Source organism: Schistocerca gregaria, chromosome 5 (assembly GCF_023897955.1).
Source record: "Schistocerca gregaria isolate iqSchGreg1 chromosome 5, iqSchGreg1.2, whole genome shotgun sequence".
Lineage (NCBI taxonomy): Eukaryota > Metazoa > Arthropoda > Insecta > Orthoptera > Acrididae > Schistocerca > Schistocerca gregaria.
Window position 1 is genome coordinate 509,122,065 of NC_064924.1, and position 72,089 is coordinate 509,194,153.

Here is a 72,089-nt window from a genome sequence, read left to right on the forward strand (position 1 = left end):
ATCATTGTTAGGCCTATGAATGCAAATAATTTGTGAGGTTCATCGCAAGACTGTCGCCGGCAGCGGTTAAGTTCACCATTCACATACATAGTACGTGAGTAGTTTTCACTAACTTTAGATTCCAAGTTCTTACAGTCTAATTCAGTTGTGGTTTCTCACACGGAAGTCAATCAATAACGGCCGTATCAGAAAATATGAAGCGGGGTCCTGGTGTGTTAACGAATAAATATTTCTGTTTTATTGTTTCGAGGATAATCCTAAAGTTTTCCATAACTGCATAGGAATATGGTCTTATTTCTATATTTCCGTACCCAGGCAGTTGTCCGTAGTACTGTCTGGTGTCAGTTTCGCATTGATACAGGTTTCACAGCACCTAGCCCGATCAGCGGTTTCAAAATGATTTTTTAAAAGTCTTAAAAACTGTTTTATGATTTTTTTGTTTTTGATGTGTGTTGCGCCTCTTGCTATTTCCAGTGCGACGCCTGAGTATGGGATTATGAGAGCCCGAAAGTGGTCGTGATAATAAAATAAATTTTCAACTGAAGCGCTATTTTCAACCTATGATATAATGCTCGGTTGCGGATGTTCTTCCAACAGGATTACATCACTATAGTTCATATTCAGGAACAACTAGGGACGAATTTAGTTTTTCACATCTTCTCGCCTTTATTTCTATGCTCGGTGTCGCGTAGGGACTATTTTGACATCTGTAACAACTTACTCTTGAACTGACGACATTAGTAGCACTTCTAATGGGAACCTATTCGTAAATAATGTAACATTTCGTTGAGGCACATTTTCTCTGGCATTGTTTGTCATTTTGCTGAAGATCAGGACTGCTATCGTGGCTGCCCTCCTGGAAATACACTCCTGGAAATGGAAAAAAGAACACATTGACACAGGTGTGTCAGACCCACCATGCTTGCTCCGGACACTGCTAGAGGGCTGTACGAGCAATGATCACACGCACGGCACAGCGGACACACCAGGAACCGCGGTGTTGGCCGTAAAATGGCGCTAGCTGCGCAGCGTTTGTGCACAGTCGCCGTCAGTGTCAGCCAGTTTGCCGTGGCATACGGAGCTCCATCGCAGTCTTTAACACTGGTAGCATGCCGCGACAGCGTGGACGTGAACCGTATGTGCAGTTGACGGACTTTGAGCGAGGGCGTATAGTGGGCATGCAGGAGGCCGGGTGGACGTACCGCCGAATTGCTCAACACGTGGGACGTGAGGTCTCCACAGTACATCGATGTTGTCGCCAGTGGTCGGCGGAAGGTGCACGTGCCCGTCGACCTGGGACCGGACCGCAGCGACGCACGGATGCACGCCAAGACCGTAGGATCCTACGCAGTGCCGTATGGGACCGCACCGCCACTTCCCAACAAATTAGGGACCCTGTTGCTCCTGGGGTATCGCAGAGGACCATTCGCAACCGTCTCCATGAAGCTGGGCTACGGTCCCTCACACTGTTAGGCCGTCTTCCCCTCACGCCCCAACATCGTGCAGCCCGCCTCCAGTGATGTCGCGACAGGCGTGAATGGAGGGACGAATGGAGACGTATCGTCTTCAGCGATGAGAGTCGCTTCTGCCTTGGTGCCAATGATGGTCGTATGCGTGTTTGGCGCCGTGCAGGTGAGCGTCACAATCAGGACTGCATACGACCGAGGCACACAGGGCCAACACCCGGCATCATGGTGTGGGGAGCGATCTCCTACACTGGCCGTACACCTCTGGTGATCGTCGAGGGGACACTGAATAGTGCACGGTACATCCAAACCGTCATCGAACCCAACGTTCTACCATTCCTAGACCGGCAAGGGAACTTGCTGTTCCAACAGGACAATGCACGTCCACATGTATCCCGTGCCACCAAACGTGCTCTAGAAGGTGTAAGTCAACTACCCTGGCCTGCAAGATCTCCGGATCTGCCCCCCATTGAGCATGTTTGGGACTGGATGAAGCGTCGTCTCACGCGGTCTGCACGTCCAGCACGTTCCACAGGACTACATCCAGCATCTCTACGATCGTCTCCATGGGAGAATAGCAGCCTGCATTGCTGCGAAAGGTGGATATACACTGTACTAGTGCCGACATTGTGCATGCTCTGTTGCCTGTGTCTATGTGCCTGTGATTCTGTCAGTGTGATCATGTGATGTATCTGACCCCAGGAGTGTGTCAATAAAGTTTCCCCTTCCTGGGACAATGAATTCACGGTGTTCTTATTTCAATTTCCTGGAGTGTACAACGTGCTTCACATACCACACAAGCTCCGCGTCTGGCGTTGTTTGGAAACGGAAAAGCTGAACGATAGCCCCGAAGGCATCATATGCTGTTACCCGTTCCCCGCAGTCCGGCTTCTAGTGTATCGGTTACGAGAGGCCTTGGAAGGGGGAACAGTATCCTGATTCGTTAGATGACACACCACCCTTAATTTGTGATGATTCAGTTTCAGTCTGTTCAAAGTTTTTCTAGCAAACGCAGGTGGTACACTAGTCTGGAGTGCTATCGGAGACTTCTTTACAAATGTGTTGTCAACTCGTACAGTTGTAACAACGCCGATTCGCCACAAGCCACAGTTCGGGGAACGGACTACAGCATTTGCAGCGCTCGGCGCCCGCTCCCCCAGTATTGATTCCTGCGCTCTCTAGGTGGAGCACTAGAATTTCACGTGAAACGACCTGTACATCTCCTGTCGAACACGATGTGGGAGCGTCATAAAGAACATAATTATTATTTATTTAGAGTCTGACACAGGACAATTTGTACATCTATAAACTGTTTGACTGCAACGGTAAAAGACAGCGATTCGATTCACACGGTGGCGCCCAGAACAGCAGTCGGGCGGTCGGTCTGGTCTATTCGAGAAACAAGCAGCGGCCCGGGGCGCCGTCGAGCAGCTCCAGGTCCGCTCCAGTGCGCTCCGCGGCGTCGTCGGCCGCGGAGCAGGACCGGCCGTCGCTGGAGAGGCTGCCCTCCGAGCCGTGCCGGCGAGGCTTCCGGAGGCGGCGGCGCTCCAGCGCGTCCCACGACGACCTCTCGCCGCTCACCACCACGTCGTGGTCGTCCGAGTCGCTGCTGTCTGCAACGTGCCGACCCCGTCTTAGAGGTGCGTTCGTCAATCAACAGGGTATACACAGTAAATAGACAATACACCAAACGTCCAGAAGATCCAATTTACCTACAAAACTAAACGCATGATGCGTCTATATAAAAAAGGATGTGGAGGCTTATCTCACTAGGGGTAAGATAGATACTGCCTACGGGAAAATTAAAGACACCTTTGGAGAAAAGAGAACCACTTGCATGAATATCAAGAGCTCAGATGGAAATCCAGTTCTAAGCAAAGAAGGGAAAGCAGAAAGGTGGAAGGAGTATATAGAGGATCTATAAAAGGGCAATGTACTTGAGGACAATATTATGGAAATGGAAAAGAATGTAGATGAAGATGAAATGGGAGATATGAAACTGCGTGAAGAGTTTGACAGAGCACTGAAAGACCTAAGTCGAAACAGGGCCCCGAGAGCAGACAACATTCCATTTGAGCTACTTAAAACCTTGGGAAAGCCAGTCCTGACAAAACTCTACCATCTGGTGAGCAAGATCTATGAGACAGGCGAAATACTCTAAGACTTCAAGAAGAATATAGATAGATGTGAAAATTACCGAACTATCAGTTTCATAAGCCACGGCTGAAAAATACAAACACGAATTCTTTACACACGAATGGAAAAACTTGTAGAAGCCGACCGCACGGAAGATCAGTTTGGATTCCGTAGAAATGTTGGAACACGTGAGGCAATACTGACCCTACGACTTATCTTAGAAAATAGATTAAGGAAAGACAAAACTACGTTTCTAGTATTTGTAGACTTAGAGAAAGCTGTTGACAATGTTGAGTGGAATACTCTCTTTCAATATCTGAAGGTGGCAAGGGTAAAATACAGGGAGCGAAAAGCTATATACAATTTGTACAGAAACCAGACGGCAGTTATAAGAGTCGAGGGGCATGAAAGGGAAGCAGTGGTTGGGAAGGGAGTGAGACCGGGTTGTAGCCTCGCCCCGATGTTATTCAATCTGTATATTAAGCAAGCAGTAAAGGAAACAAAAGGAAAATTCGGAGTAGGTATTAAAATACATGGAGAAGAAATAAAAACTTTGAGTTTCGCCGAAAACATTCTAATTCTTTCAGAGACAGCAAAGAACCTGGAAGAGCAGCTGAACGGAATGGACAGTGTTTTGAAAGGAGGGTATAAGATGAACATCAACAAAAGCAAGACGAGAATAATGGAATGTAGTCGAATGAAATCGGGTGATGCAAAGGGAATTAGATTAGGAAATGAAACACTTAAAGTATTGAATGAGTTTTGCTATTTAGGGAGCGAAATAACCGATGATGGTCAAAGTAGAGATGATATAAAATGTAGACTGCCAATGGCTAGAGTTTCTGAAGAAAAGAAATTTGTTAATATCGAGTATAGATTTAAGTGTAAGGAAGTCGTTTCGGAAAGTATTTTGTATGGAGTGTAGCCATGTATGGAAGTGAAACATGGACGATAAACAGTTTGAACAAAAAGAGAATAGAAGCTTCCGAAATGTGGTGCTACAGAAGAATTCTGAAGATTAGATGGGTACATCACAGAAGTAATGAGGAGGTAATGAATAGACTTGGGGAGAAGAGGAGTTTGTGGCACAACTTGACTAGAAGAAGGGATCGGTTGGTAGGACATGTTCTGAGGCATCAAGGGATCACCAATTTAGTATTGGAGGGCAGCGTGGAGGGTAAAAATCGTAGAGGGAGACCAAGAGAGGAATACACTAAACAGATTCAGAAAGATTAGGTTGCAGTAAGTACTGGGAGATAAAGAAGCTTGCACAGGATAGAGTAGCATGGAGAGCTCCAACAAACCTGTCTCAGGAGTGACGACCACATCAACAACATAAAAAAAGACAAAAATTAACTCGGGGCATTTCCAATAGACAGTCTCCAGTCCTTCCATTCGTACTATGTATACCGGATGTGGGTTTGATACAAAGAAAAACATCGACGATACATAAACAAACGCGTCCGTACAGGCCGTGAACGCCCAGCTGTACCGCTCGGCCGCCGCGTCATGCTCATCCTTTAGACGTCACCGTATGCGAGTACCTATTGGCATGTCGTCAGCACACTGCTCTCTCAGCCGTTGTCAGCTTCCGTGACTGACATTGAGAGATATATACTAAATAAATTAATAAGACATGGAAATAATCCACCATGGTACACAAAACAGGTCAGAACACTACCGCAGAAGCAACACAAAAAAAGCATACCAAATTTAAAAGAACGCATAATCCCCAGTGTTGACGAACTTTTACAGAAGGTCGAAATTTAAAGCCAACATCATTGAGAGATGCTTTTAATGGTTTCCACAAGAAACTGTCTCGAAATCTGGTGGATAATCCAAGAATATAGTGGTGGTATACGTCACATATCACTTGGTATACAAAATATACCAGTGGCCAGATGCAATCAGTACCTTCAGAGCGCGATAAAAATGGCGATGTTGCTGATGACAATGCTACTAAAGCAGAGTTACTACACGCTGTTTTCCGAAATTCCTTCACAAAAGAAGACGAAGTCAGTATTCCAGAATTGACACTTAATAAAGACAAGGCCTCCGGTTCTAATTACATACCAGTCCGGTTCCTCTCATAGTATGCTGATACAATAGCTCTAAATTTAGCAGTGATATACAACCGATCTCTCGTTGAAAGATCCGTGTCTAAAGACTGGAAAGTTGTACAAGTCACACAAACCCCCAAGAAAGGAAACAGTTATAATCCGCTAAATGTCGATGTGCAGTCCTTTTAAAGAACGTGTACTGTGTTCAAACATTATTTATTACCTTGAGGAAAAAGATGTATTGATAAGTAGCCCAGACGGGTTTATAAAACATCGGTATCTGAAATAAACTACTTCTTTATTCAAGCAAAGAATGAGTACTACACACAGGAAATGTCATACTGATTCATATTTTCAGATTTCAGGAGGCTTTTGACACCTTCCTCGCAAGCAAACTGCGTGCCTATGGAGTATTATCTCAGTTGTCTGACTGAATTCATGATTTGTGTCAAAAAACTCAGAGCTCGTGTTAACTGATGAAAAGTCATAGCGTAGAACAAGTGATATGTGACGTTCCACAAATAAGTGTTATAGGTTCGTTCCTGACGAGTTAGGAGACGATCTGAACAGCTCTCTTAGATCGTTTGCAGGTGATGCTGTCATTTACCGCCTAGTTTTCAGAAGTTCAAAACGAACTGAAAAATTATTTAGGCGAGATATCTGTATGGTGCAAAAAGTGTCAACTTAATCTAAATCACGAAAAGTATGAAGTCGTTCACATGAATACGAAAGGAGATGCGTTAAGTTTTCTTTACATGATAAATCACACAAATCTAAAACCTGTAAATTCAACTAAATACCTAGGAATTACAGTTACGAACAACTAAAATAGGAAGTATCACATAGATGACGTCACGGAGAAAGTAAACCAAAGATTTCCTTTCTTTGGAAAAACGCTTAGAAACGCAACAGTTCTACAAGAGAGGGAGGTTACACTACTCTTGTCCGTCCTCTCCTAGAATAGTGCTGTGCGGTGTGGGATCCCCATCAGTCAGGAAAAAAATTCAAAGAAGGGCACCTACTTTTGTTTTATCACGAAATAGGGCGAATAGTAGCACAGATAAGGCGTTTTCCGTTGCAGCAGTTCCTACTCACGAAACTTCAATCACATACTTTCTCCTCAGAGCGTGAAAATATTTTAGTGGCGCCCACCTTCACAGGGAGAAACAAACCTCTTTATAAAATAATAAAAATCAGAGTTATCTCGGGAAGATTTAAGTGTTAGTTTTACCGGGCGCTCTTCGGGTGTGAAATGGTAAAGAAATAGCTTGAAGGGGATTCAATGAATCCTCTGCCAAGCTCTTAAATGTGAATTGCAGGGTAACTATGTAACCACGTAGCGGTAGATGAAAGTGCACGTCATTCCCCCCTCCCCCCTCCACAGCCTATGTATCCAAGAATAATTTCATGTTTTCAACACATTTGTTGACAGCTTTCATACTTTCATTTCGTGCTCTGGCAGTAACACGACGATCCTTGCAAGATCAAATAATGCATATTGGCATATACTAAGAAATGCAATGTAACATTTCGAAAGGGAAATTGCAGTTCACTTGCAAATGGCTACAAAGCCGAGTTAGTGTATCCAGAAGAAAGTAAATAACAGTCCAGTAGCGCGTGCATTAACATCTAGGCACATCTACATGACTGGGAATCGTAATAATAAGATACCATCGGATCAAACTAACGATGTCAGTATCGAAAACCAACTTCTATTCATAAATTGTTAATTCTAAAATAATTTGTGTATAGAGTAAATGGTTTATTATAACATACTATTTAAACGGTATTTTGCCTAATTAGTAGAAGACTTCAAAAGGGAACGATATCGTCTCCCTGATGTTCATCAGCCCGATTAGTTAGCCAGCACTCAGATCAGACGATAGGTATCCTGCCAAGAAGTACGACATTTAACCATTAAATTTATAGTCAGAGGAAATAACATTTGTGTGTATTTGCAGTGTCACAGAATTTCTACAGTGTGTTAAGGAGTAAAAAGTATTCACTATTAAATGAAAAATACTGATAATCGGCACCCACAACAAATCATATGGTTCAAATGGCTCTAAGCACTATCGGACTTAACATCTGAGGTCATCAGTCCCCTAGACTTAGAACTACTTAAACCTAACTAACCTAAGGACAGCACACACATACACGCAGGATTCGAACCTGCGACCGTAACAGTATCGAGGTTCTGGACGGAAGCGCCTAGTACCGCTCGACCACCGCGACCGGCAAAAAATCATATGATGTTCGTCTTTCAAACTATTGAAAGGTTAACGTATTTATTGTCAGCTTCTGTCTTGGATCCTTCTGCGACGTAATATGTGACAATTTTTTCGAACGTGTCAGGCGTAGAAATGACTGATAGTGATAGCGTTTCACCCGCCGTTGCTAGACGTTGACTAGAATCTCGACTCACCCACCAGCAAGGAAGTATGAAACTTTGTCATTGTCAGCCAGTCGCACTGCCAAAACTGACAAAAATTGTCAAACATACGCCGGCAGAACAACCAGAGACAGATTCTATAACGGAACGAAACCCTCAATTATTTTGCCTTAGGAAGTTACCAGTACGTTGTTTCAATAAGAGGCTATTGTCTCCAGGGCAGCGGGAAATGAAATCATCCACTTAAGTTGCCGACAGTTATCCAACGCAAACTCATGGACTGCACTTACTGAGGTGTGGTTCCCTCGTGAGTAGCATAGGTTATGTATTCATCACGTGGTATAGGTTATGTATTCATCACTTACATTCATCAGTCGTTTGACTGATTTGATGCGGCTGGCCACGAATTTCTCTCCTGTGCCAACATCTTCATCTCAGTCCTCAATTATTTGCTGGATATATACCACTCTGTGACTTCCTCTACTGTTTTTGCTTTGTACAGCTCCCTCTAGTACCATGGAAGTTATTCTCTGATGTCTTAACGGATGTCCTATCCTACTGTCAGTGTTTTGGCACATATTCCTTTCCCCTCCCCTTTTAAGCAGAACCTCCTCGTTCCTTACCTTATCGGTCCACGTAATTCTCAACATTCGTCTATTGCCTCACATCTCAAATGCTTCGATTCTCTTCTGTTCCGGTTTTCTCACAGCCCTTGTTTCACTGCCACAAAATGCTGCGGTCTCAGAAATTTCTTCTTCAAATTAATGCCTATATTTGACATTAGTAGACTTCTCTTCGCCAGGAATGCCCTTTTCGCCAGTGCTGGTTTGCATTTGATGTCCTTCTTGTTCCGTCCGTCACTGATTATTTTACTGCCTAGGTATCCGAAAATATTAACTTCATCTTCTTCGTGCCCATCAATCCTGCTGTTAAGTTTCTCGCTGTTCTCATTTCTGCTACTTCTCATTACTTTCGTCTTTCTTTGATTTATTCTCAATCAATACCCTGTTCTTATTAGACTGTTCATTCCATTCAGCAGATCATATAATTCTTCTCCACTTTCATTCAGAATAGCAATGTCATCAGCGAATCGTATCACTGATATTCTTTCAGCTTGAATTTTAATTCCACTCCTGAACCTTTATTTCCATCATTGCTTGTTCAAAGTACAGAGTGAACAGCAGGGGCGAAAGACTATATCCTTGTATTCCACCCTTTTTAATCGAAGCACTTAGTTTTTGGTCGTCCACTCTTATTACACCCTATTGGCGCTTGTGCATACTGTATATTACACATCTCTCTCTATACCTTACCCCTATCTTGCTCAGAATTTCGAAGGTCTTTCACAATTTTTCATTGTCGAACGCTTTTTCCAGATCGACAAATCCTATGAACGTGTTTGATTTTTCTTTAGTCTTGCTGCCATTACCAAACGCAACGTCAGAAATGCCTCTTTGGTGCCCTTTCCTTTCTTTAAGCCAAACTGATCGTCATTTAATACCTTCTCAATTTTTTTTCTATTCTTCTGTATGGTACTCTTGTCAGCAATCTGGACACATGAGCTGTTGATAATGCGATAATTGTCGCACTTGTCAGCTCTCGCAGTTCTAGGAATTGTATGGATTATACTTTTCCGAAATCAGATGGTATGTCCCAAAACGTATACGTTCTACACACAGACTTGAATAGTCGTCTTGTTGCCACTTCCGCCAATAATTTTAGAAATTCTGATGGAGTGTTATCTATCCTTTCTGTCTTATTTGATCTTAGGTCCTCCAAAGCTCTTTTAAATGCTGTTCTATTACTGGCTTCCCTATCACTTCTAAATCGACATTTCATGCGTTCGTAGGCTGGTGTGTGCATAAAAGAGCCCTCTATTGGGACTCAGGAAGGAAAGACAAGAGCGTGCCATTTGTCTGTTACAGGTGTTCGACGAGACGTCAGTAAGTTGTGTCTGCATCCGACTTCACTATGGAGACCGGGAAAAAGGAACAGCTAGGAATAGTTTGGTTTTTGATTATGGAATGAGTCTCAGGGAATGAAATTCATGGCCTAATGTCCCGTGTGCATTACGAACACATTACGTCAGGTTGCGCGATTATTTTCGAGGAACGAAAGATTTCGAGAAGGTCGGGTCTCACTGAAAGATAGCAGTCGACCAGGACGGGAGACGATCTCATTCGGCTGTGTCGGGCTTGAGTCGTAGCACTGCTTACGCCATCACGACAGACCATCTGCTGTTCGAGAGCCCTCATACAGTCCCAATCTCTCCCCATATGATGTCCACATTGTTGGAGTCATGAAGAAACTGGTGGTTGTCGATTTTCTTCGGACGAACAGATGCACGCCAGGGTCCAATAATGGTTCTGTAGACAACCGCAAACATTCTTCCATGAAAGCATTAACAGTTATGGCGATTACTTTTAATGGTTCAAATGGCTCTGAGCACTATGGGACTAACTGCACTGTCATCCTGTGATGAATTTCGATTGGTTTGAGACCTTCACCACACAAGAAACGCTTCATCACAGATAGCTGCTCAATCATGGTACATGCTGACGGCGGGACGGCCATCTTACTGCGAACGTTGCTGCCTTCTCCTGCGTTGTACCTTCACTCAGCCATTTGTCGGCCACTTTCTGAACCCTCAAGGAACACTACTGCTAACTACCAACTCCATCACTCAACTTTTCGAATTTTTATGGAACTTTTAAGGTTTTCATATGAATCACCCTCGTACAAACGTAAATAAAGACAACACAGAACAAGTGGACTGTTTTGGACACGAAATCGGTAATTGTTCCTGTCACTGATATGAAAAGACACAAGGATCAACAAGGATGACGTTTCTGCCATTATGTTCAAAGTACTTTTGCAAGAAGAAATTTTGTTCTATATTCGTGCAGCATAAAGTGTCTGACCTGCAGAATGCAACGCGTATGGTTCAAATGGTTCTTAGCACTGTGGGACTTAACATCTGTGGTCATCTCCCCTAGAACTTAGAACTACTTAAACCCAACTAACCTAAGAACATCACACACATCCATGTCCGAGGCAGGATTCGAACCTGCGACCGTAGCGGTCGCGTGGTTCCAGACAAGCGGCGGTACAACGGGTATGTGAATTACTGCATATTTCATAGATTAGTGTGAACTAGAGCCGTTCTTTTTGCTAAACTTCACAGGAAGGAATGAGATCTGGGGCTTCCATTACGAATCGAAGAAAATGGCGGCAGCTGTCATTGTTGCAGGCCACAGACAACTGCTTCAAAGTGTGACGGACTTCCCAGGTACTTTTGAACGTAATAACAGTAACTTTTTCTGTGTGCGCAGACGAATATTGTAGACAGCTGTTCTAGCTATCGAGGGCAAATGAGGTAAGTTTGAGCATGACGCAAGTGCACGTAGTCGGTAAATATGTCTTCCTGGTGTTAGCTACGTCGCCAGTCGGCAGGAAATAAACGTGACCGTAACGACCCTGCAGCGCGCTAACGAAGTTACATTACCAGCCACGAGCGAGCAAGTTGCCGTTGCGACAATAACTTCTGTGGCGAGGTGCTGTTCTTACGTTCAATGTGATCATAAATTAAGTTCCTAGTCCATGTTCCTTGCCAATGGATGACGTAATGAGCCGAGTGTATTGATCTGAAACGGGTCGCTCTAAGACACAGCGCACAAACGTCGGCAGACCACATATATATCTGTCGGAGGTGAAGTTGCGGAAAGTGGAGCAGTACATAAGACAACACAACTTCACCGTGAGTCTTAGATTAGAAGGAGTGACAAATGCCATTTTTCTCACCTGTTATCTAAAATACTCCTAGAAATTTTATTTTGATGCAAGATAAGTACAAACTACGTATATCGCAGCGAAATTTCATGATGTAATATGACCATCTTCAAAATATTTATCAACCAAATTGAGTTAACTGCTCTCGGTTACTCTAATTAATTAACAGTTTTTTTCCCAAAATCGCCCGGAGGACCTATTTTCTAAACAGCGCTGTGATTTTATAACGTCTCCAACTACGTAAAATAGTCTTTTTCTACTTACAAGTTACTGTGTGATGTTTCAAGTCGACGCACAGGTTATGTCCTAAACCAAGCACGCCACGTAATTGCAGGCCTGATATCATTTTGCATTTTACATTACAGTACTACTTGCTATAATTTATACATGCAAACAATAGGACCAGTGAAAAGACGTCTCTGAAGTAATAAAAGGTTGCTTCAAACGTACGTATCAAACATACAGTGAAGGAAAAAAGAAAATTCAGAGGTTAAATAAAAATTAAAAAAGCAAAATCCAGTTCTGTGGTTTAAGGATGACCTACCCGAGGAGTTAAGAGAAAAATGCTTTATATATTTACTTATCTGTTTTGAGACAGTTATGACGCGAGTACAGTTCTCCACTTCGTATTTCGTGCTTTCCTGGGAAAGAGTAAGGCAGATTTAGAAGCATTGTTCTTAACACAGAATATCAGTTGTTATTTAGGAAATATAAGACAAAAGTGCCAAAATATAACAACGATGAATCGTGTGACTGATCAGACTTCGAAAAAACGGGAACAAATTTTACAAAAACCGAAAAGAATCATCATATATACAGAACAAAGATGCATGAGAGAGGCTAGCCAATGCCAGCATCATAAATAGATAACAAATTTGGCAACTTAACGCATTTCTTGATGAAAGAGTTCAACTGCTGGAATTAAAGAATTCCTTGGACAACAGCATAGTAAGGAAGTAAAACGCGAGTAATCGTAAACCGGAGACAAAAGTTGATAGCATAAAGATGTGTGAGCTAAAAGAAGGAATAGGTGAGTAGGAAATGTGCTGCAGCAGCGAGACATAATTATTTTTACTCTGAAAGGAAAAGTTGTTGGTGATTAGCCATAGTGGTATAGACCGAGAATTTCTAACATACAGCGTCTTGTAATATAGAAGATGGCGTAATTAATCCAAGGTAAGAAGTACAGCACGAAATACGAAGTGGAGAACTGTACTCGTGTCATAACTGTCTCAAAACAGATAAGTAAATATATAAAGTATTTTTTTCTTAACTCCACGGGTAGGTAGGGAAGTAAGCATTCGGTGAGGCAGAACCTGCAATATGTCAAGACTTTATCAGCAGCCCGAGAGCTGTAGACAGGCGGAGGGGGGGGGGGGGGGGGGGACGACAATTCTGGAGAATACCGCTAGTGGTGTAGGACTTCACCTCAACATTTCGAAGTTTGTTTTGACGGGTTTTCCACTTGGTCGAGCATTGTCATGCTGAAAAATCGGTGTGTCGTGGCCTTTTGTCTTTCAGTGCTCGGCCGAAACGCACCAATTACTTTCGATAACGGATTCCTGTGATTGTTTCCGTCGGTCTGAGTACCTTTTAAACCATCTCTCTTCCACAAGCATGCCGGTCTTCGACGTCAAAATCAACGTTCTTCAAGCGTTGAAACCATTCTATGTACTTTCTTTGACTAATAGGTGCTTCACCTTAGGTCTTACCCAGGATTTAATGAGCCGCAGCTGCAGATTACTCCATGTTAAAGCAGAAAATTACAACTTCACACACAAGACGAGAAGTCGACTTGTAATCGAAAATAACCTTATGATGTATCCACAAATCGGCTAATATTGTGATGACACCATTTTCACAAATGCCTACGCTTAATTCATGATAAAAATTCAATACAGACAACATCCCGTTGTGCTTCATGTTAGCAGATGGCATGGTGTACTAAGTTAGAGCTGTGGATGATTTCGATTGGCGTCCACAGGACATACTCGTACCAATGTAAAATGAAAAGTAAAGTGTATATGTAATTTAAATAACAACAAAATCCGATATAACATATTTCATAACCTAATATAACATAATCTGTATCTATGACAAAACGGTGGAAGAAAAGTTGTAGACCTAAGAATTTGGGCTATCAAAAGGTCTAAGGACCATACTAACGTGTTGAGGCGTCGACGTCACCAACGCTGCACTGCCCCTCGGACCAACGACAACTTTTCAGCGAACTCTGGGTTTCGTCTTTGCTGGACGTCGTGTGCTGCCGGTGTGCCTCCAAACTGTCACCCGCTCCAGACTGGCGTTCCATCTGCTGGCAGAGATCGTACCTGAAACAGACCTCGTCCAACAAACGAAACTGAAAATTGTGATTTAACGTTGCAGTCGTTTACTGGGAGGGACGCTATTGACAAGGGATAGATACATCATACAAACGTCCTACATCACAAATTTTAGTATACGGGCTAGTCTATACCACGTGAAAACGTTATCACTATTCTATGTACTTAAAAATTAATATTCAGAATTATCGATGTGTCAGGCTAAAGTATGAAGTAGAGGGACGTTCCGAAAGTAAGTTTCGTTATTGTTTTTTGCACAGAAACTTTTTTACCAAAAACAAATACATCACGGTGACGTGAGCTTCTTACACTAGTTTTCGGCTTAGTCGCCACCGACGTAGAGTCAACTGTTGTAGCTTGCAATCGATTTGAGGAAAACTCGGTAAATTGCGATGCCTCGGTATACTGTTCCAGACACCAACAACGAGGACAGTAGCGGACAGGACTAAACAGGAAGAACTATTACGTAGCTAAGAATTTTGAACACCAGAATCCAGTAGTGCACAGAGACATTCAAGAAATAGGCCAAGATAATATTTTGTTGAGTTGTTCTGTTTATTTCTGGAAGTTTTTTTTTGTTTATTTATGTTTGTACAGTTTTGTACATGCTCATAGTAGTGTGAATGATGCGTGAATTTGGTCTTAAGTAAATATGTATATCATTGTTCTAAATATGAACGCTGTACGAACTAGTGTGAGAAAGTCTTAAGCCAGTCTGAATGCAAACAACAGGGAACTTTTTATCATAGTATGTTAAGTACGTTTATGGTGAAAGGAAAGCTAATTCGACTGCAAATGAAAATAGTTAACAGTTTGAAGTATAAACAAAATAACAGAATGTTAAAATTTTATTTTGGGAAAAAGTACAGTTCTAATGTGTGTTACTTGTTGATTGGTTAGACACGAAAAGCGTGGACTAACGAGAGAGAATAATGTTTTGCTGTTGGCCTTAAAGAGAACTGACCTATCAGAACGGAGTATTCTTCGCGCTTCTTTACTCTTGGAAATATAGAATGCTTACAGCAGTCTAAGGGAGCCCAGCCTTTCAATGGTACGGCCATGTGTACTATCAGCTCCGAATGAAGTTACAATTTGCCGATTTTAGTTATGCTACATATTTCAAAAGTGTTTTAAAGTGGAGGCATATTTATTCCTGTGGGTTTTTTTAGCACTTACGGATTTTTAAAATAATTTTGTGTGTGAGAAAAGATAGTAATGCAGCGAGGCATATCGAGCAGATCGGTGACTAAGAACCTGAGTGCAATAGACACCGATAAACTTAACAGTATGGCGGGCATTTTCATTTAAGAATAATCCGTACTCAGAAGCTGTTCAGATTTCGGGAAATACGTTACCATAAACTTGTTGACGTGAGTGAAAGGGTTTGTGCATAACTGTGTTAGTATTAGCACGGGCTTGGCAGCGAACTTGTAATGCTACACCTCAGAATATACTGAAGTTTTGCAGTATTTCCACCGTTCATCCAATATTAAGACCTTTTACCGATTCTTAGAACAGTTACACTGTATGTAGCCTGGTCCGACTTTCAGTACGGTGGGTTTTTGCTTGGCTCTCCTACCGATGATCTGCTGCAGTGAGTTCACAGGTAGATGCAGGTAACCGACGAACATAGCCGTGCCCCAGTGAAGGTTAATTCCATCAGCTACGCACCTTTTTCGTACAGATAAATCTATTATTACTTTTATTATTAGTACAGGATAAATCAATACAAAGATTAATTAATAACAGCATCAGTTGTATTCCTGTTATATTCCGCCAAGCCTCTTTATCCAGCGCATCATCCTTGTCGATGCTGCGATGTTCCATTACTCCATTTACGTAGTCTGTCCAAGAACGTCTGCCGGGTGGTTTCCATTCATAAACCTTCTTTGGCCATCGATGATCCGGCACTCTCAACATAAGTCCATATCATTTTAATGATTTTCTTTCAATTCTATCCATCACCGTATCATTTGCCCTCATTATAGCTCTTACTTCATCACTAGTTTTTCTTTCGATTCTTGATATTCCGGCACTCCTAAGCAAAGAATTCATTTCCACAGTTATTAGTCTTCTTTTGGTATCCGCATTTAAGATCCATAGTTCTGATCTACAGCACAGCACTGATTGAACCGTTATCTTACTTACTCTTTTCTTATTGCTGTTGGAAATATTTTTATCACACCAAACAGAATTCATACACGCTAACATTTTTCTGCTTTGTTGCATTCCGTATTTTACTTCTGTAATGCTCAATCCATTTTTATCAATAAGTGCCCCGAGATATTTAAATTCCCTTACCTGTTTCATAACTGCTTTGTCATTGATGTGTACTTCAAATTTAGCATCACTGTTCACCACCAGATACTCTGTTTTTGTTCGACTTATATGTAGTCCCCATCTGATGTATTTCTGATATAATCGTCGTATCATGAAAATATCTGTACATCGTTGACAGTGATTCCTATTCCTCTGCAGCTGTTCTTCCAATTTCGGAGAGCCACTTCTACGTATAAATTGAACAAGATGGGTGACATACTGCAACTGTCGCAAATCTATTAATGTAACATAGAAAGGGACATAAACAAAGACGTAACCTGTAACCCTCATATTTCTAGATGGCAGTGACTGTCGACATTGAGCACAAAGATGACAAAACTACGTATTCACAATGAAACCGTAGAATTTATTGCTGGCACCTTACGAGGGGCAGTCATTAACTTTTAATTATCGTCTCGAAACTACATCCTAAGACAAAAACCGACGTACAATAAAGGAGTTATCCGAATGGCACGGAAATTGGTAAATATGATGCACATGTGTAGAAAAACAAATGAGTACAAATTCACAATAAGTGGATGATTTACTCAAGAGAACGATCTTCACAAACTGGACAAGTCAGTAACGCGTTGGTCCACCTCTGGCAGTTATTCGACTTGGCATTAATTGGCACACTTGTTGGGTGACCTCCTGGCAAATTAAGTTCAACTGGCGCATTATATCGTCGCTGGTCACCGGGGCTCGTTTAGAAGGAGGGCTCATCACTGAAGACAGTTCTATTCCAGTTAATCAGATTTCAGACCGAAAACGTGCCTGGTGACGTTCCGGACAGCGGTGGGATACCAGCCTGCCATTCACCCGCCATCCGTCCCGACAACCTGGAGCAGTGGTCTGGGACGGCGTTTATTTTCATTGTAGCACCACTTTGGTTGTTATCCGCGGCACTCTTGCAGCACAGTGATACGTCGACGATATTCTACGCCCTGTTTAGTTGTTCTGCAAGACAAGCTATCCTGGGCTTACATTTGAGGAAGGTAATGCCGGCTCACACAGTGTCCTCGTGCTCTTCAAACCCTATCTTGGCCAGCGAAGTCGCTGTATCTCGGATCAAATGAGAACGTTAGGAGCGTTACTCCCTTTTGACCATTCAAAGCGCCGATTGGACATCATTCGGCACGATACACCCCCCCCCCACCCCCCTCTCTAGGAAGACATCCAACTGCTCTGTCGATCAGTGCCTAGCCGAAAATCAGCTTCGGTAAGAGCCAGAGGGGGACCAACACGTTACAGACTTTGTGAATTTGTGAAGCACCTTCTTTTGAATAAATCACCCAATTTTTATGAAATGTTGACCATTTTTATGTTTCTAAACGTAAATCATATGTAGCTTCCGTCCCATTCGAACAATTCCCTCTTGGTATGTCTTATTTTCGTCTTAGAGTTTATAAAGTTAAGCAATCATCTATTTCTTGTGTGCAGATACGTGCCTTCAGTCCTTTCACGCCTTACCATTCCCGTGTCAGGTTATCGTAGTAAGTCACCAGAAAGCCAAAGAAGTCACCGAAATTGGCCTGACAACCGCAGTTTTTCTCCTGTTGTCGAAAACGTATCACCAGACCATAGTCCACTCTATCAATTACCCGCGCCAGTTGGTTTTTGCTCGCCTTGCGGCGTTTTACGGTACTGTAGTGCAGGTGTCTTAATGAACACCACGATTGCAGCCATGAATATGCAAACAAACGAGCAAACAAAATGACTGCGCAACCTTACAGTTTCGAGATCGTAATTCAAACTTCATGTGAAGAGCTTATTTCTGTAGTGGTACAAGTCCATTACCTCCACTTTTCTGTCTATAATGCTTCTGAAATTAATGAGCCAAACAAACAGAAAGATAGGCTCATCTCTAGCAAGAAGCCATATTGCTCGAATATTTCTAGTATCTCAAATGCAGATTTCTCAGCGCTTCAGGACTGTGTATCTCAATATGAACAAAAATGGACTTGTACCACTATTGAAATAAGCCCTTCATGTGTACTCCTCGCAATTTCCTGGCTCGTTTCAATGCTTTTTGCAGGATGCTACAAGGTAATTAAACACTGAAGACATCCCAGCTCAGCCTCCATGACCACTGTTCATGTGATTAACATAATTTCAAAATGTCGTATGTAGACGTGCGGAAATTGTCCTGCCACTCATACGTGTACTATCTGTTCTGCATCATCGACAGCACTAGTTATTTAAGAAAGGAACACTAGCTCTTTCTCGGGTCTGACTGGTAGTGGCATCTCTAGATAAGACGATCAGCCTTCACCGATTGCAACGCAACCAGAACACATTTATATGAAACATTGTAACCCGAGTGAGAGGAACTGTCGCTTCTCAGGCTACCAGCAGAAGTTGTTAATTATTATATTACATTAAGCATATCTACGTGCAAAGTTGGTTTTAGTAAGTGTGATTCCCATTAACCTGCCCTGTTCTGCTATTTTCACTTTTCTGTAGTAGGTTCTATGTCTATGGGTTACTATTCATATATTTTCACCCTGAATAGAATCACTCACTTCTTAAATGTATCTTCGTTGTCTCTGTAACTGTGGTGATATGTTTGGTTTGTGTGGCGCTTAACTGCGCGGTCATCAGCGCCCGTACGAAGGCCCAATCTTTATACACTCCAATTTTTTTCAGAGTCCAAGCTATCCACTGGCCAGAATAGATTATGATGATGATGATGATGATGCTGATGATGATGATGACGATGAAATGATGAGGTCAACGCAAACACCCAGTCCCCGGGCAGAGAAAATCCCCCTCCCGCCCGGGGAATCGATCCCGGTACCCCGTGACCCGGAGGCAGCAACGCCAGTCACTAGACCACGAGCATCGGACGCTCTCTGGCTGTGAGTTGAGATGTGAGAAAGTTTTGGATAGATTATACATATAAATATGGTTCAAATGACGAAGAGTATGTGAACTTCCGGTTCGATTAAGTGAATATTCGTCTTGGTTTCATATGAAGGAAGCAGATATAATCGAAGGCTAGGTATTTGTTATCCTATTACGTGGTGTTGGACAGCCCTGTTTGACGTTACACTATTGAAAAATAATTTCAGCTATTAACTAGTGCTAAAAACGGAGAAAACAGGCACGGAATCGTGGGGGGAGGAGGCGGGAACTTGAGACAATCAAAAATGTATGAATCAATTGACTAGATTAAGTTGTTATTCTATAATTGACGTCAGTAACAATTTATATTTGGCATTTTGTACATTAGGCTTTTACCATCCGAAGTAGTAAGAATACAACAGCTCGTGAAAAAACGTTAAAAAGGTAATAGCATGAATGCGAAGTACAACAAAGTTTTCCCAAAGTGTTCGATTATGAGAATCGGTATTTCTGTGAATCCAGCACACTCGCTTAAGAATAGTATCTACAGTAAAGAGCTTTGGTGGCTAACTTATGGTCTACGGATAAGTGGTGATAACTACCCATGAATGTGCGATAGAACTCCAGTGAGTGTTTTGCCATCGGTCAAAGCTAATAATTTAGTCTTTCCAGGAAAAACAGTTCGTCATAGCAGATAAATCAAACGCTGATGTCGCCACGACACACCCACACAAGTACGTCAGGCGTGCAGCAGGTCTACACAATGTTTCATGACATCCTACGTCCTGTACAGCAACTCACCACTCTATAAAACTTTTTTCCATCCATCCACACACCCAGGACGACATAGTATGCAGCACCAAACTCACGCCGCGCTTTCGCCCTCTCGAGAAGAACAACAGTGGTAACTGCACTTATTCGCCTCTCGACAGATCGTTACGGTACTCTACCCGAGCTAGAATGAACCTTCTCTGCAGTGACTGACAATTAATTGTCACAGTCTACTTCCGATTTTGATGGTCTCCACGTATTTAATTTCCAGATCTACTGGAACATGGGTTTAGTACGTTCCTACGTAGTAAGCTACACATGTCTTCCCATGCTAAGACCGTCGCACAACAAGAGTGGAGCGGTATCAGAAGGAGTGCATATTCTGGGTTTCCTGTAGACACTGTTCTGCTGCTGTACGGGCAACAGGTGCATTACAGTGCTTGAATGAAGTGCCGCTCCAACTGGAAACGTACTCCGAAGCTAAACTTCGAGCGACAGTGTGATTCCTCTGGGTAAAGCTACCAAGCTGCATGTAGATTCATCCTGAAATTCTGGCGGCGTATGGACGAAATGCAATGTCCCTTCCAGCCGTAGCGTAATGATAATTTGACCAGGGCAGCACGGATGTGGGTGATGGCGATAGGGGGAAAAATGGTTCAAATGGCTCTGAGCACTATGGGACTTAACATCTTAGGTCATAAGTCCCCTAGAACTTAGAACTACTTAACCCTAACTAACCTGAAGACATCACAAACATCCATGCCCGAGGCAGGATCCGAACCGCGACCGTAGCAGTCTGGCGGTTCCGGACTGCAGCGCCTAGAACCGCACGGCCACCGCGGCCGGCGCGATAGGGGAGTTCAGATCTTTCACCATGCAATTTACATCCTTTCTGCGAGCCGAAAAATAATTTCGGAGAACAAGATTTTACTACTATGACGAAGTTCATGCAGCGGGCCTCGACTGGCATCGTTACCAGGGCGTGGATTTCTATCGTCTGAATAACTGAACAAGTGATTAATCAGGGATGGTCCCGCCTCTTTCCAAGTACACAAATGATTGTTTTGCTCTAACACACAACAAGTTTCACTACAATTGTGGCAGCCTCAGTGGGTTTTATTTTTCTCAAACGTTTTCATACAGATTACATTGAGATTATGAAATTTGTCATATCGGATTTTGTTGTTATTTAAATTATATACACCCTTTGTCTGTTATTTTACATTGCGTATGTCACAGCCACAGGTCTAGCTTAGCATGCGATAATATCTGCAAACATGAGGCATGATAAGTTATTGTCTGCATTGAAGTTTTCCTTGTATCTACCAATTACAAATGGGTGCTCCCTGCCGCCGTTGGATAAGAAGCTGCAGCAGCAAGTCGTATACTCCTAGCTCAATCATTTGTTACATAGTTTAATTCTTAATTTCTTTGCGTGTTTTTGGTACTTGCATTGTTTAATTCATAAATTTCGGGCGTATTATAGTGCTTGAGAGTTGTAGCATCGCCTTTTTAGTACCTGAATAGTGTAAAATCGCGTAGTCTCCTTCCGCCGCCAAATAGTGTGTCAGCAATGCGCAAGTAGCAGCATTACTGCATTTACTAGGCACTCTTGTATTTTAATAACCGTTTAAATTATGTGTCGAATAGTTTGTGCTCTCTGTAGATTAATTCAGACGTTCCTTGCACAACAGATTTTAGCATGGATAGGGACTGCAACTGCTGTGTTCGGATGCAGGCTGAGTTGGCATCCCTTCGTCCCCAGCTTCAGGCAGTGTTGGCTTCGGTCACACAGCTTGAGGCTGTTGCCAATGGGCATCACTGTGGGGGTACGGATGGGGGTTTGTCGGGGACGGCCAGCTCGTCCCACGCATCCCCCGATCGGACTACGACTGTGGCTACCCGGGATACTGCCCACATTGAGGCTGATCCCTCACCTGTGGTAGAGTGGGAGGTCGTCTCGAGGTGTGGCAGGGGGCGAAAGACATTCCGGAGGGCTGAACGGAAGGCCTCTCCAGTTTGTCTGACGAACCGGTTTCAGGCTCTGTCTCCGGCTGATAATGATGTTCGGCCGGAGATGTATGCTTGTCCTGTTCCAGAGGCTGCCCCTCAGTCTGCAAGATCCGGGCAGTAGCAGAGGGTGGGCTTACTGGTAGTTGGGAGCTCCAATGTCAGGTGCGTAATGGGGCCCCTTAGGGATATGGCAGCAAGAGAGGGGAAGAAAACCAATGTGCAATCCGTGTGCATACCGGGGGCAGTCATTCCAGATGTGGAAAGGGTCCTTCCGGTTGCCATGAAGGGTACAGGGTGCACCCATCTGCAGGTGGTCGCTCATGGCTCTATGGCTTCCTGCGGCTATCTGATTTGGTGAAGACTGCCAGTCTCGCTAGCGGGATGAAAGTAGAGCTCACCATCTGCAGCATCGTCGACAGGACTGACTACGGACCTTTGGTACAGAGCGGAGTGGAGGGTCTGAATCAGAGGCTGAGACGGTTCTGCGACCGTGTGGGCTGCAGATTCCTCGACTTGCGAAATAGGGTCGTGGGGTTTCGGGTTCCGCTGGATAGGTCAGGAGTCCACTACACGCAGCAAGCGGCTACACGGGTAGCAGGGGCTGTGTGGCGTCGACTGGGCGGTTTTTTAGGTTAGATGGCCTCGGGCAAGTACAGAAAGGGCAACAGCTTCAAAGGGTGCGGGGCAAAGTCAGGACATGCGGGGACCAAGCAGCAATCGGTATTGTAATTGTAAACTGTCGAAGCTGCATTGGTAAAATGCCAGAACTTCAAGCGCTGATAGAAAGCACCGAAGCTGAAATCGTTATGGGTACAGAAAGCTGGCTGAAGCCAGAGATAAATTATGCCGAAATTTTTACAAAGGCACAGACGGTGTTTAGAAAGGATAGATTGCATGCAACCGGTGGTGGCGTGTTTGTCGCTGTTAGTAGTAGATTATCCTGTAGTGAAGTAGAAGTGGATAGTTCCTTCAAAATATTATGGGTGGAGGTTACGCTCAACAACCGAGCTAGGTTAATAATTGGCTCATTTTACCGACCTCCCGATTCAGCAGCATTAGTGACAGAACAGCTGCGAGAAAATTTTGAATACATTTCACATAAATTTTCTCAGCATATTATAGTCTTAGGTGGAGATTTCAATTTACCAGATATAGACTGGGATACTCAGATGTTTAGGACGGGTGGTAGGGACAGAGCATCGAGTGACATTATACTGAGTGTACTATCCGAAAATTACCTCGAGCAATCAAACAGAGAACTGACTCGTGGAGATAACATCTTGGACCTACTCATAACAAACAGACCCGAACTTCTCGATTCCGTAAGTGCAGAACAGGGAATCAGTGATCATAAGGCCGTTGCAGCATCCCTGAATATGGAAGTTAATAGGAATATTAAAAAAGGGAGGAAGGTTTATCTGTTTAGCAAGAGTAATATTTCAGACTACCTAACAGATCAAAACGAAAATTTCTGCTCCGACACTGACAATGTTGAGTGTTTACGGAAAAATTTAAGGCAATTGTAAAATGGAAAATGCGTTTTAGACCGTAGGTGCCGAGTAAAACTGTGAGGGACGGGAAAAACCCACCGTGGTTCAACAACAAAGTTAGGAAACTACTGCGGAAGCAAAGAGAGCTTCACTCCAAGTTTAAACGCAGCCAAAACCTCTCAGACAAACAGAACCTAAACGATGTCAAAGTTAGCGTAAGGAGGGCTATGCGTGTGCGTTCAGTGAATTCGAAAGTAAAATAATAAGGATCTGTGTGCTTTTTGTATACAGCCTCTGTATATCTTATGATCATTTATTTATGAAGCTATTTTGTCTTTACTGATTACATGTAATGTGCTATTTTTTTTGTCATTCTACGTTGAAATTTTTGTTATTGTCTATTGAATTATTACTAAATTTTTATGTGAAGTTAGTCACTCTTTGCACTTCATAATTTTGCTATGTTTCATTTATGCCCAGTCTAATACTCTAATTTGTTATTTGCCCCCCTTCTAACAGCGGTGTACCGCAAGTCTCTAGAAGAACGGAAGGTTCCAAACGATTGGAAAAAAAGCACAGGTAGTCCCAGTCTTCAAGAAGGGTCGTCGAGCATATGCGCAAAACTATAGGCCTATGTCTCTGACGTCGATCTGTTGTAGAATTTTGGAAAATGTTTTTTGGTCTCGTATCACGTCGTTTTTGGAAACCCAGAATCTACTCTGTAGGAATCAATATGGATTCCGGAAACAGCGATCGTGTGAGAGCCAGCTCACTTTATTTGTTCAGGAGACCCAGAAAATATTAGATACAAGGTCGCAGGTAGATGCTATTATCCTTGACTTCCGTAAGGCGTTCGATACAGTTCCGCACTGTCGCCTGATAAACAAAGTAAGAGCCTACGGAATATCAGACCAGCTGTGTCAGACCAGCTGTGTGGCTGGATTGAAGAGTTTTTAGCAAACTGAACACAGCATGTTGTTATCAATGGAGAGACGTCTACAGACGTTAAAGTAACCTCTTGTGTGCCACAGGGTAGTGTTGCGGGACCATTGCTTTTCACAATATATATAAATGTCCTAGTATATAGTGTCGGAAGTTCCATGCTGCTTTTCGCGGATGATGCTGTAGTATACAGTGAAGTTGCAGTATTAGACAATTGTAGCGAAATGCAGGAAGGTCTGGAGCTGATAGGCACTTGGTGTGGGGAGTGGCAGCTGACCCTTAACACAGACAAATGTAATGTATTGAGAATACATAGAACGAAGGATCCTTTATTGTATGGTTATATGATAGCGGAACAAATACTGGTTGCAGTTTTAGTTAACCATGGATTTTTCGTATTTTGACCGAGTTAACTCACCCTTTCTCCCGCTCATTTGTGAACTGCACAGTGAAATGTGTGTCCAACCCACAACAAGATAACAAGACGCAGTATTCGCAAATGAGTAAGAGAAAACGTGAGCAAGCTCTCTCAGAAAACGAGATTTAATCCATGAATAGCAAACGACTCCAAATAGTGCTCCTCGCAAAGGCTATACAAACATTTTTACCTGTGTCCAAGTACACAATCACATCAGAAACACGCATTGCACACAAATACTACCCAAGTACTCCAATGGTAACACCAAAACATAGTATATTACCACTAATTTTAATGGTTAGATATAAACAAAAATGCAATGCAGACAATATCCCGTCGTACCTCATATTAGCAGATGGCATCGTGTACTAAGTTAGACCTGTGGGTAAATTCGATTGGCGGCGCAGAATATACTCGTACAAAACGTAAAATAAGAAGTAAAGTATATATGTGATTTTGACTGACAAGTTTCTTTAAATGTTGTCGGCGTACTGGCTCTGAGGAGTCGGTCGGCTGGTGTGGATCAGCCAGGAAATCTCGGCGCGACTCAGTGAGCTGGGCCCGTTGGCGGTCTCTAAGCAGTGTCGGAGTGTGTGGCAGCCATTCCAATAGCTGCGGGTGGTGGTTAGTGTTTAACGTCCCGTCGACAACGAGGTCATTAGAGACGGAGTGCAAGCTCGGGTTAGGGAGGGATTTGGAAGAAAATCGGCCGTGCCCTTCCAAAGGAACCATCCTGGCATTTGCCTTAAACGGTTTAGGGAAATCACGGAAAACCTAAATCAGGATGGCCGGAGAGAGGATTGAACCGTCGTCCTTCCGAACGCGAGTCCAGTGTGCTAACCACTGCGCCACCTCGCTCGATATAGCTGCGGGATTCGCGGCTCACATCAAAGTTGAATGGTGATTTAATTACTGAAGCAAGACTGTTCACTTATGCCGTTGGTTTTCATGGTTGGCTGTTGGGGGTATTCCCGGGAACAACAGTGAGTGTTCGAGTTGGCGAAAGTTTGGCCACCATCTGGGTGAGTTTAACTTTATTTTGGTTATTTGAAGTCCAAGTGCACCAGTGGAATTTTCTGCCTTGTAGCCGTTAGCGTTCCGCTTACCTGCCGGGGCCGCTGACATAAAATTCAGACAGTGTCCTTTCCTCACCGTGTTGTCGCTGTTCAGCACGTGTCTGTAGTTTTGACAGCTTATGCATACTTGGTTGTGGGCGGCTATGCCTTTTACGTTTTGGCTTATAACTTCCTTGTGCACTGGTCGGGTGGAAAGCAAGTCGTCTCGTCGGTGGGTCCATTGACTTTCTCTTAGTTGGGACACCGACGGAACGGATATAGTTGGGCCGACTATCTCTTTGCTAAGCGACCCCCGTAAACTTCAGAGCGCCGCTGGCTGTACTAACTTTTCTTCTTGGTGTTTGTGTATTTTAATGGCTAATAGCCGATAGTTTCAATTTGTATGCTTTAGTTTGGTTTTAAATAATGGGCCTTCAGCCGCTTTTAAATTTAAATTTCTTACTCGTTAAATCTTAGATTGTTTGGGCCTTCAGCCTGTGTAAAATATTGTTTAAAAATAAATGTTTGGGCATTCTGCCTACTAAAAATTATTTTAGTTGTTTTAAGTAATTGGCCTTCAGCCGTTTTTAAATTAAGGTCCTTGCCTTGCAAACATCAGACTGTGTGGGGCCTTCAGCATAATTGAAGATAAGGCGTTCTGCGTTGTGTTTTTTTTTTTAATTTATTTTACCTGCAGTCTTCAATCATGGGCCTTCAGCCGTCTTTAAATTAAACTTGTTTGCCTTTCAAGTTTTAGGTTTGTTGGGCCTTCAGCCAAGTTATAGAACTTATGTGAGGCCTTCTGTCTTCTAAATATTCTGTTAATGGCTATCATCCGTTTTTAAAATTAACTGATTGTCCCTTAAGGCATAATACAGCGTGGCCTATTCAGCCGATAACTAAGTTCAAAAATATTTGCTGTATTGTTTGGACAATTTATATGTGTTTGAGTGTAACCGACAGCCCCCTTTTGGCCCCTTTCCAGAATTACCTGTTCTATCCTGAGGACTTAAGAAGGGCGTTTCAAGTGTAGCTGAGGCGGAATGAGGGGAACCAGCGCGCATTCGCTGAGGCAGATGGAAAACCGCCTAAAAACCATCCACAGACTGGCCGGCTCACCGGACCTCAACACAAATCCGCCAGGCGAATTTGTGCCGGGGACTAGGCGCTCCTTCCCGCTCCGCAAAGCCGTGCGTTCTTGGGCGGGCTTAGTATAGGTTACTTGGCCTGCTATAATAATGAGTAAGTTACTTTATGAACTGCCCTCGTAACTTTGTTCTTCACGGAAACATATCTACCAGCCGAGGACGCTACAGCTCTGATAACTAGCGTGTGTAATTACACAGCATGTACCGATCGATCGTGAAATAACAAGTTGAAATGAATGGAAAAAATGAACGTAATGAATTGAAAAGGTAATTAGTTATACGTACTTCAACAGGAAGGATGAAAGCTAAACAGAGTAAATCATAACTTAGTGCAGGGAGTATTATATCCGCCAGGATAGCAGCACGCGTTAAAGCGCCTCTCCCGGGAAGGGGACAGGCTGTTGTCTCTCGCTCGAATCCCCACGGAGGATTAACGATGAGGTTCGGGCCGTCGCCCAACCTGAATGTGGGTTTTAGGCGGTTTTCCACATATCGCTGGACTAATACCAAGCAACTATCCAAGCTCCGCCTCAGTTATACGATTCGTAAGCATTTAGAAAAACTGAAAGAGAACCCGGCCACCCCTCAAACTAAACACGCCAATCAGTTAGTAACACTGGCTACCCTGCACCGATTCGGGACAAAGGCACAAGAAAAATAGAGAAGATTTTATGAAGCACTATACGAGACTCCTGAGAGGCTAGAGGCTGGAAGAATGGCTGCCACATATGATTCCCCACGCTTTGATTGCTGCTTGCTGTTTCCTAATTCTGACGACATGAAAACACGGAGAACACAGAGATATGATGAAGTTTCGTACAGCAGACTCACCACGGCGTCCAGCAGCGATTCTATGAGTTCGCTGGGGTCGAAAGGTCTGGGATCGGCGGCGGCGGCGGCGCTCGCCGCCATGTCGCCGCTGGAGCCGCGCCTGGCTGGCTCCGTCGCCGATGACGTCACGTCGCGATACCTGTCGTCCGACTCGACGGGCTCCTTCCCCTCGTCCACAGCGTCCAAGGGAGCGGGGCACGCAGCCTCCGGCGTCGGGCAGTCGTCAGAAAGGCCGTCCCCGCTCTCAGGTTTTGCCTTTGTAGTAACCTTTCTGTAAAAATGCATTTAACACACCACGGAGTTACTTACGAGCCCACGTATTATGAAATACCACAACTTCGTTTGTTTCCCAGAAATATATTACTACCAGTGAGCCTATTTACACCGAGTGAGCAGCGGCAAGGACTGTCTTGTTATCGGTCGACAGGTGGTGGAAAACATATGAAATCTATTCGCATTTGCGAATACGGACACCCGACGCAGTGAAAATTTGAGCCGGACTGAGACTCGAACCCTGAGTTCTCGCTTTACGTGAGTGCTCACCTTAACCGCTCTGACTTGCAGATTGTGACGCATGAACGACCACATATAGAAGTTTGGAGTCTGGGAGTGAGTAGCGCACCGATGCGCAAAGCGGTAAAATGAATGTCGTGTGACTTCGGTCTCCCGACGGGTCACGTGCAAGCCTTTTGATTTGACGCCACATCGGCGACTTGCGCGTGGAAATCTGCGACCCTGCCGGGAATCGAACCCGGGCCCTTAGGATTGACATTCTGTCGCGCTGACCATTCTGCTATCGGGGGCGGTGAAGGCAGCCGTTCGCGTAAAGCGGGAAATCCGCGTTCGAGTCCCGACGCGGCACAAATTTTCATTGTCATCGTTCCACTTAGCAACGGTATGGTATGCTGGTATGTATGGTTTCGATAGTTCCTTGTAAGCCTCTCGCACCGTGAAAAACCGTCGCCTGTTGTGAAGTGGCGGTTCACCAGTCTCAATACAGGGGCTAGGTATTTGGCTACTCCTTCAATGCACACCGCGTCCAAGATCTTTAAATAAGGTGGTCGTGCAGATACATACGTTGTGTACCCATAATCAAGCCGAGATCGCACAAATAATCTGCAAACCGGAGCAGACAAGTCCCGTCTGCTCTCCATGAATTGTGGTTAAGAGATTTTACAATGTGGAATACTTTCAGTGATCTTCTTTTCACGTTCCCAAGGCGTGATAGCCATGTAAGAGTCGAGTCAAATATGAGGCCAAGAAACCCCACCGTACCTTTAAAATTAGGGGCAATAGTCATCATCTGCAAGTCTGAACTGTAGCGATTAAAAAGGACGCACTCAGACTTCCCGGTTGAAAATTTAAAACACCTCTTCTCAGCCCATTCATCCTACCGATGAAGAGCTACTTGCAACTAATGAGTTGTTGTTGTAAATCTAGAAGAGGAACAAAAGACAAAGGGGACGTCAACAAACAAGACAACACCATACGGGTCATTCAATAACAGACGTGATGCTATTAAGAGCTATGACAAAGACAGTCATACTTACATACAGTCTTGAGGCTGCTCAGAGCGGTCAAAGAGGACGTCACCACCTCGACACCTAACACAGCAGCGTTAAAAGAAGGACCATGTAAAGATGGGAAGGCATCTTCGAAAACTCCATTAGGGAGATGCCTGAGGGTAATTTGTCGCTATGTAATATCGTACGCCATCTCTATGTCAAAAGATATACCCAAGGGATTATATCAGCGGAGGAAAAACTGCTGTATCGAAGTTTCAAGAAGGGTCAGGCCATCAAAGGTGGAGGCATACCTCTTGAACACACATTGAAAGCGATTAAATGAGGTGTCTGGATTCTAAGATCGAGATAAGGCGGCGGTTGACCATATGCCCCAAGGTCTTTCCCTCACAACTAGCATGGGCAGCACCACGATACTTCCCACATTTTGAAAGTGGAATTAAAATAGGATCTCGCCACGAGTTGTGAAAGTGACCTGACACCCAAATGATGTTAAAAAGGGCTAGGAGGCAGTCTTTGCTACGCACTGTGAGACATTGTAACATACTAAACATATGTTATTGTGAACAGGTGATGGGTCACGAGCAGCAGAATCCAGCTCCCACATGGCGAAGGGACAGTTGTATTCTTCATCACTGTGGAACTGGTATCCCAGCTGCCCCTCACAGCAGCCATTCTGTAGCCTCTGAACACTGATTGGCAGTGGTGGTAACTGTGGCAAAATAGGCTGTCTTAATGTGGACAATGTCTCACAGGTTGCCCTGGAGAGCTCCATTCGCCATTGCAGCAACCGAAATCCTTCTGATGGCCTCCCGTACAACTGTACTTTAAGTGAAATGTTTTTGTGGTCGAGAACTGTTGCTACGATCTCTTCATGCTACCCCTAAGGGTTCGGAGACTCTTCATCGGTCCCCAAAATGTCGAGAGGTTTTCTCCAGTTTGCCGGAACTCGAATCTATGCAGAGCCATCAGCGTCGACCTGATTGCAGTGTGGCATTTATCGCTCCATCAACACACAAGTTGCCTTTTCAGATGGCCTGAATACTGCAGAATGGATCCTTTAGCGGCATGGTGGATTGTTCGGGTAACGTGATCCATTCATATCTGGATGCTGTCACGACGTTTCAAACATAGTAAGTTAGCCATAAAGCATCCAGTCTGCGCTAAGAGGCATCTGTCGTGGCGGATGTTTTCGATCACCATTTTATCTGTCTGGTATGTTTATCCAGATTAGAAAGTAGTCACTTGAGTGCAAATCATCGACCATTTCCCGTTGAGCGGTGTGTGCGAGGACTGGGGAGCATAACATGAGATCGATGGCAATGAACGACCCTGTAACACTGCTGAAGAGGGAGTTCCAAGCAACGTTCAGCAAACATGCATGTGAGGCTCTCAATTACGCTACCCCTGAGGCAGTTGGCTGCAGAGACTCAAAGCACATTATGTGTATTAAAATGGCCACACAGGAAGAAGGAGTGCGGGAGCTGAGTAACGTGCTCACGGAGAGCCTCTTCGTCTAGCAGCTCATGTGGGGGCATGTCAAGTGAACATATCGCGAACTGATAATGCACATGTAATAGTACAGCGACTGGTTGCAGGCTGGTTGAGAGGGAGAGAAGTGAGGAGTGGCAAGCTCTGTTGACGAAAATAACCACTCCTCCTTTATGTCTCTCTTCCCTAACGTTGTCCATCTTGTGGAGGAAGTAGCCACATAGCTTTGGGGCGCCAGAGAATTTATAAGGAGTCCGTTGAAGACAGAGAGGCGTTGATCTGAGTAAATATACGTAATTTCTCCGTTTGTGGACTGAAACCATAGACGTTTCCTGTAGTACGGAAGTGAATAGGTTTTCCGCTGTCTTTACCCTTGTCTCTTCTTTGAATTGAGGAGATTGCATCAGACCAGGGGGTGGGGGGGGGGTGGGGGGGAGGGGAGGCGATGGGCTTAGGTACTCGTTAATTCCCTCTGCCAGGCGTCGTCGTCCATACCATCGAAAGTACAGTCTTGATCCATCCATCAGATAGGATGAATGTCGCATGGTATGGTGATTTCGGACGTGGAACATGTGTCTTGATGGCACTCCTCCCCAGCTTGGATTTTGGGGACGATGGCAAGGCCGTTTCAACAGAAACAGTTTGCTTGGTCTCGTGTACAATCCGTCTTGAGGGTCTGTTATCCTTTACTACACTACGCCATGTACCCATCACTGGAGATACAGGCTTACAGCTGACAGCTACATTTACATATGCAGGTGTAGGCGCCCTGATCAACTGTCAAGGTCTATGTGCCAATGCTAGTTTTCTGCACAGGCAGCGTAAAGGCTGATGCGGACGACTGCTCGAAAGTGGGTGACTGTGAAGCCTTAAAGGTCTTTTTCACGTAGGAGTAGAAGAGGCTTTGTAACACTTTAATTTCTTGGATTTTCCTCTCTTTTGCAAAGACAGGGCATTCGTTGCTCCAAACGGGATGGGCTTGGGAGCAATTGACACACATGTGTGGGGCAGTATCTTGAACGCCAGCTTCGTGGGCGATTGAGCAGCATCTTCCTCTTTTAGCCTGACGGTTGCAACCCTTGGTGATATGGCCAAAGGGTTGACACTTAAAGCAGCTCATTGGTTAAAGTATAAATGGTCTAACTTTAAGGCGGAGAAAGCCGGCTACAATGTGAAAGAAGCCGGCTTCTGGAGTTCATCATTAACCCCCTACATTACATTCTGTACTTCAGTAACCCACGCATTCGCCAATTTTTGTTGCAGTGCTTTGGCATCCATATCCATAATGTCCAAGCTCGTCACCAGCTCCTTTATGACAATTGACCCCATTGTTGAGCTCACTGCTGATAGGGTATTCTCCCAGTAATTTAGCATTCTGTAATTTGTTTATTTGGTTACCCTGCAGTGTTCCGATCCGAAATGCGCCTCTTTATGGATCTAAGGTGCCCTGTAAGTCCCTCTACAGTTTTATGGGTGGGAAGAGTTGAAACCAGCTGGCTATTTCTTTCTGAGCCAAACTGATGGTTCCTGACGCACTGTACACTTGTCCCAGTTCCCAGGAGGTGCGCTAACTGCTGCTGCCCTAGACGTAGTTGTACACAGTAATCGATATTCCCGAAATACTTAGTGCAACGGCTATGGTGTGAGCCATCTCAACAGCGTGCAGACTTGCTGAGAGCACAACCCCTTCAATACCGACGAGAGTGGTCTGGAAATTCACGGTTTCTGTCCTGGTAATCCTCGCCTGTCGGACGGGCTACGCCATTCAACCACGAGGTCTGCCCCCTTGAGACACTGCGACTACATGAGCTGGCCTCTCAGAGCAAAATTTGCTGCAGTTTGCTGAGATAGCGTCAGCAGATTTCGAGGTCGCATTTTACTCCGCCGCTGGCCTGGGCTCCGACACAGAGGAGAATAGGCGGCTGTAAACTTCAATGAATAAACCCCTGTTCCGGTAACATTGTACCATTAGCGCGCAGCGCGCGGATAGCCTTCTCCGATGCACATCATGCACTGTCATCACAACAAGAGTTGAGGTACAAATGTAGGCCCTTACAATACCAAACAGAAGCACTATATTACCTTACTATCAAAAGTGATGAAGCTTTCTTGTAGACAAAGACGTGGGCGTAACATTGCAGAGCGATATGAAGTGGGACATTCATGTAATGGCAATTGTGGGGAAGGCGGATAGTCGTCTTCGGTTCATTGGTAGAATTTTGGGAAAATGTGGTTCATCAGTAAAGGAGACCGCTTATAAAACACTAATACGACCTATTCTTGAGTACTGCTCAAGCGTTTGGGATTCCTACCAGATCTGATTGAGGGAAGACATAGAAGTAATTCAGAGCCGGGCTGCTAGATTTGTTACTGGTAGGTTTGATCATCACGCGAGTGTTACGGAAATGCTTCAGGAACTCGGGTGGGAGTCTCTAGAGGAAAGGAAGCGTTCTTTTCGTGAGTCGCTACTGAGGAAATTTAGAGAACCAGCATTTGAGGCTCACTGCAGTACAGTTTTACTGCCGCCAACTTATATTTCGCAGAAACACCACAAAGATAAGATACGAGAGATTAGGGCTCGTACAGAGGCATATAGAAGAGAAGATGCTAGTTGTGGTACGAGATACCCTCCGCCACGCACCGTATGGTGGATTGCGGAGTATGTATGTAGATGTAGATGTACATGTAGATTACCAACAAACGACCTCAGACTACCGCTGACTCTTTATGATAAGTATTTTGTGTTTAATTATAACATAAATGACTGCATTATGACTCTAAACGTGTCGTTTTTATATGTGGTACATTGTCAAATGCCGTTTTGATACGTGGACTCTACTTCTTCTTGTAACATTCATAAGCAGTCTTTGCACATTTGGAGAAATACAAATAAATTTTCTGTTTACTGTATTACTTGTTAACTAATCATTTCTGCTCCAGCTTTCCGACAACGACAGTTGCCGCTCCGCTCTGTAGTCCACCTCTCCTTACTATTGTGTACGAAGTAGTACACAACACTGAACATACAGATGGCGTCGCTATGGGTTGAACTTTCTCACCAATTGTGGCAAATTTATTCATAGAAGATTTCGCGAAGAGCGTTATGAAAAACGCTGCACTGAAGCCCACATGACGACAACAAATACAACAATAAGTATGTGTATCATGTTAGTTAACTCTACGTCACCAACTTATCCGTTAAATTTTACTGTTGATACGCTATTCATAGTCGACATAGGTTTCGATGCGACGTTCGTGATACCACATGCAACCCACAGCTCATGTCGCCCGCTTCAGAATTTATCGCGATGTCACAGTAACAGTACAAGTAGTAGTGGAGTGAGTGGCGTACTTGCGCTTCTCGGTGGTGGAGCGGTGTTCGATGTCGTCCAGAGTGGCCAGCAGTCCAGTCAGCTCCTCGCGGATCTCCGCCGCAGTGCTCTGCAGTTTGGCAGCCTCGTCCTGCATCTGCGAAATGGTCACCACGATCGAGTCGTCGCTGTCGGAATCGCAGTACCAGCTCGGAACGTCCTGTCCCTCTCCCGTTTCCATTACGAAACCAGACTGCTGCGGGAACACAAAAAAAGATTAGGCTGTAGATCAGCACTTCTAATACCTTAAATCAAAGACATATATTCCGTTACTGTCCATCTGCAGCACACACACAGGGACACGCAGGCAATAAGTAGGTAGGTAGGTATCATAGTGAATAAAAGTTAGATAAAAGTACTTCAGTCACCCGAGCTTATTAAATGAGCTGTATGTTGGTTATTCTTCCTTAAGGGTAAGATATGTTTGATAGTTTCGAATACGTCCATGTCACTGCAATAACTGTTATTTCGCAGTACGTCTACTGCGGCTACATCCTAAACAAACTTTCAGACTCACTAAAAGACTTCCACGAAACTTATTACTAGATACAAGCTCCGTTTAATATCTAGAAGGACGTACCAGATAAGAAACCAGAGTTATCCGAAGACGGAATATTGCAAAATGGAAATAAGTGTTGTAAGTAATATTTGTTTATTAGTCGCAATAACCGCTAACACTGCGCAAACATAAATGATAACAGCAATAAGTTTCTGAAGAAGTCATGAAACCCAAAGTTTCAAGTAGTATTCCTCAATTATGTTCAAATAGTACGAAATTAATATTACTCCTCATTTAGAAGAAAGAGCTCAGCAGATTCGTGCGTCTGTGGAAAGATCCGTGCCTGAAGCACACACCAACTACCACTATCGCACCTTAGCAAAATATCTGGCCGAAAACCCGAGAAAATTCTGTCCCGTTCTGAAATCGTTAAGCGGGTCCAAGGATTCCGTCCAGTCACTCGTTAACGAGTTTGGTGTGGCAGCAAAACTGAAGCACAAGCTTGCAATTTCGTGTTTAAGAAACCGTTCACGTATGAGAATTATACAAACATAGCGTCGTTTCTCCATGGAACCGACTCCGGTATAGACGACATAGTAATAAGCATTCCGGGTGTAGAGAAGAACTGGAAGAGTTGAAAACGTGAAGTCGCTAGGTCAGGAGGGAAACTCAATTCCTTTTTTATATAGAGTACGAGCTCCACGTCACTGTACTCTTCCTTCTCTCCCATTTATAGCAAATTTCTCTCCATGCCCGAAGTCCCAAGTGATTACAAAAACCGCACGTGACTCCTCTACACAGGAATATCGGTTAGTTGCAGAATCCGTGAACGTATTCTCAGCTCTAGTACGGTTAAGTTCCTTGAGATCCAGGAGCTTCTGTCCACGAGCCAGCACGTTTCTAGAAAGCATCGCTCGTGCGAAACTTAGCTTGCTCTTTTCTCACATGATATACTGCGTACTGTGCATGATGGGCAGTTCCATATTTCTAGATTTCCGAGAAGTATTTGTCACCCTTTCCCACAGCGGCCAGTTAAGGAAGGTATGAACATATGGAATAGGTTCCCAGATATGTGACTGGTTGGAAGACTTCTGAACCAAGATAGGACAGCTAACATTGTTTTCTATATACATAAATGACTTGGGGACAGGGTGGGCAGCAATCTGTGGTTGTTTGATGACGATCCTGGGGTATACGGGTAGATGCCGTAGTTGAGTGGCTTTAGGAGGATACGAGATGACTTAGACAACATTTCTAGACGGTGTAATGAATGACAGCTAGCTCTAAATGTAAAAAAGACTTACGTTAATCCAGGTGTGTAGGAAAGCAAGCCGTATAGTGTTCGGATACAGCATTGATAGTGCCCTGCTTGACACATTGACGTCGATTAAACATCTGCGTGCAACGATGCAAAGATGTATTAAATGCTACGAGCAAATGTGGATTGTGTTTGGGAAGAAGAATGGTAGATTTCGCTTTCTTTCGAGAATTTTCGTGAAGTGTGGTTCATCTGTAAAGGAGACCTCATAAAGGAGCTAGTGCGACCTACTTTTGAATAGTACTCGAGTGTTTGGGTTCAGTACCAGGTCGGAGGAGTTCAAGGGCGGGCTGCTAGTTTTGTTACCGGTTGGTTCGAACGACATGCAAGTGTTACGGAGATGCTTCGGCAACTCAAATGGGTTTCGCTGGAGGGAATATGACGTTCTTTTCTAGGGAAACTACTGAAAAACTTCACAGAACCCGCCTTTGAAACAGACTGTAGAACGATTCTACTGGTGCCAACATACATTTTACCTAAGGACGACGAAGGAAAGATAGTAGAAATTATGACTCATACGGAGGCATATAGATAGTCATTTATCCCTCGCTCTGCCTGCCAGTAGAACAGATAAGGAAATGACTAGCAGTGGAATTGGGTTCCCTCAGCCACGCATCGTACTGAATATGTATGTAGATGGTACATATTGAAGCTGTTCAACAAACTTGGCGCACAACATTGACAGTTGTCTGCTACTAAATTTTAGGGTTATCTTAATGTTTACTAGTATTAACTAAAACTTTCAAGAATTTATGACAGAAAAAAAATGCAATGCACATATCATTTTGGCGTTATGGGTATCTGGCAGTGTACAGTACCAGTCAGATGCTACATCATTTTCTGGTCTTTTCGAGGGATAAGCGTTAAATGTTGCAACATATATATAGACACTCCTGGATATTGAAATAAGAACACCGTCAATTCATTGTCCCAGGAAGGGGAAACTTTATTGACACATTCCTGGGGTCAGATACATCACATGATCACACTGACAGAACCAGAGGCACATAGACACAGGCAACAGAGCATGCACAATGTCGGCACTAGTACAGTGTATATCCACCTTTCGCAGCAATGCAGGCTGCTATTCTCCCATGGAGACGATCGTAGAGATGCTGGATGTAGTCCTGTGGAACGGCTTGCCATGCCATTTCCACCTGGCGCCTCAGTTGGACCAGCGTTCGTGCTGGACGTGCAGACCGCGTGAGGCGACGTTTCATCCAGTCCCAAACATGCTCAATGGGGACAGAACCCGGAGATCTTGCTGGCCAGGGTAGTTGACTTACACCTTCTATAGCACGTTGGGTGGCACGGGATACATGCGGATGTTCATTGTCCTGTTGGAACAGCAAGTTTGCTTGCCGGGCTAGGAATGGTAGAACGATGGGTTCGATGACGGTTTGGATGTACCGTGCACTATTCAGTGTCCCCTCGACGATCACCAGAGTTGTACGGCCAGTGTAGGAGATTGCTCCCCACACCATGATGCCGGGTGTTGGCCCTGTGTGCCTCGGTCGTATGCAGTCCTGATTGTGGCGCTCACCTGCACGGTGCCAAACACGCATACGACCACCATTGGCACCAAAGCAGAAGCGACTCTCATCGCTGAAGACGACACGTCTCCATTCCTCCCTCCATTCACGCCTGTCGCGACACCACTGGAGGCGGGCTGCACGATGTTGGGGCGTGAGCGGAAGACGGCCTAACGGTGTGCGGGACCGTAGCCCAGCTTCATGGAGAAGGTTGCGAATGGTCCTCGCCGATACCCCAGGAGCAACAGTGTCCCTAATTTGCTGGGAAGTGGCGTTGCGGTCCCCTACGGCACTGTGTAGGATCCTACGGTCTTGGCGTGCATCCGTGCGTCACTGCGGTCCGGTCCCAGGTCGACGGGCACGTGCACCTTCCGCCGACCACTGGCGACAACATCGATGTACTGTGGAGACCTCACGCCCCACGTGTTGAGCAATTCGGCGGTACGTCCACCCGGCCTCCTGCATGCCCACTATATGCCTTCGCTCAAAGTCCGTCAACTGCACATACGATTCACGTCCACGCTGTCGCGGCATGCTACCAGTGTTAAAGACTGCGATGGAGCTCCGTATGCCACGGCAAACTGGCTGACACTGACGGCGGCGGTGCACAAACGCTGCGCAGCTAGCGCCATTCGACGGCCAACACCGCGGTTCCTGTTGTGTCCGCTGTGGCGTGCGTGTGATCATTGCTTGTACAGCCCTCTCGCAGTGTCCGGAGCAAGTATGGTGGGTCTGACACACCTGTGTCAATGTGTTCTTTTTTCGATTTCCAGGAGTATATATATATATGATCAGAAGTATCCGGACACCCCAAAAAACATAAGGTTTGAATATTAGGTGCTTTCTGCTTCCCCCTACTGCCAGGCACTCCATATCAAAAGACCACAGTAGTCATTATACATCGTGAGAGAGCGGGATTGGGCGCTCCGCGGAACTCATGTACTTAGAACGTGGTCATGTGATTGGGTGTCACTTGTGTCATACGTCTGCACTCGAGATTTCCTAAACATCCATAGTCCCACTGTTTCCGGTGAAGTGGAAGCGTGAAGGGACACGTACAGCACAAAAGCGTACAAGTCGACCTCGTGTCTTGACTGACAGAACCAAACGGTTGAAGACGGCCGTAATATATAGTAGGCAGACATCTCTCGAGACCATTACGCAGAAATTCCAAACTGCATTAGGATCCATTGCAAGTACTATGACAGGCGGGAGGTGAGAAAACTTTGATATCAAGGTCGAGTGGCTGCTCATAATCCACAGGTCATGCCGGTAAATGCCAAATGACGCCTCGCTTGGTGTAAGGAGCGTAAACATTGGACGATTGATTACTGGAGAAACGTTTTGTAGACTGGTGAATCACAATACATAGCGTGGCGATCCGATGATAGGGTGTGAGTATGGCGAATGCACGGTGAACGTCAACTGTCAGCGTGTGCAGTGCAAACAGTAAATTAGGAGGCGGAAGTGTTATAGAGTGGTCACGTTTTTCATGTGAGGGTTTTGCACTCCTTGTCGATTTGCGTGGCACTATCACAGCACAGGCCTTCACTGATGTTATAAGCACCTTCTTGCTTCCCACTCTTGAACAGCAAATCGGGGATGGCGACTGCATCTTCCAACACAATCGAGCACCTGTTAATAATGCACAGCCGGTAGCGGAGTGGTTACATTACAATAATATCCCTTAAATGAACTGGCCTGCACAGAGTCCTGACCTGAATCCTAAAGAATTCGTTTGGGATGTTTTGGAACGCCGACATCGTGCTAGGCCTCACAGACCGACATCGATACCTCTCCTCAGTACAGCACTCCGTGAAGAATGGGCTGCCATTCTCCAAGAAACCTTCCAGCACCTGACTGAACGTGTGCCTGCGGGAGCGGAAGCTATCATCGAGGCTAAGAGTGGTCCAACACCATACTGAAATGCAGCATTATCGATGGTGGGCACCACCAACTTGCAAGTCATTTTCAGCCAGGTGTCCAGATACTTTTGATCTCATAGTGTATTTCCTTATTATAACGTGGATTTTAAAGTTATTCTTATCTGATCGAACAGAGGAACGCTAGGCCTTCGTTCCATTTGGAAAAGCATTCTATGTCCTCTTGACAGCTCCTTTTGCGTCATTTACTACTTCAAAATGAATTACCCGACATGAGCCAGGGTAATGTAAGAAATTGATGTTGTTGTACTTAATTCAATTCAGTAACTAAATGGAGAACAAAGAAATTTGCAAGATGGCAACTATTTCTGCAGTGAGACTTTGTGACTGCTGCATTAGCTGATCAAAAATAGCCCGATACCTCTATGTAATTGTTCTGTGCATATCACGAAAGGCAGAGCCGCCAGTAAAAAAGGAGTTGGGGGCTACTGTGTTGGCGGCCAGTGTGGCCGAGCGGTTCTAGGTGCTACAGTCTGGAACCGCGCGACCGCTACTGTCACAGGTTCGAATCCTGCCTCGGGCATGTGTGTGTGATGTTCGTAGGTTAGTGAGGTTTAAGTAGTTCTAAGTTCTAGGGGACTGATGACCTGAAGTCCCATAGTGCTCAGAGCCATTTGAACCATTTGAACTACTGTGTTGTCAACAGAGAAGCACTAACGGCAGAATGGGCAGGTGAGGTGAGCACAGTGACTTCGAATGTGAACTAGTCATCCATCGTATGTGACTTGAGTAAAAAACTTGACATGAACATTTCAAACCCTCTAAAGCTGCATTAGAACGCCGATCTCGCTTTGTACCTCAGCACCAAGCTCACTACTTCTCCGGTTTGGCTCTTGAAGGAGAATAGGCTGTCATCCGTTTACAGACATTCAGACACCTTGCTGACATTGCCCCAGACGTTTTTAAGTCGTCATGAAGGCGATGGTTGAATACAACACCTATAAGTGTCCATTACAACGTGCCCATACACATTTGATCAGATACTGTATATCGTTCCAGAGAGTGACAGAAATGCACATGTTAGGTGGGTGTCTGCCGACACTGTGGTTCAAAATAGGTGTGGCAATATAGGCTGTGGAAATATTTGTGGTGGACCTTTTCTGTGTAGACAAAACCAATCCAGTCCAGCTTCGTGCATTGTTAATAAGCTACTATTATCAAAATGAGTACAAAAATATTATCTGATTGATGGCTAAGTTCGACGGTATTCACTTAGCTTCGTATGTAAAGATCACAAACATTTTTGCTACGTCTACGCCTACATCTACATCAATACTCTGCAAATTACATTTAAGTGCCCGGCAGAGAGATCATCGAACCATCTTCACAATAATTCTCTGTTATTCCAACATCGTACAGCGACCGCTACGGTCGCAGGTTAGAATCCTGCCTCGGGCATGGATGTGTGTGTTGTCCTTAGGTTAGTTAGGTTTAAGTAGTTCAAGGTTCTAGGGGACTTATGACCTCAGCAGTTGAGTCCAATAGTGCTCAGAGCCATTTGAAACATTTTTGATTCCGCCGCAACGAAAAACGGCTTTGTATTAATGATGTCCGCCCCAAATTGTATATCATGTCAGCGACACTCTGTCCCCTATTTCTTGATAATGCAAAACGTGCTGCCCTTCTTTGAACTTTCTCGATGTACTCCGTCAGTCCTGCTCGTAACGATCCCTCACCGCCCAGCAGTATTCTAAAAGAGGACAGACAAGCGTAGTATAGCCTGCTCTTAAGTATATCTGATACATTTTCTACGTGTCCTGCCAATAAAACGCTGTCTTTGGTTAGCCTTCCCCACAACATTTTCTATGTTTTTTCCCACATTAAGTTGTTCGTAATTGTAATTCCTACATATTTAGTTGAATTTACGGCCTTTAGATTTGACTGATTTATCGTGTAATCGACGTATAACGGATTCGTTTTAGCATAATGTGGATGACCTAAGACTTTTCGTTATTTAGAGTCAATTGACAATTTTTGCACCATACAGATATCTCTTCTAAATCGTTTTGCGATTTGTTCTGATCCTCTAATGACTTTACTAATCGATATACATCAGCATCATCCGCAAGCAACCTACGACGGGTGCTCAGATTGTCTCCCAAATCGTTTATATAGGTAAGGAACAGCTAAATCTCTATAACATTACTTTGGGGAACCCCAGAATCACTTCCGTTTTACGAGATGCCTTTCCGTCAAATGCTACTAACTGCGACCTCTGACAGGGAATCACGAATCCAGTCACATTACAGGCGATATTGCATAAGCACACAATTTCACTAAAAGCCATTTGTGTGGTAAAGCGTGGAAAGCTTTCTGTAAATCTCGAAATACGGAATCAGTTGGAAATCCCTTGTCAATAGCACTCAACACTTCGTGTGAGTAAAGAGATAGTTGTGTTTCACAAGGACGATTTTCTAAATCGATGTTGACTGTGTGTCAATAGACGGTTCTCTTCAAGGTAATGCATAATGTTGGAATACAATACACGTTCCAGAATCACGTTGCATATCGACATTAATGGTATGGACCTGTAATTTAGTGGATCACTCCTACTACCTTTCTTGAATACTGGTGTGAATTGTGCAGTTTTTCCGTTTTTTGCTACGGATCTTTTGTTGAGCGAACGGTTGTATATGATTGTTACGTATGTAGCAGTTGTATCAGCATACCATGAAAGGTCCCTAACTTTTATACAGTCTGGACGAGAATACTTGCTTTTATTAAGTTATTTAAGTTGGTTCACTACTCCGAGGACATCTGTTTCCAAGTTACTCATGTTTGCAGCTGATCTTTATTGGAATTCTGGAATATTTACTTCGTCTTCTTTGGTGATGGCATTTCAGAAGGCTGCGTTTAGTAACTCTGTTTTGGCAGCACTATCGTCGGCGGTATTTCCATTGCTATCGCGCAGAGAAGGCATTGATTGTGTTTTGCCGCTAGTATGCTTCACATACGACTAAAATCTCTTTGGAGTTTCTGCCAGATATCGAGACAAAGTTTCGTTGTGGAAACTATTATAAACATCTCGCATTGACGTCTGCGCTAAATTTCGAGCTTCTGTATAAGATCGCGAATCTTGGAAATTTTGCGTCCCGTTTAAATCTGGCATGTCTTTGTTGTTGTTTTTACAACAGTATTCTGAGCCGTTTTCTGTACCAAGAAGGATCAACTCCGTCGTTTGTTAATTTATTTGGTATAAATTTTAACTGGGCTGCTTCTTGTTGGCACCGCTGTGTAGCGCTTGAATTGGGCTGACTGCGCTTTCTTTGTAAGAGACTCTGTGGCTGGTAGGACTCGTTGCTGGAAGTTAGTCGCCAGCAGTGATGGAAGTACTGTTGGGCAGTTGGAGGTGAACAGCCAGCAGTGATGGATGTTATATGTGAGAAGTTAGCATTGATGGAGGGTAGTCTGAAGTGTTAGTGTACGCTAACGATCTGTACATGTTCGACTTTAAGGTTGAATATTATTCATGATTATATATAGAAAAATATGTATGGTCATTATGTTGAAGAAAATGTAACTTTGAACTAATTATTTCGTCGTTTCCTATATCTTCATTGCACTAATTCATTCATTAATATCGACTGATCTTTGGGTCGAATCAAAATACAGACGAAAGTATACACACACACACACACACACACACACACACACACACACACACACACACACACACACACATTCTTCGTACGTTCATACTACGACATTTGGTAATTTTTTGTTATTAAATGAAAAATTATATATTTTCTTTCATGTCATACTGATTAACTCTAGCGCCAGCTCACTCAAACATTCAAAAAATATATTCCAAATATATGAATAACTGAGAACAAGATTGTTCATTATGCAGAAATATAGCTAAAAAAATTACCTCTTAATGTATTTTAATTCCTTTATTTCTAGTAGAACACCTTGGGTAACAGAAGAAATATTGAACTTCATTGACGAAAGGAGAAAATATAAAAATGCAGTAAATTAAGCAGGAAAAAAAGGAATACAGACGTCTCAAAAATGAGATCGACGGGAAGTCGAAAATGGCTAAGCAGGGATGGCTAGAGGACAAATGTAAGGATGTAGAGGCTTATCTCACTAGGGATAAGATAGATACCACCAACAGGAAAATTAAAGAGACTTTTAGAGAAAAGAGAGCCACTTGTATGAATATCAAGAGCTCAGATGGAAACCCAGTTCTAAGCAAAGAAGGAAAAGCAGAAAGGTGGAAGGAGTATATACAGGGTCTATACAAGGACGGTGTACTTGAGGACAATATTATGGAAATGGAAGAGGATGTAGATGAAGATGAAATGGGAGATACGATACTGCGAGAAGAGTTTGACAGAGCACTGAAAGACCTCAATCGAAACAAAGCCCCGGGAGTAGACAACATACCATTAGCTACTGACGGCCTTGGTAGAGCCAGTCCTGACAAAACTCTACCATCTGGTGAGCAAGATGTATGAGACAGGAGAAATACCCTCAGACTTCAGGAAGAATATAATAATTCCAATCCCAAAGAAAGCAGGTGTTGACAGATGTGAAAATTACCTAACTATCAGTTTAATAAGACACAGCTGCAAAATACTAACGCGAATTCTTTACAGACGAATGGAAAAACTTGTAGAAGCCGACCTCGGGGAAGATCAGTTTGGATTCCGTAGAAATATTGGAACGCTTGAGGCAATACTGACCTTACGACTTATCTTAGAAGAAAGAATAAGGAAAGGCAAACCTACGTTTCTAGCGTTTGAAGACTTCGGGAAAGCTTTTGACAATGTTGACTGGAATTCTCTTTCAAATTCTAAAGGTGGCAGGGGTAAAATACAGGGAGCGAAAAGCTATATACAATTTGTACAGAAACTAGATTGCAGAAATAAGAGCCGAGGGGCATGAAAGGGAAGCAGTGGTTGGAAAGGGAGTGAGACAGGGTTGTAGCCTCTCCCCGATGTTATTCAATCTGTATATTGAGCAACCAGTACAGAAAACAAAAGAAAAAATCGGAGTAGGTATTAAAATCCATGGAGAAGAAATAAAAACTTTGAGGTTCGGCGATGACTTTGTAATTCTGTCAGTGACAGCAAAGGACTTGGAAGAGCAGTTGAACGAAATAGACAGTGTCTTGAAAGGAGGATATAAGATGAACATCAACAAAAGCAAAACGAGGATAATGGAATGTAGTCGAATTAGGTCGGGTGATGCTGAGGGAATTAGATTAGGAAATGAGACACTTAAAGTAGTAAAGGAGTTTTGCTATTTGGGGAGCAAAATAACTGATGATGGTCGAAGTAGAGAAGATATAAAATGTAGACTGGCAATGGCAAGCAAAGCGTTTCTCAAGAAGAGAAATTTGTTAACATCGAGCATAGATTTAAGTGTCAGGAATCGTTTCTGAAAGTATTTGTATGGAGTGTAGCCATATATCGAAGTGAAACAGGGATTATAAATAGTTTGGACAAGAAGAGAAAAGATGCTTTCAAAATTTGGTGCTACTGAAGAAAGCTGAAGGTTAGATGGGTAGATCACATAACTAATGATGAAGTTTTGAATAGAACTGGGGAGAAGAGGAGTATGTCGCACAACTTGACAAAAAGAAGGGATCGGTTAGTAGGACATGTTCTGAGGCATCAAGGGATCACAAATTTAGCATTGGAGGGTAGCGTGGATGGTAAAAATCATAGAGGGAGACCAAGAGATGAATACACTAAGCAGATTCAGAAGGATGCGGATTGCAGTAAGTACTGGGAGATGAAGAAGCTTGCACAGGATAGGGTAGCATGGAGAGCTCCATCAAACCAGTCTCAGGACTGAAGACCACAACAGCAACAAAATTTCATTTGATTTAACTTTAATAAACTATGTTACGTAAATTTTATAAATATATTTCGCTGCCGAGCAGCATCCTGATTGCTTTAAGCCCTGTTCGCATGGGGGAAGGATGAGGGAGGAGGGTTGATCCTACCAATAAAAGAAAAGCATCCGTTCGCCTGTCTTGATCCACAAAGTCAATAGTTACCACATAATATGCAATGTAGCGACCATCATTAACAGCGGATTCGATCTGGAAATTACTCGGCAATGTACATCATCGGTTTTAGACAACCTTGATTCGTTTGTTCGATTTTCGCCTCACAGTGGATATTCTCTCATGGATTCGTTTGCTTCCAAATGTAATATCGCGGCTTCACAGTATCGATTCACCATTCCTCATAAGCGACTTCTAATCAAGCTGCGGAGCTATGGGGTATCGTCTCAGTTGTGCGACTGGATTCGTGATTTCCTGTCAGGAAGGTCGCAGTTCGTAGTAATAGACGGCAAATCATCGAGTAAAACTGAAGTGATATCAGGTGTTCCCCAGGGAAGCGTCCTGGGACCTCCACTGTTCCTGATCTATATAAATGACCTGGGTGACAATCTGAGCAGTTCTCTTAGACTGTTCGCAGATGATGCTGTAATTTACCGTCTAGTAAGGTCATCCGAAGACCAGTATCAGTTGCAAAGCGATTTAGAAAAGATTGCTGTATGGTGTGTCAGGTGGCAGTTGACGCTAAATAGCGAAAAGTGTGAGATGATCCACATGAGTTCCAAAAGAAATCCGTTGGAATTCGATTACTCGATAAACAGTACAATTCTCAAGGCTGTCAATTCAACTAAGTACCTGGGTGTTAAAATTACGAACAACTTCAGTTGGAAGGACCATATAGATAATATTGTCGGGAAGGCGAGCCAAAGGTTGCGTTTCATTGGCAGGATACTTAGAAGATGCAACAAGTCCACTAAAGAGACAGCTTACACTACACTCGTTCGTCCTCTGTTAGAATATTGCTGCGCGGTGTGGGATCCTTACCAGGTGGGATTGACGGAGGACGTCGAAAGGGTGCAAAAAAGGGCAACTCGTTTTGTATTATCACGTTATAGGGGAGAGAGTGTGGCAGATATGATACACGAGTTGGGATGGAAGTCATTGCAGCATAGACGTTTTTCGTCGCGGCGAGACCTTTTTACGAAATTTCAGTCACCAACTTTCTCTTCCGAATGCGAAAATATTTTGTTGAGCCCAACCTACATAGGTAGGAATGATCATCAAAATAAAATTAGAGAAATCAGAGCTCGAACAGAAAGGTTTAGGTGTTCGTTTTTCCCGCTCGCTGTTCGGGAGTGGAATAGTAGAGAGATAGTATGATTGTGGTTCGATGAACCCTCTGCCAAGCACTTAAATGTGAATTGCAGAGTAGTCATGTAGATGTAGATGTAGATCACGTTTGGTAAACACCATTAGTACGGCACTGACTGCAACACCGAAGTTTATGCAATACCGAAGTTGATGTCGGGATATTTAGCATTACTCCGAGTGCTTCCCTGTCGCCCATCTTTCGGAGCAGAAGCTGCTATTGAAGAAGTAACAACAGTACTCCTACAGCAGCAATTAAATGATTGAAACGAGTGAATGAATCAGTGGGGCATTTTCCTAAATGACTATGAACATCTGTTTTGACAGTCGTATGAATAATAGAGCCCGTGAACGTTTTTACGTATGCACACAGAGGTGATAAGGTAGTCCAAATCCCAGTCTCTGATTACGGACTCAACTCTCGCCGATTGGTTCCTCCGCCGTGGTGTATGAGGCCCGGAAATTAGATGCTCCGAGGACGCACGAAATTTATTGGAAGCGGAAGTCGCTGCAACGATGATTCATAGCTCTCAGAATAATGGTGTAATCTAAATATGAGGCGAACAAATGAAGGATGGTCACATAAATTTTCGAAGACGAAATCCGAATACCTCTGTTCTAACCGTTTAAAAGATTTCCATTTAGAAGATTGTTTCATATTTCATTTCCCGTTGTATGTCAACTTGTGGAATGTATCATAAAAAAATTCTTAGACAACACCATAGAACAAGCAAATGACACGATTGTGAAATGAATTTGAGGAAAAGTATACACTGATGATTCACAATATCTATCAACATAAGTATTTCAGCCATGCAATAACTGCTCCAAAAATGAACTATTGGAAGTCCGAAATTATGTGCTTGACATATGCATGTAGTCCTGGATAGCACTACTTTAAAAACCATCAGACATTCAAATTGAATTTTAATAAAGGGCAAAAATGTTACCGAAAGTAAATGTCACTTTTTCCTCAATATTTGTCTTGTAGAAGAAAGGAAGTGTAGAAAATAAATAAGTAACTAGCTACGTGTTTTTTTTATGGGAATGTTAGGAGAGATGGTGAGGAAAAGGACCACAGAAGGCTGTGGGAACAGGGATCAAAGTCAAGAGAGAGATCTTAAAGAAGTATGCATCTAGTATTAGCGTCAGACTCCTCCAAAGTCTGTTAAATAAAATGGAAGTACATGATAATGACTGACTATTCTACTGTGTATCAAAACAACCATAACAAAACACCCTAAACCCCAGTACACATTCCACTACGCGGCAAAAGTATTAAACAGCACGTAAAAAATTCATTGTTAGCATACCAAGCAGTGGGAAATGGGAAGGAAACTTAAGGCGTGTCGTGGGACTATGATGAGGAACTGTAAAGTGGGATTATCATTAAACGCCTCAGGAATTTCTCGTCGCTGTTAAAGAACGTGTCATCTAGTAAATGGTACAGATGTCGACACCTGCGTACGCCTCGTAGAGAATGCAACATACATAAAAGACGTCCAAAATATGCCTTTCTTTTATTCCGGTATCACCAATAAGAAGATAATCGTTCCTAATAGGTCTCCAACTAGCAGCACGCTGCGTCTCACACGCTAGGAGACTAATACAAGCATACCAGGAGAAGCTCTGCACATTACGACACGCAATACGTAGTAATTCTGGCTCTACAAGAATGGAAGCTCGTTTTTAAATACTTTCATAAAATTTCAGTGCTACTAAGCTGCTATATGCTGAGAAGTTTTCTTTGTGTAGTGGCATGTTTCGTTAACGACCGAGCAACGGCCAAGAATTTCGTGTCACTTATATCTTGATGTGTTTTATGAAAACTTAAGACTGATATAAAATACACGTCACTATTCTTTAGGTTAATACCTGAAAACAATCACGGAAAGACAGATATAAACGAAAAACAGACTGAGAGTTGGCTCAATATGCTTCATGAAAAAATTTAGAGATGTAAAGGAAAAAGAAAATAGACAACAACGTAAAATATTCGCAGCTTGTATGATTTATATTGTTATATTGTTCTTACTAGGCGAATAATACTGCAAGAACTGTATACCAATGTTTCTAGAAACGGGAAGGAGGAAAATAAATTTGGAATTAGTATTTGCTGTACCGTGCGGATAATTTGCACTTGAGGAACTCACTGATGTCCACATTTATGGTATTACGTTTTTCGGTTTCATAACACATGGAACCGGAATAACAGTTCGGCAAGAAATCAATATATCGGGAAGGTTAATAATCTGCTGAAATGGTTGACATCGCTCAAATTTATTGTTTGAACATACCATGGTTAAGTAATATAAATATTTAATGGGAATACTAAAACAATAATAGCAATTAAATACTAAGAAATTTCTACATAGTTGTGGCACTGTCGCTGCAGGTGTTTCAAAAATGCACAATGAAGAGGCAAAGAGTAAACGCAAAGCTTGCTTGCGTCAAGAAAAAAAATGTGTCTGCCATTGTAGTTTAAAACTCTTTACCTCAAAAATTTTACGAATAAATACATGCTAGAAAAATCTACGATGACGTATATTAAAATGACATGAGTGACTGATTTAAAATTATTAAGAAGGCTTAAGAATGAAACGTGGAAGTAGAACAGATGTACAGATGTTCTCAGGTTTGAAATCGTACAGTGTAGAGATGTTTTACAACACCAGTGATAAGCAAGAAGAGATATCGTTAGCAACAGTAAATATACTCTCGCTTGCTGTTCTGTGCACAGTTATGACAGTATAATTATGTGAACGGAGAATAGATTGTTTGGTGGGAGTGCATCACGGAAACTATAACTATACTCCTTACCGTTCATTGTCGTATACTACCTTGACATCATTTTACCAAATGTAGTGACAATACCACCAAAGAAAACATACACCAGAGGCTACGGAAACTATTCTGCCAAACTAAAGCGACAGCAAATATTTTTATGGATCTGTGATTTACAAAAATATTATCAAATATTTTGAACCAAATACTCTACAAAATTTCTTTACACAATAAATCTGTAAAGAGAACGCTTTTACTATACTTAAAAAGTAATGTGGCCTTTAGTTGTGTGGTTGATGGTGTAATGATTTTCTTTATTTCTTTTGTAATATATTAAGCGTTTAACGCAATAAAAACCTTACCATACTGTGTACTAGAACATAAGATACTGAATCTTCTTTTGTGCAACACACATACCAAGGATGTACAATAGTTCAAAGTAGGTGCACGATGGGAAAAAGAGTTCAAGCGCTTTGTGGTCTCGTTCCCAACTGAACTAGCGTTTTAGTCATTGGAAAACTGTGTAACTACATGTTAAAGTCGCGAAATTAAATCAGATTAGGATCTTCGTAGGATTTTTTTAACTGCTTGTTGAAACATACTATAATAACAAAAAATTACGGAACTCATTGTTATGGATGGAAGTAGCGTTTTGTACTTATTCAGTTACTGCTCATTTTTAAAAAAATGACTGGTGGAATTTTTCTTTGCAATTGCCTCGGAGTGAATATTGATAGCGCCTTTTGCATGCAATCCTAATGTTGCGGAACAGTCAATCTGTATAGCTGATGGTTTAATGATTTTCTTTGTTACTTTCGTATGTATTAAGCGTTTAGCGCACACTGGGTGCTAGAACATAAGAAACTGAATCTTCGGAGAAAGTCAGTTAGTTTTCGAGGGCAAATAGGGATACATGTAAACATGAAGTCACTCATTTGACAGAGACTTTTACTTTCCTGATTTTGACGCATTTTGGCGTTTATATAATTTATGTACATAGCAATATTGCAGAGACAGTCGTTTTAGTGTATTTTTCTAATAAATGGGATCTAGACTGGTACGAATTAATTCGTAAAATATGTAATTTATGAAATGGCGACAGGCTCGTACTGTTTAATGGCGTTGTGTGGACGGCCCTTCCTTCACTTCTGCTTTTCCCAGAAACAGGGAAATCAGTTGTTGATTTGTAAATAGCTTGCACACGTTATTTGTATTATTAATAATGAGTCTGAAATACGATCAATAATTGGGGTGACGGAATGATACGAAATACCTATATTACGAGTGGATGACCCGACCGCAAATACACAAATTCAGTTATACGTCAGGCGGAACATGAAATTTTTAAAGAATTCTGCAGGATTCTGGATTCTAGTGAACAGAAAATAACTGAACGCGAGTCATGTTACTTCAAAACCTAGACCTCTATGGCGTTACTACAATTCAGTCGGTCACCACAACCTAGATTTCATTTTCACATTTGTTGGCTTCGCCAACTTACAACCAAACAGTTGCCTCTCAACCCAACCTTCACCTTTGGGCCAAGTTGCTGTAGTAGAGAATATGATAAGCAGTAAGAATTTTTAAAAATGCTGATAAATAGATTAAATATTATAATTCTCCCCAAAACAGAAGAGAAAGAATTTTTAAGTAATTAAAATAGCAATTGGTTACTGATTATTTCAGTTTATGTAAGTACAGTTGCTGAAGATGGATAAAATACTAGAAAGAATTATGTTTCTCATACACAGCAGAGATATATACATTCTCTCGAAACCAACGAAAATAGCACAATAAATAGCGCACTAAAGGGGTTTACATCGAAATGGGCACTGAGAATTGAGCCACAGAACCCAGACTATCACATCACTGGCCTAAGTCCTAAATATAACCAGTCTGGGTCTTGATCTACGCTGCGTATTATCGCCACAACATAGATTCCATCTTTGAAACGAAATTATTAACATCATTTCAACACAGATAGTGCAAATTTCCGTACGTATATAAAAAAGTACGCTTGTATCCGCCAGAATCTAAAGCTGACAGATGGGCCGTCCGTACAACATATATAATTCATATTTTATCGGCATGAAAACGTGTCTCCTGTGCACTGACTGCCACGTACAATCCTACAATTGTTGTTTCCGACTTGAAACGGATACGCACTGGCAACAGGTGCAGCACTCGGATGCCACCGTGTAACTTTTAGCCGAAGGATGGTCTTCTTCACAATTCGTGATCGGCAAACCAGAATTTTGTGATGTTTTTTTTTTCTAATGTGGAACTACACCAATAAATTATGATAATAACCGAGTAGAAATCTACAGACACAAGGAATGTCATTTAGTGCCTTAGTTTTTGTCTATATTTCATGGCAGAGTGCAGAGTGTGTGCTTACTTCACCAGTTTAAAGCAAATTAGGAATATTCAAGCAAACTTCGACCTACAGGTAACCTTTGGTAATCAGTAGCACATAGTCTAGTGGTCAGTATCGATTCCATTGATGAACTTAGGAAATGTACAGTAGCCACCTTCACGTTTTAGCCTACTGTTTACCCTAGATCGACCGTGTTTTCAGCCGCCAGGATTGTCTACACTGTGTGTGGTATAAAATGACTAGAAAGCTTCGAACATTTCTTCGTTTCAAAGACATGTGACAGATTTTTAGCGACGTTTGCTCAGAGTACGAAATTTTAATCTGTACTTACGTCACACATGTCTCGTACAGTTACGCACACAATCAAAATCGGTTGTCAAACTCCATAGTGTTTAAAATTCAGAGCATTTCTAGAATAATGGCGTGAAGGGTGAACTGTCAACGACATCTGCAAAGTATGATACATAAACTTACCTAATACAGGAACGTCGCCGTATTATCAAGTTCCCTCTAAGAGCAGTATAGTAGTAGTTCCTGAACAAAGACGCATATATATGAGCACGTTTGTATCCTTGTGCAAGCTGATGCAAAAGAACTATTTTCTGTGGATGGTAAATACAGAACTTTCAACTCAGAATTTCTAAGCATTACGTAACACGGAGCTACAATACGCAGCAAAGAGCACAATTAATCTCCAAAGAGAAAAAAAAAAACTACCCTTTCGATTATATTAACGCGCCCTCTTGAATATTGTAAAACCTGAAAATTTATTCACAACGCTCAGAAGTTTTATTATGTTACTAATTTTCATTCCAACGATGGTAGTGCAATAGCTAATCTTCTGATATGGTACCTCTGCAAGCAAATGAAGAAAAATAAGTCACTGCTGTATTACGTGTATTCTGGTGCGAGAGCGCGCGGTTTACTTCTATTTTTCAGACTTTCAGCCAATAACCAAAGAAAACTAACAACAGATCTTCACTAAGGACACCGAATGTTACCTATAAGCGACAATTATAAAGCCTTAGATCGTACTGGTTAATAAAAAGAGATATAAATCAGACTGAAATAGGGATGTGTGCTGTAGTATCGTAGCTGTTTAAGAAAAATATGTAATCTGCTGCTGTTTAGCGACAGTCTGTTAATATTAAACCTTGTTAACTGTGATGAACCAGCACTCCCTGATGCTCTGTTATGAAACTGACGCCTTCTTAGCCTCAAAGTGCTTGCGCTATTGTGTTTTAAAGATATTTCTGACATAACAACGCCATTTGGCAACACTGTCTGATACAATGCCCAAGAAAATCTGCAAATACTACAGCATTTTCTGTTGCTTAGGCCTGTGTGTCGAACACAACTTGAACTTTTAGGAACAGTTTACATCACAGTTCGGAAAAATCTCTGGTTCTGTTCGATCTTTCGAGTAGTCCGCGACCTAGTGACTATTATTGGTACTATGTTCACGGCCAGTCTTAGCGTTTTTAATAGACTATGGATTTTAATAGTAAAAATAACTGTTAAACACGAACTAAAATATCTTCCGAGGTGCAGCTGATTTGCAACAGTGGCAATTAACAAATATGGGGCTATAATCATGATTGTGTCCAACTCTCAAGCTTTCGCTCGTCCCGCGATCTAGTGGCGACTGGTGGTACTATCTCCAAAAGTGCTCTTGGCGTAATAATTTTTTCTCGCGATAGCAAATACGATCAGTGTATGACGGTATATTTCGTCTGTTAGGCATTTGATTCTTCATTAATTTTCTTCCGTAATTCATCTAAATGTTTCGATCTTGTTTTCAAACTCAATTGTAATGTTTTTAAGTGCATGTATAAAGGTATTTATACAGAAATCTAAATGCTACTTTGCAGTCCACTTGGTAAATTATTAGTCTCTTATTAACAAACTAAATATTTACGAACTTTCAGCATGCTGGAATAACTGTAGGTCAGCCTGAAATCAATCAATTTGCAACTTCGCCTGCTTTTCCGTTTCACGAAATAATGTATTGTACTGTGTTCTACATCTACATTTATACTCCGCAATACACCTAACGGTATGTGGCGGAGGGCACTTTACGTGCCACTGTCATTACCTCCCTTTTCTGTTCCAGTCGCGTATGGTTCGCGGGAAGCCTTACCAACAATTAATTTTATATGATCATTCCACTTCAAATCGTTCCACACGCATACTCCCAGATATTTTACAGAAGTAACTGCTACCAGTGTTTGTTCCGCTATCATATAACCATACAATAAAGGATCCTTCTTTCTATGTATTCGCAATACATTACATTTGTCTATGTTAAGGGTCAGTTGCACTCCCCACACCAAGTCCCTAACAGCTCCAGATCTTCCTGCATTTCGCTACAATTTTCTAATGCTGCAACTTCTCTGTATACTACAGAATCATCCGCGAAAAGCCGCATGGAACTTCCGACACTATATACTAGGTCATTTATATATATTGTGAAAAGCAATGGTCCCACAACACTACCCTGTGGCACACCAGAGGTTACTTTAATGTCTGTAGACGTTTCTCCATTGATAACAACATGCTGTGTTCTGTTTGCTAATAACTCTTCAATCCAGCCACACAGCTGGTCTGATATTCCGTAGGCTCTTACTTTGTTTATCAGGCGACAGTGCGGAACTGTATCGAACGCCTTCCGGAAGCCAAGGAAAATAGCATCTACCTGCGATCTTGTATCTAATATTTTCTGGGTCTCCTGAACAAATAAAGTGAGCTGGCTCTCACACGATCGCTGTTTCCGGAATCCATATTGATTCCTACAGAGTAGATTCTGGGTTTCCAAAAACGACATGATACGAGACCAAAAAACATTTTATAAAATTCTACAACAGATCGACGTCAGAGATATAGGTCTATAGTTTTGCGCATATGCTCGACGACCCTTCTTGAAGACTGGGACTACCTGTGCTCTTTTCCAATCATTTGGAACCTTCCGTTCCTCTAGAGACTTGCGGTACACGGCTGTTAGAAGGGGGGCAAGTTCTTTCGCGTACTCTGTGTAGAAAGGAATTGGTATCCCGTCAGGTCCAGTGGACTTTCCTCTGTTGAGTGATTCCAGTTGCTTTTCTATTCCTTGGACACTTATTTCGATATCAGCCCTTTTTTCGTTTGTGCGAGGATTTAGAGAAGAAACTGCAGTGCGGTCATTATTTGTGAAACAGCTTTGGTAAAAGGTGTTTAGTATTTCAGCTTTACTCGTGTCATCCTCTGTTTCAATGCCATCATCATCCCGGAGTGTCTGGGTATGCTGTTTCGAGTCACTTACTGATTTAACGTAAGACCAGAACTTCCTAGGATTTTCTGTCAAGTTGGTACATAGAATTTTACTTTCGAATTCACTGAACGCTCCACGCATAGCCCTCCTTACGCTAACTTTGACATCGTTTATTTTCTGTTTGTCTGAGAGGTTTTGGCTGCGTTTAAACTTGGAGTGAAGCTCTCTTTGCTTCCGCAGTAGTTTCCTAACTTTGTTGTTGAACCACGGTGGGTTTTTCCCGTCCCTCACAGTTTCACTCAGCACGTACCTGTCTAAAAAGCATTTTACAGTTGCCTTAAACTTTTTCCATAAACACTCAACATTGTCAGTGTCGGAACCGAAATTTTCGTTTTGATCTGTTAGGTAGTCTGAAATCTTCCTTCTATTACTCTTGCTAAACAGATAAACCTTCCTCCCTTTTTTATATTCCTATTAACTTACATATTCAGGGATGCTGCAACGGCCTTATGATCACTGATTCCCTGTTCTGCACTTACAGAGTCGAAAAGTTGGGGTCTGTTTGTTATCAGTAGGTTCAAGATGTTATCTCCACGAGTCGGTTCTCTGTTTAATTGCTCGAGGTAATTTTCGGATAGTGCACTCAGTATATTGTCACTCGATGCTCTGTCCCAACCACCCGTCCTATACATCTGAGTGTCCCAGTCTATATATGGTAAATTGAAATCTCCACCTACGACTATAATATGCTGAGAAAATTTATGTGCAATGTATTCCAAATTTTCTCTCAGTTGTTCTGCCACTAATGCTACTGATTACTAATGCTAATGCTACTGGCTCGGTAAAAGGAGCCAATTATTAACCTAGCTCGGTTGTTGAGTGTAACCTGTACCCATAATATTTCACAGGAACTATCCACTTCTACTCCACTACAGGATAAACTACTACTAACAGCGACAAACACACCACCACCGGTTGCATGCAATCTATCCTTTCTAAACACCGTCTGTGCCTTTGTAAAAATTTCGGCAGAATTTATTTCTGTCTTCAGCCAGCTTTCTGTGCCTATAACGGTTTCAGCTTCGGTGCTTTCTATCAGCGCTTGAAGTTCCGGTACTTTACCAACGCAGCTTCGACAGTTTACAATTACAATAAAAAAATGGTTCAAATGTCTCTGAGCACTATGGGACTTAACATCTTAGGTCATCAGTCCCCTAGAACTTAGAACTACGTAAACCTAACTAACCTAAGGACATCACACACATACATGCCCGGGGCAGGATTCGAACCTGCGACCGTAGCAGTCGCGCGGCTCCGGACTGAGCGCCTAGAACCTCGAGACCACCGCAGCCGGCTACAATTACAATACTGATTGCTGCTTGGTCCTCGCATGTCCTGACTTGGCCCCGCACCCGTTGTGGCTGATGCCCTTTCTGTACTTGCCGGAGGCCATCTAACCTAAAAAAACCGCCCAGCCCACGCCACACGATCCCTGCTACCCGTGTAGCCGCTTGCTGCGTGTAGTTGGCTCCTGACCTATCCAGCGGAACCCGAAACCCCACCACCCTATGACGCAAGTCAAGTATATTTTTCGGATGATTACATGCTCTCCTTTGCCCGTTACCGTTAGTTAAAAATCAGCAAAGATATTTGTATATGCTTACACACCGATACTGTGTGTAATTTCTTACTGCAAAATTATTCAGCTGCAACAGGAGTTCTCGGAGTGGTAAGATTTCACGACATTGTCAATTTTTAAGCAAAGACATAGCTGGATGTGGCTACTTCGTAGTTTCTCTCGTATCTCTTATATTCTAGTCAAACGTCACTTGATTGTTTGAACAGGCTCCATACTTTATGGAATGCTGCGACGTATCGGCAAATCATTTCATTTCATTTTTCCCAGTTTTTTTACTAATATTATCAGTGGTGCCAAAATAAACCCTTGATCATGATCAAGCTTCTGACTTTGGTATCTGAAACAATTAAATAACAATAATAATAGCAGCGAATAGGGGACAATATTACAAAACCGTTAAGTATTTGTTATGTAATCACAACAGATTCCGCTATTTGCTGCTTACTCGCTTTAAAATGAAAGCAGTTTTCCTGTTGTGATGCAGTTTATTAATTATTGGTCATTTTTAATATTGATTTATTATATTTAAAAAGAAACAGATGTTGCGCATATTTAAATGTTTTGGTGTTACTGAAATTAGAGATATTCAGACTATAAGTGAAGTCAGTGAAGGGTGGATACAACAGTAGAGTATGAATAAAAAAATTAGTGACGCCACCGTTTAATGAGCCCTGATCTTCAAGGCACCGTTTGATATTTTGTTAATAATACAACATGCATCTATTAAAAATTCCTATCCGTTTGAAATTCACATTGTAATATTCACTCCTCCTTCATTGTAGGTCACAGGGTCCGTTACGTGTAATCAACCTGCTAATATTACACAAAAACTGTGCGTACGAGCGCCTACCATTTTTCTCACTAAGTACATTGAAAGCAAATCTTTTTATGTTGAGAAAAGTTGATTAATGGTTTTTGAATTACTTATTATTTACTAGGACGTTATATCCTCACGTAATACAACAAAAATTGTTTTTTAACTTACGGTGACGTTTGATCATACTAATGCACAGACAGTGTCACTAAATATTTTACATGGAGTGTTTCATTGTAAAAATCTGAAGGTGAATGGTACTTTTGTAAAAGATAAACGTGATTATTGAAATGGTCACTTAGACAGACCATGCAGAACCACATCTGTAGGCAAATAAAATGTGCAATTTGAGGAGCAATACAGTTATTCCTGTTTTTGGTTTACTTTAAGATACAATATTGTCTCCTGCGCATGAACTGCGGCGGGAAAAGTCACATGTGTTCTCCTGTAACATGCAACGTATGACTCCATCAAGGATTTGAGTGTAATTATTCGTAATCGTGTCTTTCAGGGAACATTGTCAAAATACACTTGAACGTTAAGACTCAACAGTTAGTAGACAATTGAGGTGCATGCTTGCGCGGGGTGAGGCGTAGAACGGCGAAGCAGTCGTTCCCTTCTCCCCTTTCCGCCACATTGCTGTCACTGTGTGAGCGTTAGTGGCCGTCCAACAAGTCTTGCCTTCTCAATGGACTTGATTGTCAGTCACATTGTGTGTCAGTGTTCACCGGCTACATCTCAGAGTACCTTTATTTTTTGTTTACAGCTCAACCGCCAAAGGCGAAAATTCTAGTGAAACGCTGAATGCAGAGATCACATCCAGATTGTGGTGTCAACGGCAGCCTATGCTTGGGACACTAATTCCCTAGTCTCGCTGCTGTTAGTGTCCAACCAGTGGCACTTGATGACGCAGAATATAGGTGGGTCACTATTACTTGTTCTCGACTGACAGGCGAAGATGTGGAAATCTTAACGAGATGTTTGGTACGCAATACGGCGATCTTTCCTTGTTGCGGACAGACGTGCTATGTCTGCCCTCACGTTCCCATGCAGTCAAACATCGGGCCACTGTCACATTCGATGCCGCAAAAAATCGGTACACTGCACCGTTCGACCAAACGGAGACCCCATAATGAGGCCCCTTTAGAACTCCCGCAGATGAAGATAGTTTCACACGTGTGCGCGGCATCTTCTTGTCCGTCACACTGAACGCAAAACATCTGACTGTGTCCACCTCCATTTTGCACCCTTCCAGGACGGATAACGACACCTGTTGATGGTAAGCAAATCCGTCACCGTGGACAAATACTTACACGACAGAAGTCGTTATACGCTGCCCCGTGTTCGGGATTGTAGCCCCTCCAATCAGGTGTATCCAAAATCCAAAGTAAAACAGTGGTTTTAACCTGCTCCTCTGAAACAATTAAAACATTAAAAACATTAAGATTTATAGTCTAAAAATACAGATAAAACGAATAAAAATAGCCTTAAACTTCCTGACAGATAAAAATTGTGTGCCGGACCGAGACTCAAACTCGGAACCCTTGCCTTTCACGGGCAAGTACTCTATGAATGAGGTGCTCAAGTACAACTTTTTTCCAGAAGTGCTAGTTGTGCAAGGTCTGCAGGAGTGCTTTTGTGAAGTTTGGAAGGCAGGAGAGAAGATACTCGCATAATTAAAGCCGCGAGGACGGGTCGTGAGTCGTACTTCGATAGCTCAGCCGGTGGAGCATTTGCCCGCGAAAGGAAAAAGTCGTGAGATCGTGTATCGGTCCACCACACAGTTTTAATCAGCCACGAAGTTTCATATCAGTGCACACTCCGCTGCCGACTGAAAATTTCACCTCCTTATATTTTCTTCCACAAGTGCTAGTTCTACAATGTGTGCAGGAGAGCTTCTGTGAAGTTTTGAAGGTAGGAGACAAGGTATTTGCAGAATTACAACTGTGAAGACTGGTCGTGAGTTATGCTTGGGTAGCTCAGTCGGTAGAGCACTTGCCCACGAATGACGAAGGTCACGAGTTCGAGTCGCGACCGAGCACACTGTTTGAATCTGGCAGGAAGTTTCATGTCAGCGCACACTCTGGTGCAGAGAGAAAATTTCATTGTGTAAAAATAGCTTGTCTAGCAGAGGTAGTGCGTCATGTCCATACCTTATCAACTAGATGCAGTTAGACGGCGGTATCTACCGTAGGTGGGACGTCATAATGCAAAGAACCCCCTACTTCCAAGCGCGGCGTGGAAAAATGCCACTTGTCCCAAAAATTGCCTCCGGGAATACAGCTAGGCTACAAAAATAAATTTTACTAGATAATAACTGAATGTCAGTCGCTCTATTAAAGTTAAACTATATTACGGCCTTGCGCTGCAAAAAGCGCAAAACAACTTTAAGTCACATCTGGCAAACCACGAGAAAGTGGCTGTAACATTCGATGCCAAGGCCTACCGAACTTTGATCGGCCCCTTGCAGCTGAGCACGAGGACTGAGCAGTAATGTTGTGGGATCTGTTCCTGGTGCCGGCCGGTGTGGCTGAGCGGTTCTAGGCGCTTCATTCTGGAACCGCGCAACCGCTACGACGGCAGGTTCGAATCCTGCTTCGGGCATGGATGTGTGTGATGTTCTTAGGTTACTTAGGTTTAAGTAGTTCTAGGGTACTGAAGACCTCAGATGTTAAGTCCCATAGTGCTCAGAGCCACCTGTTCTTGGTAAACATCGTCAATGGGACGCATAACACGGCATGAAGATTCACTAAGTACAAGCACCTAAAGGGTACTGGGAAAGTTTTTTAATACGACGCAACAACAAGTGGCAGTTGGCTGATTGTTGCTGTGTTCTGAGAACATTTCATACTTTCATTGTAACAGCTGTGACAAGCCTGTGGGCCCAGTCGTTCTCTTGCAGGATCACTTCGAAGTGCTTGCCATGGCATCCTATTCGCGATGTGAGATTCGGGCAGTTTTGAGGTACAACTTCGACCAGTGCATTGAAGAAATGACTTGCAATCTTTGATGTGTGTCCACATCGTACAACTGTATTCAGGCGGTACTGGTAATTTGAAGGAGGAAATTTCACTCTGGAGGACGCTGAAAGGACGGGAAGGCCACTATCATTAGTTTCCGAGGAAGACATGGATGCTGTGAGAAAAAAGTAGACGAAGACAGGCGAGCGACATGTAAACAGACACAGGATTCTTTAGGCCTAATGCACCATCAGTTCGCTCGATTCTACATTATCATTTGCAAGTAAAGAAAGTTTGTTTACTCTGGGTGCCCCATAGATTGACGGAAGAGCACAGGACACGACATGTGACTTGGCGCCGGGAGACGTTAAAGAAGTTTTGTGAGGGACATTCTCAGTAAGTGAAGGTGACGAGAACTGGCTGTACTATTACGACGCGCTGACTACGACTCAAAACAAAGTTTAGTTCCTTGAATATAATAACACACTCGTAGCTGTCCGAAGATCTCGATCTGTAAAGAAGAAAATGATAGCTCTTTTTTTTTCATATCGAGCGGAATTGTGGAGCATGCTGTTTTGGACACACAGAACACAGTCGCAGCTATGTGGTAGTCTGAGTAGTGCTTCGCTAAGGTCATCCAGTCTCTGAAAAACCTGCGACCAAAGTCAAGAATGGACACTTGGTTCCTCCATTACGACACCGATTATATTTTAAAGTACAGGACAAACTTCTTGAGCACCCTCCTTACGGTCCAGACCTTGCTCCATGTGACTGCACTTTTTTCGCATGTGAAAATGAAGCTGAAAGGCTGAAGATCTCCTGAGGGCTTGGGACAACAAGCGTGTGTTACTCCCTAGAAAAACTTGGGGGAATTGGTTTAGGGATTGGTTTCCGAGGATGGAGAGGTGTATTCAATGCGGCGGAAACTACTTCGAAAATGTTTTGCAAATTAATCTGCATTGCGAAACATTTATAATAACGTTTACGTGCTTGTACCTTAGCTGTACGAATACTGAAAACGAATACAAAAGAAAAGTGGGTAACTACCGAAGATAACAGTCGTCCACTACAAAAGATGTTCGTCTTAACAGGGAAAAGCAACAAGTCACATAACAATTGTACAAAAAAATCGACGATACTTGACACTGAATGCTTAAAGAACAGCATAAGCCAAAGGGCGAAATAAATTAAAAAAATTTCTACGCCCAAACGTAACAAACGAGAGGTTGTAACTAGTGAAACTAAAAGTACAATATTTAAAGCATAAAAATAGAGCTTAAATTTTTTAAATTATTTAAAAATTAATAAGGGAACTAATTTTTTTACTATTACTAACCTACTGGTTAAAAAAGGATGCAGGACGCAGATTAAAGAGCAGTGATAGGGATATGAACTAGGAGCAGAGAACACAGTGAGCTACATCCAAAAACTGACTATTGAAAGCATTGCACGAAGCTATTCAAGGCACTTTTATGTCTGAGCTCAGCGTGCTCGTTGTTCAATTTACATTTGAAATTCTCGATCTCTTCCAAAATTAAAACCAAGCGCTTAGGATAGATGTGATGTATATAAATGACCTTCTTGACAATATCCCAGTTTAGGATTATTTAATGCTAAGTGCATAAACATTGCTGATTTGATCTTCTTAATGTTCCAACGCTCCATAAACCACATCCGAAAACACCTTCCAGTTTGTCCAACATAGCGGCAATCACATTGCAGACACTTAATGTGGTGTCACCGCCAGACACCACACTTGCTAGGTGGTGCTCCCTGCCGCCGTTGGATAAGCAGCTGCTGCAGCAAGTCGTATAACCCTAGCTTACTTATTTGTTAGATAGTTTAATTAATTTCTTTGCGTGTTTTTGGGTACTTGCATTGTTTAATTCATATATTTCGGGCGTATTATAGTATTTGACGGTTGTAGCATCGCGCCTTAGTACCTGAATAGTGCAAATTCGCGTAGTCGTCTGTCTTCTGTTTTTGTTGTGAACGGCCAGTGTCGGTTGGCCAGTCAGTGTGCTCCCTGCCGCCGTTGGATAAGCAGCTGCAGCAGCAAGTCGTATAACCCTAGCTTACTTATTTGTTAGATAGTTTAATTAATTTCTTTGCGTGTTTTTGGGTACTTGCATTGTTTAATTCATATATTTCGGGCGTATTATAGTATTTGACAGTTGTAGCATCGCGCTTTAGTGTTTACTTCGTAGATTCTTACTTAAATTGCGTGTGAGTTTCGTATAGGAGGTGCAATTTCGAGTTTTAGTTACTGTAATCGTAAATTCAGCAGATTGTAGCGCAGTCGTTAGGCATTTGTACAGGTTAGTTGATACATTCTTTGCGTGTTCCGCTTGCGTTATCTAGGCACGGACTCGTGCTTCGGTAACTGTTGTTAAACATCGATTAGAATGGACAGGGACTGCGATTGCTGTGTTCGGATGAGGGCTGACTTGGCATCCCTTCGCTCACAGCTGCAATCGGCGCTGACTTCGGTCGCGCAGCTTCAGGCTGTTGCCAATGGGCACCACTGTGGGGAGCCGGACTCGGGTATCACGGGGATGTCGACCTCGTCCCGTCTGTCCCCAGATCGGTCCGCCGCTGTGGTTGCCCCGGTTGCTGCCCGCAGTGGGGCTGAGCCCTCGCCTGTGGTTGATTGGGAGGTCGTTCCAAGGCGTGGCAGGCAGCGAAAGGCGTCCCCGGAGGCTGATCAGAAAGCCTCCCCGGTGCGTCTGACAAACCGGTTTCAGGCACTGTCTCTGGCTGAGCCAGATGCAGCCGCCTGCCCTGTTTCAGAGGATCATTCTCAGCCTTCAAGGTCCGGGCAATCGCAGAGGGTGGGCTTACTGGTAGTTGGGAGCTCCAATGTTAGGCGCGTAATGGGGCCCCTTAGGGATACGGCGGGGAAGAAATCCAGTGTGCACTCCGTGTGCATTCCGGGAGGAGTCATTCCTGATGTGGAAAGGGTCCTTCCGGATGCCATGAAGAGCACAGGGTGCAGCCAGCTGCAGGTGGTGGCACATGTCGGCACTAATGACGTGTGTCGCTTTGGATCTGAGGAAATTCTCTCTGGATTCCAGCGGCTATTTGATTTGGTGAAGGCTGCCGGTCTTGCTTACGAGATGAAGGCAGAGCTCACCATCTGCAGCATCGTTGACAGAACCGACTGCGGACCTTTGGTGCAGAGCCGGGTGGAGGGTCTGAATCAGAGGCTCAGACGGTTTTGCGACCGTATTGGCTGCAGATTCCTTGACTTGCGCCATAGGGTGGTGGGGTTTCGGGTTCCGCTGAATAGGTCAGGAGTTCACTACACTCAGCTGGCGGCTACACGGGTAGCGGAGGCTGTGTTGCGTGGACTGGGCGGTTTTTTTAGGTTAGAAGGCCTCGGGAAAGTGCGGGATGGGCTGCAATGTCAAAGGGTGCTTGGCAATTACAGGACGTGCTTGGATCAAGGAACAGTTGGAATTTTAGTTGTAAATTGTTGTAGTTGCGCTGGAAAAGTCCCTGAGCTTCAAGCGCTAATAGAAAGCACAGAAGCTGATATCGTTATAGGTACAGAAAGCTGGCTAAAGCCTGAAATAAGTTCTGCAGAAATTTTTACGAAGTCTCAGACGGTGTTCAGGAAAGATAGATTAGGCAGAATTGGTGGTGGAGTGTTTGTGTCTGTCAGTAGTGGTTTATCTTGTAGTGAAGTCGAAGTAGATACTCCGTGCGAATTGGTGTGGGTGGAGGTTATACTTAACAGCCGAATTAAGTTAATAATTGGCTCGTTCTACCGACCCCCAGACTCCGATGATACAGTTGCGGAACAGTTCAGAGAAAGTTTGAGTCTCGTAACAAATAAATACCCCACTCATACGGTTATAGTTGGTGGGGACTTCAACCTACCCTCGGTATGTTGGCAAAAATACTTATTCAAAACCGGTGGTAGGCAGAAAACGTCTTCCGAGATTGTCCTAAATGCATTCTCCGAAAATTATTTCGAGCAGTTAGTCCACGAACCCACGCGAATTGTAAATGGTTGCGAAAACACACTTGACCTCTTGGCCACAAACAATCCAGAGCTGATAGAGAGCATCATGACTGATACAGGGATTAGTGATCACAAGGTCATTGTAGCTAGGCTCAATACCATTTCTTCCAAATCCATCAGAAACAAACGCAAAATAATTTTATTTAAAAAAGCGGATAAAGTGCCACTAGAAGCCTTCCTAAAAGACAATTTCCATTCCTTCTGAACTGACTATGTGAATGTAGACGAGATGCTCAAATTCAAAGATATAGTAGCAACAGCAATTGAGATATTCATACCTCATAAATTGGTAAGAGATGGAACGGATCCCCCGTGGTACACAAAAAAGGTCCGAACGCTGTTGCAGAGGCAACGGAAAAAGCATGCGAAGTTCAGAAGAACGCGAAATCCTGAAGATGGGCTAAAATTTACAGACGCGCGAAATTTGGCACGTACTTCGATGCGAGATGCCTTTAATAGGTTCCACAACGAAACATTGTCTCGAAATTTGGTAGAAAATCCGAAGGAATTCTGGTCGTATGTAAAGTACACAAGCGGCAAGACGCAGTCAATACCTTCGCTGCGCAGTGCCGATGGTACTGTTATCGACGACTGTGCCGCTAAAGCGGAGTTATTGAACGCAGTTTTCCGAAATCCCTTCACCAGGGAAAACGAATGGAATATTCCAGAATTTGAAACACGAACATCTGCTAGCATGAGTTTCTTAGAAGTAGATACCTTAGGGGTTGCGAAGCAACTCAAATCGCTTGATACGGGCAAGTCTTCAGGTCCAGATTGTATACCGATTAGGTTCCTTTCAGATTACGCTGATACTATAGCACTCATATACAACCGCTCGCTCACCGATAGATCTGTACCTACAGATTGGAAAATTGCGCAGGTCGCACCAGTGTTCAAGAAGGGTAGTAGGAGTAATCCATTTAACTACAGACCTATATCATTGACGTCGGTTTGCAGTAGGGTTTTGGAGCATATACTGTATTCAAACATTATGAATCACCTCGAAGGGAACGATCTATTGACACGTAATCAGCATGGCTTCAGAAAACATAGCTCTTGTGCAACGCAGCTAGCTCTACATTCGCACGAAGTAATGGCCGCTATCGACAGGGGATCTCAAGTTGATTCCGTATTTCTAGATTTTCGGAAAGCTTTTGACACCGTTCCTCACAAGCGACTTCTAATCAAGCTGCGGAGCTATGGGGTATCGTCTCAGTTGTGCGACTGGATTCGTGATTTCCTGTCAGGAAGGTCGCAGTTCGTAGTAATAGACGGCAAATCATCGAGTAAAACTGAAGTGATATCAGGTGTTCCCCAGGGAAGCGTCCTGGGACCTCTACTGTCCCTGATCTATATAAATGACCTGGGTGACAATCTGAGCAGTTCTCTTAGACTGTTCGCAGATGATGCTGTAATTTACCGTCTAGTAAGGTCATCCGAAGACCAGTATCAGCTGCAAAGCGATTTAGAAAAGATTGCTGTATGGTGTGTCAGGTGGCAGTTGACGCTAAATAACGAAAAGTGTGAGATGATCCACATGAGTTCCAAAAGAAATCCGTTGGAATTCGATTACTCGATAAACAGTACAATTCTCAAGGCTGTCAATTCAACTAAGTACCTGGGTGTTAAAATTACGAACAACTTCAGTTGGAAGGACCACATAGATAATATTGTCGGGAAGGCGAGCCAAAGGTTGCGTTTCATTGGCAGGACACTTAGAAGATGCAACAAGTCCACTAAAGAGACAGCTTACACTACACTCGTTCGTCCTCTGTTAGAATATTGCTGCGCGGTGTGGGATCCTTACCAGGTGGGATTGACGGAGGACATCGAGAGTGTGCAAAGAAGGGCAGCTCGTTTTGTATTATCGCGTTATAGGGGAGAGAGTGTGGCAGATATGATACACGAGTTGGGATGGAAGTCATTACAGCATAGACGTTTTTCGTCGCGGCGAGACCTTTTTACGAAATTTCAGTCACCAACTTTTTCTTCCGAATGCGAAAATATTTTGTTGAGCCCAACCTACATAGGTAGGAATGATCATCAAAATAAAATAAGAGAAATCAGAGCTCGAACAGAAAGGTTTAGGTGTTCGTTTTTCCCGCTCGCTGTTCGGGAGTGGAATAGTAGAGAGATAGTATGATTGTGGTTCGATGAACCCTCTGCCAAGCACTTAAATGTGAATTGCAGAGTAGTCATGTAGATGTAGATGGTAGCCTTTAAATCGGCCGTGGTCCGTTAGTATACGTGGGACCCGCGTGTTGCCACTATCAATGATTGCAGACCGAGCGCCGCCACACGGCAGGTCTAGAGAGACTTCCTAGCACTCGTCCCTGTTGTGCAGCCGACTTTGCTAGCGATGGTTCACTGACATATTACGCTCTCATTTGCCGAGACGATAGTTAGCATAGCTTTCAGCTACGTTATTTGCTACGACCTAACAAGGCGCCATGATCAGTTTCTATTGATATTGTAAACCATGTACCGTCAAGAGCGACGTTCGTCATTAATGGATTAAAGTTAAGTATTCCACCAGCTACGTCCGTTTTTCTCAATTGTAATTCCCTTGCCATGTTCCAGACCTCACGCCAGCCTGCGTGAGCCGAGACGCGTGCATTTCGGCCTCCTTTAGCAATACAGTGTTGGCTCTCCTGCCAACCACAACACTTAATACTGTAAATGACTTTTCTACTGCATGGTATTGGTTCCCTGTACTCATGGTAACTAAAACTTTAGTCGTTTTTATAAGGAAAGCAGGATTAATATTGAAGTCCCTCGACCACTTCCCCCTTTCTCCGACATTATACCATTGTCGAGGGTCCTAACATACTTCCGTCCTATATCCTGCAAAAAGTGTGTACGACCTTAAAGCCCATAATTTCTACTCTCTTTTTACCATTCATTTGTTAATGCCGTCCACAATCTTTTAGGGATGCCCGTTAGAGTAAGCTAAGAATTTTGTTATGTCTCATTCCCATTACAGTCATCCTTATTTAGTGGGACTTCAAATGATTCAAATGGCTTTGAGCACTATGCGACTTAACTTCTCAGGTCATCAGTCGCCTAGAACTTAGAACTAATTAAACCTAACTAACCTAAGGACATCACACACATCCATGCCCGAGGCAGGATTCGAACCTGCCACCGTAGGAGTCGCGCGGTTGCGGACTGCGCGCCTAGAACCGCTAGACCACCGCGGCCGGCAGTGGGACTTCGTGCATCCTGTAAAGCATAGATAGAAAGGCCGCGAATTTATCGACTCTATGTAACAACGTATCCGTCGTGGTTGGTTTTCATTAAATGTTAATCCTAGTCCCGCCATTGCTTAAGTAAGTAGCAAGTACAAATACGATAGGGCACCCTCTCATGGGAATACCGCTTTAAATTTGATGGTAGATGATTGGTTACTGCGTGCCTTATGCAAATCTAAAAGCTGGTACCTGTATCCATTGTAAATGATAACTATGTCACCTATATACCACCTATACAGCATCTTTTTACCTTTGTATTGGAGGTGTTCATCAAAAAATTTCTCCTCCAAATGCGTCGTATAAACTTTGGCTAATGTAGTGGATGATGGAGAGTCCATTGCCAAACCTACATTCTGCTGCGAAAATTCCTACATAAACTTGAAATAGTTATATCTCATAGACGCTTTAATTCACTCCTGATTAAAAGTGTGTAAGTTATTGTCAATCAAATCCATAATCTCCTGTATGGGGGTATTACCATACATCCTCTCAATAGCGATAGAAGCTAATCCAGGTCTCTGAGGAACCCTAGTTGCTTCCAAGAGTTGTGTAATATTCTTCCTATTCTTATCCGTATAATGCCAAGGGAAACAGAATAACTGTTGAGGACGCTATTAAAGTTCCTAGTAAGTTCATGGCCTGGGTTTCCTACAGAACTAATTGTTGGTCTAAGAGCGGCGCATAGCTTATGGGTTTTCAACGTTCCTCTAAGCGAAGGTGTTCTTGGTTTCATCGGTAATGCTCTAGTCTTTACGCCCTAATCCAGTACTAATTTAATGGTCTTAAACACAGTATTGCTTTTGCCAAAATTTTATGGGTTGGATCAAACTTAGCCTGTGTAACATTATTATCCATAGTAACGTTCTTCACTTTTTGTTTTATTCACCTAAAGATAGAACAACACTCGTTTTCTCTTTATCGGCTCGTATTGTAAGTGCTCCAGAATCTACCCACATTTAATTAATACTCTTAATGATATTATAGTCATCACCTAATTTCTTACTTCCCTATTATTAAGTGGGTCATCTGAATGCACAGACGTTGATAGCCACCTTGTTTTTCTGGACCGGCACAGCTTTCGCGAACCCTAAAGCCACGGTCGCATCAGTAATAAGACATTCCGCTTTTCTTCTTCGTAAGTTGCTCATTACCGTTAAAATAAAGCCCGTTATTTAAAACCGCTACCTCCTGCTCAGTAACCGTAGATCAGTACAATTCTGGACCCTAGGGAAGAACTAAAAGCAGGAGTCGCACCTTGCATCGTATCTTTAATAGCCAATCCTGTCATTAAACCATGAATCTTGCATTCCTACCTACTGTAAGTATTTTCTTTCTTCAGATTTATAATATGAGACATGGCCCCAACATAAATACTAGCATCAAATACCGCTGCTAATTGCAAATGTGCTAAACAGAGTTCACCATTAATATAATTTTTCTCTTCGTATAACTCATTAACTTTCTTACATAATCACAGAATCTTAAGACCCTTAGCATATAGTGGTTGTTGTTGCTTGGAATATCAAAACATAGCGTATACATATTTGGGTGATCATCTTACATTCTAAACATTTTTTGTTAAATTTCGTATTAGCACAACATCTGATTAATTTACGACGTAGATTGAAATATGTAAAATAGGTCCCAACATGCTTGCTAGTCATTAAATGGCGTACATGTTTGTTTGCGGAACATCCACAACTGTTCTGCAACATGTTCCTGGTTAACAAATCCTCCACAGGATTAAAATGCTTTTATTGACTGAAGTATTACATTGTAGAAGTAGCTATGCACTACCACGGTTTCCGGGTCTTAGCCCCATCATCAAGTGTATCTGAAATCTAAAACTACAAGAATAATAATAGCCTAATCATCTAAACTATTGTTTTACTTTAGATTATAGATATATCTGATAGGCCCCGAAACCGTAACGATTTCTGACGTGCAAGCATTTTACTGTCGTGGCAGATTTGTTTACCATCAACACGCTTCATTTAATCAAAACCAGGTCATGGGAAAAATATATCGTAATTTAAAGTTTTATCTAAAATCGTCTGACCAGCTTAGCAAATCTTCTACCTGACTGATATGGTCATCATGGAGTAGTAAACCAACTAACCTAGAGATGGCACTGTTGGTTTCGCAGATACCAAAGAACCAATAGATGGCACTGTTAGTTTCGTAGTACACCAAAGAACCAGTAGATGACTTCCTTAATTCTTTTAAATCAGTAAATACAAAATTTACGTCGGTTTCAGAATTTAAATCTTCTGAAATTGTGGAATGGAACGATGCGTAAAGTTACCTCTCTCCAGCGTAACATCACAGAAACGGAACGTTTGATGGGAAGTGGCGCTGGTGACAGAGATTTTGTATTCCAGATTCCATTTAGTGCCAACAATTTAACATTTCGCTTTAAATGTGTTCAGTTCCCCGTGAGCTTGTAATATGCTATGAGCGTAAACGAAGCTTAAGAACAGACGCTGCTTGTGTTACTCTTAGTTTCTTTTCGCAAGGCCAAGCGCTAAGCGATTCTCTCATACATTAGCAAAGCAAACATGCTTTTAGTTCACGTCCCCACTAATACCGCTTCAACGCTGTACTCGGTACAGCGCCAGCTTCTTCACCTACTAAGAAATGAAAGTCTTAACTTTCTAAATAACACGAGAAATTACCGTAAAGAAGACAGATCCTTCTTCAATGTTGATGAAAGGCATATTCACGGTTCTCACATTACACACAACGAGCGGTCAGATGGATCAAGCGATGGAATAAAAGTGCCGCTTTAAAAAGGACAGCTCTCACTGCAGTACATAAGACAAAAATCGTATATCATATGAACGTATAGTCGTGTATGATACAAGGAATTTATTCGTATTCTCATAGTAAGTAAATGATTTGCCTACTAGAGGAACATCTGCTTTTGTTCCAAACTCTCCTTTAATATTCAAGTCAGGGAGTGAAACGGAAATTAGCATGAAGAGATTATTGTTGCAAATTTTTCATGGTAATTGTTTGAGACATTACTATTAAAATGCATGCAGAGAGATGTAGTGAAGTTCTGTATTATTGCTATCTTTATTGTTCTCGCTGGCTGCAACAGAAATCATGATCCAAATTTTCCAGTAGTTATGCTGTTTTGGAATTCTGTATTTGTCAAATAATTGGTCGTACTGGCTTGACGTTTAACACGAGCGTTTGCAGACTGTCTCGCTGTAGCTTGCTAGTTATACGAGATATGCTTCGAGCAAGGGCTGCAGCTGTCGTGGCTGCACTTCCCTTGCTCGGCGTGGCCATTCACAAGGGAACTTCAACGGCTTCTATTGTCTTCTCCATCATGCCGCCTGCGCATATACCAGTCATGTTATTTTGCGCTACTTCTGCCAACCCCCTTGTTGTTAATAGCAAATAGGCAGTTGGATAAACATGCTATCAGCCTATGTATCATCTCTCTCGTGATTTCTCATGTTTTACTCTTCTTAGATTTTGTATTTAAAAACCAAACGACCCAAAATGTGGCTAACGCCTTTCTGTCTGAAGAGTCCTGCCATTGTACTACACTACAGATCCTCTCCTTGTACTCGCATTTCGGTAAAAAAATATTTTGCGCTGATACTTTGTATAGTGAGATGACTGCTCTTTAGGAAGGGATTAACAATGTCATTTTCCATTCTGTTATTGTTGGTTTTAATTCAGTATGTGGTAACCATAAGGCCCTCGACCTGCTTTGCAGATGCTGTTGTCTCGTGAGGTATCGGATGGTTTATGAGTCAGCAATAGAAATGGTTAAGGGTGATAACTGGAGTACATTCATCGAAATTCTGAAGTTAGCAAATGTGAAATGTAGGATTCATAATCTTAATAATGTTGTAGCTCGTCTCATTTTCGTGTTTGCTAAGAAAATTGGAGAGGAATTGCGCCTTACGCCAGACTCCATTACAGTTTTTTTTCGCCCTTTCAGTACTCAACACAGCATACAGAACCAACAACACAAAACGGAACAGTCTTGTAACAAATAGCACCAATACCGAAAAATACAGCCAGTCTTATATATATCAGCTAACTTGAAATGGCTGTCTTTTTGTATATCTGGGTTAAACATGCAGGAATTTTAGACCCAAGTATACAGAAC

The 72,089-nt window shown here is 42.9% G+C and overlaps 1 protein-coding gene across 2 annotated transcripts; it reads right to left on the reverse strand.

Annotated features, from left to right (window-relative positions):
- Nucleotides 1–2,705: 2,705 nt before the first annotated feature.
- On the reverse strand, nucleotides 2,706–52,896 carry LOC126272578 (uncharacterized). Of its 2 annotated transcripts, none has more exons than XM_049975503.1 (5): nucleotides 52,494–52,896; nucleotides 34,383–34,597; nucleotides 28,017–28,287; nucleotides 14,010–14,154; nucleotides 2,706–3,079 (listed from the first exon to the last, which is right to left on the reverse strand). In XM_049975503.1, exons 2-5 carry the CDS (start codon nucleotides 34,580–34,582, stop codon nucleotides 2,856–2,858), a joined length of 840 nt encoding a protein of 279 aa, XP_049831460.1. In that variant the 5' UTR covers nucleotides 34,583–34,597; nucleotides 52,494–52,896; the 3' UTR covers nucleotides 2,706–2,855. The 2 variants fall into 2 exon arrangements, with proteins under 2 accessions (XP_049831460.1, XP_049831459.1); XM_049975502.1 differs by having other exon boundaries at nucleotides 2,716–3,079; nucleotides 14,010–14,157; nucleotides 52,494–52,669.
- Nucleotides 52,897–72,089: the final 19,193 nt, after the last annotated feature.

Bases quoted from the DNA above. Each gene is read 5' to 3' on its own strand.
- LOC126272578 (XM_049975502.1), bottom strand. From the start codon at position 34,582: ATGGAAACGGGAGAGGGACAGGACGTTCCGAGCTGGTACTGCGATTCC. The intron at 28,288-34,382 runs GTACGCCACTCA...GCATTTTTACAG, and splicing joins TCCACCACCGAGAAGCGCAA to AAAGGTTACTACAAAGGCAA. The intron at 14,158-28,016 runs GTGAGTCTGCTG...GATCTCTGCCAG, and splicing joins AATCGCTGCTGGACGCCGTG to CAGATGGAACGCCAGTCTGG.